Source organism: Corapipo altera, unplaced genomic scaffold (assembly GCF_003945725.1).
Source record: "Corapipo altera isolate COAL_440 unplaced genomic scaffold, ASM394572v1 69, whole genome shotgun sequence".
Classification (NCBI taxonomy): Eukaryota; Metazoa; Chordata; class Aves; order Passeriformes; family Pipridae; genus Corapipo; species Corapipo altera.
This window is the reverse complement of record NW_020884908.1, coordinates 7,771,158-7,843,246: the sequence shown is the minus strand read 5'-3', so window position 1 is coordinate 7,843,246 and position 72,089 is coordinate 7,771,158. Positions and strand designations below refer to the sequence as shown.

Here is a 72,089-nt window from a genome sequence, read left to right as displayed (position 1 = left end):
ACACAAACATTTTAAGTAAAATGTATGGCATTATCTTTTCTTTTGAAAGTTGGTTTAATCTGATCAATAAACTATCACAGCTATGATTCACAGAAAAAATTCTCTTGAGGCAATATCACAAAGTGATAGGTTCTTTTAAGGTCTTATCCCAGATTCTCCATGACTCCCTGTGAATGCTGAAAGCAGATACTGATACCTCTAGAAATGCTTTAGACAGTCAGTGATCCTTCCACTTGAATGGTAAATGCAAAGAATTTCTGCTTAGAGAGTGTTAAGGTGCTTAAATGTTATTAGGGATCCTTTAGGTAACTTAAGAAAGCTGTAAGTCATTTTTGGAAGCGCTGAAGAAGTGGCAAACTATGGAAGAAGCCAGCAAGACAGAAATTCTTGCTACTCCAGGAAGGTACACCAGTGCCTCCAGTTTGAGAGGGGCAAGACTTTTGCTCCACTTCCACTGTAAGCCTCATACTGCCTGCAAAGACTGCTGAAATGACGTTTGAAAGGCTTGGAAAAATACACGAAGTTGAGGAAACGCCTGTTTCTGGAGCCTAGACAGTGCTAAAAGAAAAAGGAATCTCATGCTCCCCCCTCCCCCCCCAATGGATACACAAAACATCTCCGTTCCCACTGCTCTGAGCCTCATTTATTTGGTCTCCGTGCAGAGTAAATTGCGTACTCCTCGTGGAAGGCCACTGCACTAACTCATGCATCATCTTTTGCTCTCAAGAGCTAGACATCAAGGCAATTTATGCACCGAGCCCCAAAGTGCAGCCTAAACTTGATTTACCTTCTCTTGTGCCAGCTGCTGATTCCAGATCTCTGCAGCCACACAAGGTAATAACTTGTCTGAAGCTTTTCCCATAGGAACATCACAGAAAGCCATGAAGCACAGAGGACTACCCTTAATACTCTCAACTAGTACTGCTTTTACCCATTTCCTCCCTCTCAATTCGAGAACTCTCATGTGAAGACAAGAGATTACGAACTCTTCATACCTGTGATACCCTTTTTGTGTATTGGCGCTGGTATTTTTTCATTATAAGTAGTACTCAAAGTTTGGCTGCCAGACTGCATAAAACCACAAGCTACTTTCACTTCACCTAAAGATATCATCAATCCCATGCAAATGAGGGACAGATATATTTGTTTATCTACACAAGCAAGGTCTTTAAATTCAAAGGAAGTGACAGTAATTCAGATAATACACAACTACTGTGCAAAATTATGTGCAGAGTTGCTGCCATTACTCTTTCACTAATCTACAATATGCAGAAACTGTGAATTTAATGAGCTTCATAATTATTTTGTTCTCAAAATTCCTTCCTTTTTGGTAATGACATTATTTCAAATGATATTTTTTTCACCATGTCCCTAGTCAATCATGTCAATTCTCTGAAAGATGTACCTCAAGTAAAATAGTAAAACCCAGAGAGAGGAGGAGAGGTTGATTTATCTCAAGGACTTTGCACCTTAAATAGTCAGTAAAATATTAAACATCCCTATCAATAACAGGTGGACCGTATTATAAGCTTCCTCATAACTGGAGTTCTTAGGAACAAATTGACATCTTTCTGAAAAGGTGTTAAGAATTTCATTTAATCCTTTTTATAATGGTGACCATCAATCTATCTTAATGTTTATTGGAGAGAAAATAATTGTCTTTTCTTTTTGGCAATGGTATTTCATTATATGCAGTAGGATAAATAACTGCAATTCAAAGCAAAATGAGATGAAAATGTCCCTGTATTTTTTCCCTGGCTTCTTTTCTTCTTCTTTTTTAATTTCATGATAAAAAACTATAATTAAATTAAGCTTGATTCTTATTTAAATGCGCATCTTAAAGTGAAAGCAGAGAAATTACTTTCGTTTTCAAAGTTGTTATATCCCAATTGATCTTCCACACATTGGTATTATTATCTGATTCTGAAGATATATGCATTTATCAAAAGCTAGAGCCATCTGTCTTAATTCTATGTAATTTCATTACATATTCATCATTTATCTAGTCTGAGTATGTGACATGAGACCCTACTGACTAGCAATTCTATACTTATTATCACTTCACACTGCGTTTGGATGGACACAAGGCTGTCAACTTCCATTAATCTACTTTTGATGTAAAAATCATCGTCTTGGGATAAGCCTCAGAGCTCCTGAATAATCAGGCCACACTGCTACGTAAATGTAGAGACACCAGCATTTTTATAAAACAGCCTGCAGCATTTATTCCTGCTTGTCTTTCACAGTATGCGGATGTCACCCTGCAGATGCGTCTGAGGAATGGAAGCATAAACATCAGCAGATTGGCACACCTGGATATGCAGGCACACGCTGCCCAGAGGTTACTGTGACCCTGCCAAGTGTGACTCTCACGAATGTGGAGATGGGCAGGAGTTAATGGATGTAAGGAGAGGTTTTCTAACTTCAGTCACAATTGTTGGAAGGTCCAACATAGTTACACAGTAGGGGCTGCATCAACCCACTGCAAAGCTAAAGGTATTTAACTTCAGCCTGTCAGAGTAATTGAAACTGCTTGTTCATTTCAGAACAGACTTTGGAGAAGCCGTTTTCTGTATGACAATATTTTTAAAGCTTGATAGTGTAACCAGTCATCTTTCCAGAGAAGTAGTCACAACACCAAGCAAGACAGAGTTCAAGAGGTGTTTGGATGATACTCTCAGGCACATGGTGTGACTCTTGGGGATGGTCCTGTGTGGGGAGCTAGACTTGATGATCCTTGTGGATCCCTTTCAACTCAGTATATTCTGTGATTCTGTGATCTTCTTAGCCTCTCTAGTCACATAATGCAGCCACTCCTTTTGCTCCATGTGAGCTTCAAAGGGAAGAGACCCTGGGGAGAAACCAGCTATGAGATAGGTTCTCCCTGCACAAGCAACTGGGACCAGCTGACAGCCTGGACTCTGCATGCTTTCCCTGTTCATCTACTGCATTGAAACAAAGATAATAGAGATAACAAAAGATGGTTCATTATTTATGTGGACCTGAACTCAGATTTTGAAAGTTAGGTAAAGTGATGGTAACACCTACACAGACAATTATTTGTCTACTTTACATGAATTCCAGGTTGCCAACTCTTTTTGTGAATATTTTAGTGAATGAGCTACCAGGTAAGAGTATGTGCTGAAACCTATGGCTACTGTAGAATACTTAAATAAGTGGAACTTCATTTTGTGAACATGAATATTCACACTGGAAATGTCATTTTAAGAAGAATCAGGCTCATCCTATCTGAAAACACAAAGATAGGCTGTGATTTGTCTGTCAAAAGGATATATATCAAAACATGTCTCAAACTGCACATTAGGCACACTTGAAATTTATGAAGCATCCACAGGGATGGTAAGAGACAGAATTTTATTCCCAATGGCTAACTATCAGCTCTGCTGCTTTTCAGAAATTGGTTTTCATTGCTGTTTTCCCATCAGTTAAATGGGGATGAGAGCACTCACCTTCATCTGTGAATTGTTCTGATCTCTACCAGGCAAAAAAGTTCTGTATCACAAATCAACACTGGTAACAGTCAGCTCAGTTACAAAAGTGACAAGGACTGATTAACTCACGAGCAGAAAAAAAAGGGCTGCAGTTGACGAATGCACCTTGTCACTAACCAGATGTCTGCTTGAATAGTTCAGAGCACTGAGGCAGAGCCTAAACTCCCAGGACAGCTGTTGAACCCACTGGGCAGATACTTGCGGTGACTGGCATTCTCATTCTGCTGGGTCCGGGGATTTGCACAGGGAAAGAGAATCCACAAGTTTACATGTCGTAAATTCACACCCCACTTGATGGAGCCTCATCATCTACCTTCACGCAGACAGACTTCATGCTGAACCTTCTTACCCAAAAGAATCATAGATTCATAGAATATTTTGAGTTGAAAGGGACCCACCAGGATCATTAAAGTCCAACTCCTGGCCCTGTGCAGCACAGCCCCAAGAGTTACACCATATGTCTGGGAGTATTGTTCAAATGCTTCTTGAACCCACACAGTCTTGGTGCTGTGACCACTTCCCTGGGGAGCCTGTTCCAGTGCCCAACCACCCTCTGAGTGAAGAACCTTGGCCTGATATCCAGCCTAAACCTGTCCTGACACAACTTCAGGCCATTCCCTCAGGTTCTGTCACTGGTCACCACAGAGAAGAGATTAGTGCCTGCCCCTCTGCTTCCACTCTTTCCAAGGAGGCACAGCACATTTAAATATGTGGAAACTGTGACTGGGAAAATCTAAATGATGCTGAAAACAGTGAGAGAGCCTGCTCTGAAACCACAGTGTGAGTAGTCATGACAGTTCTCTGAAAGTACTAGATTAGTAGTGAAAACAAACTCCCATCATCACCTATGCTAGATGGATCCAAAAACTAGGACTTGAGTCCCACAGAGAAATATTACCTGATCACACACAAGTTGGTTGGATGTGGTATGACTAGATATGTACAAATATGAGGTGTTTGATCCCAGAGCTCAGTCAGGGTAGACAGTGATACAGGGTGAAAACCATCACCATGTCCAAAGCAAATGGGCTGTTTGTGTGGAAAGCAATGTGAGGCAACTTACAGTGCTCAAGGTAGCTCTGAGCCTGCTAACACATGTGCACAGGGTGAAGGGGCTCAGGGCTCCCTAGATCTACAGCAGCGCAACCAAGAGACCTCAGCTTTACATTCAGCTCTGGCAACAGAGCAGATGATGCTGGCTTGGGGCTTCTCAGCACCACGACACACTGTGCAGTCCACAAATGCTGCAAATCACTTGGATGCCTCGGATGGGTAAGACTTTTCTCACCCACAATCTTTCTAAAACCAACTTTCTGACCACTGAAAGCCATTAAGCACGCCATTACATCACAAATTAACTGTAACAGTGTGTTCAAGTGCTAGTTTGGATAACTAAAGTACTTTTCCTTTTCTTTCTGTATAGGGAAATTGTTCCTTTCTATATTTTCCCAGTCTTACACAGTTCCACTGAATGGTCCTGTCCTGTCAAATAATGGTTGCCTTTACCTTAGCTTTTTAGCTAAATTTTCATGACTGATCAAATTCTCCTCTGGTTAAGAGGGGTTTCACTATTTTTGCAAAATACATTGCAGTTCTGACTCTGCATTAAGCGTATTCTAACCATTAAATTATTTAACTCAAAGATTAAATTTAGTTTAGTCCACTTGTGCCCGTGAATATAAACTGTATTTTAAATGTTCTTCCTTTACCAAAGTCATGGATTCTGGCAATGAGCTGTCCTGTAACTGTAACATTTAGACATGTGTTGGTCAGAATTAGGAAGGGAACATGTGCCAAGCACCATCAGAAAGTTGGTAATTTGTTATTGTGACTGCTACTGCTCATCTTCAACTTAATTGCAATCCAAAGATTTCTTTTTCCTCTTCCCCAAGCGTTCCTGTTAGTTCTGATAATTATAGTGAATATTTCCTAAAAATTAAGCCACCTACACAAATCTGTCCCCAAAATAAGTGCTGGAAGCAAAATATAACATCTCCCCGTCACTTCATGGGTATCTGTATCGTCACTAGATTTATGTTCTAATGCTACATTATTACCTATTACCATAGCTGTTAAAACCTTACTTTTCATGCTAATGAAAATGATGAAAGACAGGGGGTTTGACATAAATACTGTAATAAGAACCATATTAATGTGACAGATGATTGCTCCTCTGTGACAGACTATGAAATCTTGTGCAAGAGTTACAGAAGGTTCATTTACATGTCTGCTCATCTATCTCTCCCTACAGGGAAGCAAGAGACTCATGCTCAGTATTGGGATGGGATGAGAATCAGAAGAAGGCTTAAAGGCACAAATGGTCATCCTAAAAAGAAATGCATCCCAAGGCATACTCTTCCTAGGTGACCATAAGCATAAAATGACAATTACAGGATCTAAGATCAGACTCCTAACACCTCTTTTCAGACATCTAATTACACACCTCTAGGCAAACCTCTAGGCAAAACTTCCAAAATTTAGGACGGAAGTAGCACTACCAGGAAAATGGTATTTGTGTTCCTAAGATATATCCTTCTGTTTTGAATTTGCAGCATGTTTTGTTCACTACATTTGACACAAGTGTTGCTATCTTCCAGGTATGGTATGCCACTCCAGTCCTTTCCATGGCTCTCCTAGTAATTTTCACAGGTTACATGTGTGCTCTACTTCTCAGAAATATGTCCTCACCATCCTCAAAGAGAGACCTGGGTTACAGGCAAAAAGGGAGCCAAGATAGTCTTATATTCCCAAGTCCAGATGATCAGGAAAAGGGCATTGAAAGGCAAAGTGCAACCACCTATCGGACATCTGCCTTTTGGAGTATTCTGTGTAGTCACAGAAGATACAGAAATACCATCATGTCACACACCAACCTTTTTGCCAATCGCACTCAAGTTTTTTTGTCAATTGTGACCCCATTGATTTCAGACCAACCACTGGCTTGGATTAGAAGACTGTAATTTTACTCCAGCTCACACTGCTACCTGATCTGCTAATGTCACAGTAACTGTGACAATGCATGACTGGTGCTAGAGGCAGACTACTCCACCATGAGACAACAATTCTCCCTATCTACTCTTACAAAAAAACAAACAAACAAAAAACAACAACAACACAAAAACCCCCAACCAAATAAACAAAACCTCCAAAAAACCACAACAGCAACAAAAATCCAACACCCCATAAATTAAAAACAATAATAAATCCAGACTTGTTTCTATTTGCTTTCTACCAGTAAAACATTTTAGTTACAGAAATATTTATTTTCCTTTTAGAGTCTCTCTCCTCGCAAAGAGAAAGAAAATAGCAATCACATAGACAATTTATTATTAAAACTCTAATTTACTGATAACATGCAGACAAAGATTGCTTTCCCCATTTTTAACAAAGTAAACATGGTATCTATTAGAGGAGATCTCTGAAGGTTCCTTGTCTTTTCCCATCTTTGCTGTCTCTCTATCCCCTCTTGCTTTATTTCGATTACTTTTCTCTAAACTTGGCTATATTAGCATACTTTTCTGCACTTCAAATGTTCGTGTGTTTGTTCTTTGGCCCACCTTGAGCAGGTGGCTAGAACTGATTTCTAATCTGTCTTGAAAGGTGAATTTATTATTTTCCTCAGTGAGGAAAGTAACCAGCAAAAGAAAAAAAAAAAAAAAAGAGGTTCTCTCTCATCTGTTTCTTATCCTTAAAAAACCAAATGAAGTGAAATTTCTAAGGCTGCTTGTGGCATCACCTTTCACTCTACAGTTTAGCACATTTTACTTTAGCAGTAGTTCAAAAGTTCACTATCCTACATCTGATGCCTTCTGCTCACTACAAATGTCTGCAGTACAGTAAGAAGTTAAAAACATTAAAATAATACAGCATACAGGAACACCCAGATCCCATCAAGTCCATACTAACATGCTTAAGCTGAAACACCATCACACAAAATTCCCCCATACTCATTTGCTGTGTAACACATGATCAGTTAAAGTTGAAGTTTAAGCTTTTCTGGTTTTCATCTACTTTCACCAAACATGTTTGTATTTTTAAGCTTTCCTCTGCAGGGTGCCAGGTTTGAAATTTTAATGTTTGTGAAAAGAGGCAGAGGCAAAATATTTAGCAATACATTAGTATCTTCTGAGGTTCTAGCAAAACCCTCAAAGACTGTCAGTGGAGTTATGAGGTGCAATACAAACTGTATCCTTCCAGTGCTTCAAAGGCAAGCACCGAGACACAGAAATTGGCCCCGAGACTGTCAGAATAAGAATTTTTTCTGGTATGGCTTTTTAGCACTATTTGCAAGAAATCAGATAGGTAGGAAAGCCTAACACTAAGGGCCTGCTCTTTACTCCAAGTATGCAGCAACTGTGTTATGAAACAAGAATGGAAACTGAGCTATGATTACAGGAATCTGCATGCTCAAGGTCACAGAGAACATCCTCACATGTTGCTCACCCAGCTCATTCTCCAGGGCTTAACCCATCAGGTCATGTGCCTTGCAAAAGGAGTCACATTGCCTGTGTTAAACATTGTATTTGTATGGCACCTTTCCTTCTAGTCTATTATTTTTTGAGTACAGAATATGCTGTCTTTCATGCCATGTGCTTGTCTTCTCTATGGGATGCTGCAAAGTCAGCAAGCGTTGATAAAGCTGTGAAGTAAGGATCTCTGCATGACTGCAGGGTTAGTGTGGGACTCCTGACTCTTGTGCACTGGGGAACAGAGACCTGACAATGATTTATTTGTCAGTGCACTACACTAACAGCCAAATCAGCCAGAGAGCAAGTAAGAAATAAAAGGGCAGAGGGAAAATATTTGGGTTTGAAATTGTTCTGAAAATTTCTCATAAAAAAAAATCAATTACAAACCAAAAAAATGTTGTGTGTGTCTAAGGCTATGTACACTGGCCTACAGCAAGGAGCAAAGTCATTTATCTTCAAGGCAGTGATCACAGGCAAAAATAAGAATGCCCTTTTTCCCCCCCCCCACTTGAAAATCCTAAGCAAATTGAGTTGCTAATTTGATTTCACAACTTTCAAGAAACCACTTAAATTATTGGTCCTATAGATTTATGATACTAATTTGCAAACTGCTTCCAAGGCTCCCTTCTCAGACAAGTTCTGTGTTGTGAGTTTAATATTGCAACTGAAAAAAAAACAGCTCAAAAATAACTCTAGAAAATAGCAGAGGAGGGATGCTGCTTGTGGAAAGCAAAAGCCATAGCAAATTAAGACTAAACTCCTCTGAAACATTTAGCAAATCACTTTCTCAGTTTTCAACCTCTCTGGGTGGGTACTGACTGCATGCTCTTTCAGACATGGATCTGACTCTCTGCTTATACAGATGGGGAAATAATGGCTTCTAGTAACCTTTGGAAAATTAGAAATAATAAAAAAGCTTGTCTTAGGGGGGGAGGCAACCCAGACAATGTGACTGGTTGCATACTCCATCTCTCAATGTCTTTTCAATGATTTCAGCCTCGCCACTGAAACAAGCATGGTGAAAGGCTGTTTCTGCTCTAGTCAGCACGTTGCATATCTCTGCTAAACACTTCAACCCCTGCTAGCTCCCTGCTTGTGGTCTGGAGCTCTTTAGAAGGAAACAGAACTAGGAGTAGTGATTTTCTCCTTTTTAAAGTAAAATATTAAACCAACATAGATTATTTCTCAAAAATTAATAATACTTACTAGGAGCTTGACATTATTTACCTTATAAAAAATTGTCTTCTTAATTTTCAGTCAAAAGACTTATGTAGTGTGTAAATCAATGCAGCAGTTATATTTCTTATTATCAATTCTTCTTAAGCTACGATTTCAAACATCAGCAGACATGACTCAGTGTTTATCCTTCCAAAGCACAGGAGCTAAAGCCAGAAATGACCCATGCAAGAACCTTAAAGAAGGATTTTCCCTGAAAAATGGTCACATAAAATCAAGATCTTATTCAACAGATTGGTTAACTTCATGTATTCAGACACACCTGCTCATTTTCTTATGAAAAACTGACTTTTTATCACTATTCTCTAACAACTATTGGCACAGCTCCCCAGGAATGAACTATCTATTCTTTCCTGGAATCACATGAATCCTTTTGTTTAAAAAAAAAATAAAAAAAAATAAAGGCGATAAGAAAAGAAAGAAGTCCTTCTTTCTTACCTTTCTTTTATGTTCAGTATAAGGTCATTTCCAAGCATCTCTTTTGGGGGCGACAGACTTTGTTGATTTGATTCAGAAAGATGAGATCACAGGGAAAAAAATTACTGCTAGAACCATGATAAATTCAGGAGAGAACACTGCTCAGAGCAGTATATACCCAAAGAGGCCTGATCTGCTGATCCTGGAGCTATATTTAAGTGCGGCACTGAACAAGTAACTTTCAAGGCACAGACACATTTTGTGAAGGAAACCTGCTCCTGTGATGTGTCCTATGAAAATCAATGACCTAAGATAGCTTCTCAAGGTAAAGGACTTGGTCTCATATTTCTCACCTACAAAATTTTCACCCCTAAATGATGGTGCAAAGGCAATCAGGTCTGAGCTCAGCTTTCCACTGAAATTTAATGTCTAAAAGAGCAGTCCAGGCACTATACACACAGAAGAAACAGCATCTCTTCAGGGTCAACTGGCTTTCAAGTGGCCTCTGAATACCTCCCTACCTTCTGTGAGCAGCTGACCTGTGGAGAGAAAACAAGGTGTGGTGGTTTCAAGCCTCATTGCTTTATAAATGCAACTTATAGTAAAATCTATTGAAATCAACACAGCCAGGAGTTTACCTTTCATAGCAGATTTTTCTGTGCACAGAAATACTGTAAAATAAACCTTTTTTTGATGGGAAAACTGCTTATATAAAAGGTAAAATCACTATGTTTATATCCAGGTCATGACAGAATAATGTATTTGACTAAAATAGTTACAGTAAATTTTTACACCATAAAACGTTCTGCACATCAGACAGAACCATAAGTTCCTTCTCTTTCATATTTGTGAACTTCAGTATGGAAGCTAAAAAGCAAGCAGTTTGAACAGATGTGGTGTTGATGGGGCTCTGCTCATTCTAGAATTACACGTTGTGTCAGCTGGGAGACTAAAGAAAGAGCTTTCAAGCTTAAATTCCTTCAGTATGCTGGGGAATGTACAGTGTGGGATGTACAGTTCTTGTATCACATTTCTTTCTTTTTTTTTTCTTTAAATAGCAAGTGTTTGTAACACACACACACAAATACAGAGAAAAGCCCCAAGAGATGCAGAGCCTTGAAGAGCAGTATGAAATAGTTTCTGCTCAAAGCATCAATGAGCAATTTCCGTCACCTTCAGATAAAAATGGGAAAAGTGTAATCCCACTGAGTAGAAGTATGGAAATACCTCCACTACTGGTGAAATAACTGCAAGACTACTCTCTCCATACAACAACAGATCTTTCAAAGGATACCTCAGCATTTTAATTAAGCATAGCTAACCTACACAACTATTTACATTATATGGTACCTAAACTTTCCAACTGACAGTCAGATTGCCCAGTGCTGTCAGTGCAGCAAAGATGGGGCATGAACTCTGCTTAATGTGTCCTCAAAACTGGAAAATTGGGGAAATTCCCAATAAGTGGTTACTTGTCAGGATTTCTAGGTGGGCCCTGCACTGGTGCAAACTTACAACTACTGGACAAGTACAGAGGGTATGGACATGGTCCTCATTTCTAATAATGAGTGCATTGTGGTGACCTGTCTCGTTTGCTTCCAGTGAGTTGGACAGAGATAAATAGAAAGAGACTTCACAAAAACTCAGAATGTTAAAATCGCTGTTAAATTATTCACTGTATCAGAGAAGATGCCTCAGAAGAAAATCTGTGAAAACTGTACTTTGGTTTGTAAACCCTTATTATTACAGGGTTAGGAGGAATTCTCCATCTTAACATATAATTAAACTTAATGGGAAATATTTAATTAAACTAAGAAACATGAGAAAATTCCCTCAGCAACAAGATCCATGATTACAGTGTTGCAGTAAGCCTAAACAAGACTTAGCATATTGTAGGGCACACAGGGCCAAAGCTTTTGGGCTATTTTTAACATGTTGTGGAACACTGGTAATTAGAAATAGGAAATGTTAAATATACTCATGTCAGGTTCACACAGGGAATCTCATCAAGTAATAATTGAACAGCTTCTCCTACTACAGGGTGATACACACTCAGTTTTAGGAAAACACCAGCCTACATTGTTAACATCTGGATTCAGACTTTGGGAGCTTGGAATTTCTGGATAGTAAGAACAGGTGAGCAGGCTTGTCAGTTTTATGAACAAAATAGTTCCAAACAGAGAGTACACTAGCTTCCTAACACTAAGGTCCATCTCTCAACAGTAAGAAAGTTCTAAATTTCAACTTCATGATCTCCTGAAATTTCTGACATACGTACGCTAGAGGTAAAAAAGCCTGATAACTGTGAGATGGAAAGAAAATTGTGAAGTATTTGTAAAGCAGTATATAATTCAAAATCAGAAGGAGTTATTCAAATATCCTTAAAAAAAATCCAAGCAAACATATTATAAACAGATGGATCTATAACAAAGTCAATAGTAAACAGAAAATTTAGAGACAAAAAGGTCTGACCAAAAGTTCCTGTAAGGCAACAGGTTTCCCCTTGGGTCAAGTGGGTAAGTTTTCCCTGATATAAGCTGACATAGCTTCACTAACACTACAGATTTTTGTCCTGTGGATTGCATACAGATATAATGACATTTCATCTTCACCATTTTACATGCTGAAATCACCTAGGAGCCACTAATTTCTGTGATGACTGAAACCACCACTACACCAAGTAAAAAAAACCAACCCAACCAAAAATATATCTGAAACCTAAACAAAACATTTACAATGGCAAATATACATTTAGCACAGAGATAATCAGAGATTTCTATCCCACCGAAAGACTGTACACACTCTAGTGCTCTACAAACTAGGAGAGTATTGCCAAGCAAATCTATTGCTATGAATCCTTTGGTCTTTTAAGGGCAATCATTCATCTCTCATTTCACCAGAATTCTCTGTCCTTTCAAAAGTAGTCATGAATCACTGCAATATCAAATAAACCCCCTACTGTACTAAATGCAAAGATAATAAAAGGAAGAGCATTTTAATGAGACACATAATTATGCTGTAATGTAAAATTCCTGAACAGCTTCTTTTGATTTTTTTCATTTGTTCATCTTCCTCCTGTAATCTGTTTGGGGTTCGAGTTTGGTGGTTTTGGCTGCTTCCCTAAAACTCTCTGCTAGAAGAGCCTCCCAACTCTGGGAACCACCTTCTTCTATACAGGAACCTATGTAGCACCACTTCAGCATCAAGTGCTAAGGGCAGCTGACAGTGCATGAAGGCACTTAACTCAAATGGACAAATCTCCAAAATTATGAGTTCTTGTCAGTTCCTAGTGGATGGATAAACAGGGTTAAAGCATGGGGAATATCTGCATCCGAAGATGGAAAAATTTTTGAAGTATTTTTGATAATCTAGTCCTGTCGTCTTTTACCACCTCCTTTTCTGGTTTCCTACCTACTTGTTTCTTTTCTTCAAGTGTGGTATGCAAATGAAAGAGATGTTAAAGCGTCAAGGATACATCCAGGTTTTAAAAGTACTTCATTTAAAAAGCAGTAGAATGTGTTTGCAGGGGGAAAGATATCTGTCGTCTTTAAACAAGGATTTGCAAACATCAGCTCTAGTTAAAACCTTACACTGAAGAGTTACCTGAATGTACAATAAGCAGGTACAATTATTTTATAATAAGAAGAGGGAGAATTAGATTTAAGGCCTGCCTTTGGTAAAAATATCCTAAAGTAGCACAATTTTCTGCAGAATTACAGTTGCAGCACAAGCTGTGCTACTCAAAAGAATAGGTTAGTTCCTTTAGCTTTTAAATAAAAATATAGTTATTTGTGTTCTTCACCTGGACATATTCTGTACCCTTCAATCTTTTGTTCTCATCCTATACAACATTCAAATAGGAGTAAAAGTATGAATGCCTCTTGAACTTGGTACAACATGGTTTCAACATCACAGAATGTGCTGCAAAAGCCTGCTGGGTTTGAGCCTGCAGTAATACTTTAGTGACAAACCCACTTCACCCTCAGAAACTCTCTTCCAATTGTAAAGTCCCAGGAGCAAAAAAAAATTTAGCAAGCCCACCAGGTGTATTAAGACTGTTTGATATCTCCAGATCTTTTGAGTTTGCAGGAGCTCAACAAAATGCATTGCACAAGCTGGCATTGTCAGATCATCACTTATAGTCAAACACTATTAAAACATCACAGTTTGCACCCCCAAAGCTCTGCAGTACTCTGTCCACATCAGGGGTCCTGTGTGTATTTCTAGGGTGCAGTCAGACTTTCCAGACACAGTGCAAGGTTTGGTGATATGGAAAGACAACCCACAAACCTGAGTTTGCTGCCACCACTTTTGTGAGTCTTCTCTTTGACTAAGGTATTCTACCATCACATTTTGTAACTTGCAAAAGTTACAAAAAAGAAGAAAGCAGAGGGGGAAAAAAAGAGAAAGCAGCCGCATCTCTGTAAGAAAATAGGTCTGTTCCTCGCATCATAAAACCTTGGGATTCTAAAATATTAACTTTACTTGACAGTATATTTTCAGTTTGTGCAGTTTTAAGCTTAACTGTCTGTCAGAAAATTATATAAATCTGATTGCCCCTGTCAGAGTCAGATATGCTTTAGCTCTCAGACTTCCCAGAAATGATGCTGCTTATCCTTTAGAGATGGAAGTGGTGTTTGCCAGTACAACCAGCACCTCATTATGGAGCCTGATGCAGTTAATGATGATTTTGCACAACACTGCATTCATTTAGGAACACACTAACAGCAGAAGAGGCAGTAATAGCCACCTGACACACATGGAAGTGAACCTATGAGTGGTCTGCTTGGAACCATGGAAGACAGGGAGGGCAGAGATCGCTGAAAGGTCCAATTTGGCCAGAAAACTTATTATAAACCCAGAACACCTCCATCTGCTTAAATGGGGAAAATTACTGGAGAGGGATCAGCTGAACCAAAGTACATTCTCATGATGGCCACAACACAAACCATGGCCTCTCCAAAAGCTAGGCCTAGAGAAGACCTCCACACATTGGCTAAAACCACTTCTTCTCTGTGGCAGGATCAATTTGACGGAATATTTGTCTTTCAAGTAAAGTCAAGGCATGCTTGAGCATGTATATAAACTACACTAGGAGTGTGTCTCCCCTCTTTTTACTATGTTTGTTGCTGTATTGGCAGCTCTTGGATATAGAAACAGCTCAGTACCTGGCCCTTCATTTTTCCCCCCCATCCTCTTCACAGAAAAAGAGCAGCTCTCCATATTCACCTATTTGGACCTGGATGATCCAGATAACTCTCCTGCCTCTGCCTCTGAGATGAGTGGTTGGTTTATATTCTCACAGAAAATTTCAATAATTTCTGTTTTCTCCAGCAGAGAGGAGCTCTATTCATATCATGACGGCAGAGACAAGAGGGAAAAAACATCAAGAAAAGATCTGGAGTCTCATTTATGTGGAATTTTCCATTTGGTTCACCAAAACATACACCAAATGTTTCCATTCAAGTTCAAATTATATTTTTTCCCCAATGCAATCTTAGTTAGGTCCTGTTGCACATACATGTTTTGACAGCCTTTAATTAAAGAACCATGTGTTACATTTCTACAGTGTCTCAAATATTAACTTATGTAGGCCCCACAAATTCAAAAGTCTTGGTAAAAAACTGATTGAGAGACTTACATAAGCTGAATGATTAACTGCAAAACTGTTTGACTGTTTGGTTTTGGTTTGGTTGTTTGTTTTTTTTTGAGGTATGCCTTGTCAGAGGGACCATTACATATCAGAAGAGTCCTTTAAACAAATGAGTAAGTAACAAGAATTGCAAAACTAATAACCATTCTATGAAAGTTTCTTCCTGGTAATAAAAATAACATTAGTTTTTATTGCATGCTGTGGTTTTTTTAGCATAATTTTCCATCTTTGAGTAAAGACGTGGGTATAAACTAAAACAGGTAATTTGCTGCATTCAAGTTTTCACTCTCACAACTGCTGTGCTTTAAGATATGTTTGCTGAAACCTGTATTTTGCATATGCCTCAGAAGAACTGTGAGGTATTACTATACTGCTTCTGAGAGATTTAAAGTGCTCAAAAATGGTTAAGGTCCCCCAATGACAAGTGATACCACATGACTTCTCTACATGCTGGCAGAGCATCTGTTAAAACCAATTAGGTCATTACTCAATTTCTCAATTTTTTCTTTAAGATGAGAGAAAAAATACAAACCTTAAATGTTTCCCATATTATTCCAATGTAGCCAGCCCTTTAGGAAATAAAACCAGTAACATTAATGGAATGAGGACCATCAACAAGACGTTTACATTAAAACAAGGATAAATAACAAAAAGATGGCATGTAGTTGTGAGAATATCCTGGGCATTTCATCTCAAGACTACTCTACCCATTTTGAACAGGTTCTTGGACTCATTTTAGGCTGTATTTAATCCTGTAATTCCTATTGCGTTCTAGTGTAATAGCATTGAAACCTTGATTGTTAACAGCATTTCATTTCCCTTCCTTAATTTAGGTCTAAAAATAATAGTTTCAGAGCCTTAACAGCTCAAATATTTCCCCATTAGCAAAAAGCTAATTCCTGAGCTCATTCCAGGGGCAATTAAGTTGGAAAAGCAATTAAGGTTTCAGAAATGCCTGACAGTAGGAAAGGTTCAACCTAATATCCACAAGTACATGAAAACAAAACATATTTTAGGGTTATTAGAAGAATATGGCCTCAGACTGTGGCCAAGAACTCACAAAATCAGAGTTATTAATAGCCTTGCTGTGTGAAGCATGTTTCCACCTCAGGTGTCATGTAGGTCCTGGAAAGCAAACTGTCAACTCAGTGTTGAATTAGTCAGTGCCACAAGGTCAACTGAAGAAATTTCTTGCTTGAGAGCAGCCCTCTAAATGGGCTGTGTGCCACCTAGACCGTCCATTTAGCTGACGCTCTGCAACCTGTCCAAGAGCTCCTATCCTCAACCTGTCCAAGAGTCCCTATCCTTTTGCAACGCCGCCCAACAGAGGTTCTCTTCTTCAAAAGGCCTTGCTAGTGGTGGAAGCTTTTGGTCCTCAATCTCACCATCATCATCAGCTAAGCTGCACCATGTTCAAATATTTGGGTTATGCCAGTTCCTCCCACCCTTTCTTACTCAGATGCTCCTTCTGCCCAAGTAGGATGAAAAAAAAAAGGACCATGGAAGAAGAGTGTAACAGAAATGAGTGGCTTTTATGTCAGAAACATAAGACATTTTCCAACAATAATCTGCATGAATTTAAGAGGTGGGGAGTAGATATATGAGGTTTAGTGGGAAAGTCCTTGGGCACTTCCCACAAAAGGAAAATTTTTTTTTTCTAAATTTTCAAACACCTACACAGAGAGCAATCAACCTTCAACCTTGTGTAAACTTCCTCACCAGTCAGCTTAAAGTAAATTTGAAGGCTGGATTCAGTTAAACCCTCTTTCCTTGAACCTTGCAGTCAGCCTGACCTTACAAGGTAAACTGAGATGGCCGCATGAATGAACTTTCTTGCAAGGGTGTCAGTATTTTCCATTAGCAGTCAGACTAAGAAGCCAATGAAATATGCTCCACTCAGCACTTTTGCCCTTTTGCAGAAGGTTCCATCCAGCCCCTGGAAGGGTAGATGCAAACAACAAATCACAACCAGGAGGAGAGCAGTTTTAGATTTCAGCTGCAGTGGAAACTGTTACAAAGCACAGGTTATGGTGTCATGTAAGACCCAAGAACTCCTCATAATGAACACCTAACACGTCACAAATAGAAAGAAAAGAAGTGTATCCAAACCCAAATAACTCAACAGTTCATAAAAAACAAATGCGTATGGAAAGAGGAGAATATTTGAAAGAGGAGTGGTTGGTTTTGATGGTTTGTTTGCCAACAAAAAAGCCACAAATCCCAAAACTCCTGCTGTTAGTGTCAATACTTGCTGGTGGTTCTCTCTGACCAGAACATCACCTGAGCCTACCAGTACTTTCCCTGTATGTCATACTGTCACAATTTTCACATTGCTGATGCCATGGTTCCCTTATTGGTTCCAAGACTGCTAAAAGCCTCTCCAGAACTGGGCAGTTATCATCTAAAAATATCATCACCAGCATGCACCTGTGCATCGAGCCATGTTATAGCACACTGCAGAGAAGAGACGTGCCATCTGTGAACCCAGACCAGTGTATGCCAGCTGAACCTCCAACACAACCATAACTCCCTGTCCCAAAACATGACTCTTGGCACCCTGTACTGTAGAGTTTCCTTTGCAGCACTCATTATAAACAGTATTTAAAAACAGAAGTAAAAAGCTCACAGCCTAGTTGATAGCATATAACAAATTACTTGTGCTTTTAATCTTCTTGTTATATCTTTTCTAATTCAGGAATCTTTGCTCCTGGCACAGTTGCGCACAGATTTAAAACATTCAAACACTTTCACATGCTGTCTCTACTCATCTTGTTTTCAGCTAAGCTGCAGTTTTCCATACCTATCAGCCTCAGAAACACAATCAGCAGAAAGGCACCTGCATGCTCTCCACACAGGAACAGACATGTCTGAACACCTCTTGGGTATGCATGGGTGACCAAGAAGCACAGATTTTGTTGTCACTTCTTGCTCAAGTCAAGTTCCATAGAAACGACTTGAATGAAGACACCAGCCTACTTGGCAAGGATAATAAAATTGATGAATAATGATACATCTTCTGTGATAGCAATTTCATTCACTGAACAGATTTGACAGTACAGTGAGGTTATTATGCATTATTTTTAGTACTAGAAATCAATAGCACTATTGTCCTTTTCAGTTCAATTTGATTTAGATGAAGCTCAGTGTGCAGAGAATAATGAGGAACACTGCCTCACATTAAATGGAAACAGAAATCAGGTTCTTAGCAGGGTGTGTTTTATGATAAGGTGATTGTTCTGTGAACAGCATCTTAATTCAATATTTTGGATGTTTAAATAAAGAGTGTGCTTGAGACAGATGGAAGTCTTCTAGGAATTGTATTTCCCCAGCATAAAAATGACAAATTCTTCTGTGAAGAGAGCTACTCTCAACATGACTCTCAAGGGTCTGCTGTAGAGAAGATGGACAACGAACTCATGAGGGAGGAAGACTCCACTGAAGAATAACTGTGTGACATGGGCATCTTTCCAAGCCTGAGTTTGAGTTCCTTGTTCTAACAAGGGCTTGAACCTTGGGCTTCCATCATGGGAACAGGTCCACCCCAATCTATCCCAGTGCCTCATTTTTGGTGAAAAACTTTGCAAAGCTGTCATTTCATTTTACTCAAGAATGGATTTTTTTAATGTATTCTTTTAAATGTCAAACATTTTTGCAAGGAAGAAAAACCACTTTCTCCTAACCAAGGGAAGCAGCAGGACAAATTTTCCTTATAGAGCTCTGTCAGAGGACTTCAGTTTTCATCTGTTGATGCAAACAACTAAAAAGATCACAGTTCCACCCTCCACAAAAACAAATGCAAGTTACCTCCTCTCCTCTTCTGAACAAAATAGATACAGCCACTTTGTACTGTAACACTGGGTGACAAATTGCCCAATCATACCCTGCCTTTCCCAAGTGCTAGAAGACCTACTTGTCTCCTACTCAGGCTTTGTTTCCACCGTCTTTTGAAACTGCACCTGTGCTGCACAAATATATACTCTGCATGAAAAATAAATGAATGAGGTATCTCCTGGTGATGATTACACCGATATGGCTCCTACTTCATTAAACACATTTATTAAGTCAATTAAATGACAATAATAAAACTTTCCTGCCGTGCATTCCTTTAGAGCTGCAAATCATATCCCAACTTTTCCACCTGAGGTTTATAAAGACCCAAGGGAGCCTAGCTGACATGTGGAAGAGTGGCAGCACGTGCAATGATTGTGGCAGAAGCTGAATGTGCACATCCTTCTGTGAGATACCACACCACTTAAATGGGGCATATGCAACAGTATCCACTGACCTGTTCTGTACACACAGCCCAGTCGAGTAGCAAGAGGTGGTTCTAGTCCACTGAGCTCTGCCATACAGAGCATATGGGGATTTCCACAGACTTTGAAAAAACTGGAAAAGGAATCAAAGCTGTGGCCAGAGTTACAACTAGGCTGGCACTTTGGATTCAGGGTTCACCTGGAAGCCATTCAGTGTGAGCTGAAGCATTCATTTCATGTATTAAAGAAGCAGACAATAAAGACCCCTTGTGCCAGTAGATGGCACTCAGTTAATGACCTATGCACACTTAAGAGCCAGTTCTGCAGTATTCTGCACAATTTCTGCAGTAAATACAGAGCCTGCAGCTCTTTCTGTCTGCTCTGTGGAAGAAGCAGCTTTTTGTTGACAAAAGACATCCAGCTCCATCCCTAGACTCTTTGCTTCACACAAAAGTAGAGTTCAGCTCCTCTCTGTACTGACCCAAGTCGTGCTGGTTGATGCCCGTTCTGTCCATCTGCAACCCACTGCTAGGCACAGGCAGGAGGATAACGCCCTGCTTACCAGCCACCCATCTCATTACATCTTCATCTACAGCACACAACTGATGCAGGAGCATATTGCCTTGGAGACAAACAGAAGATTGGTCAGGTTGGACTTGAGGCAGGAAAGTTGGGCAATTACTTTTCAAGGGAGAAGGTGGCAACATGCAGAATAGCTCCCTCCTAGACGCAAAACATCTGAAGAAACCCTTGCTTCTAAGAGCAAAGCAATACCCAGTAAGTTTTGAATTACACATGGCCATCAGCCAATGCCAGTACAACCTGAAGAACTCAATCTCTCCTCTGCAGGAACCCAGGCCCTACACACCAGCAATCCAACATCTTGGCGAGGCACTTTGTTCCTGTACTGATGCATAAGCATGAACTACAAGAAGATTTCAGTTCTGTCACACAGATTCAGAACAAAACAGGTAACTGTTGCTTTTGAAAACATGACACAAAGCCAGAGTTCTTCAGTAAAAGAAAAAAAATTAGTTTTGCAGCAGTCATTCTCTTCAGTACAATTTTCAGTCCTACTATAGCTTTTCTCACTCAGCACTCCATTGAAGGGCAAATTCATAGCAGCTTTAAGTCACAGAGACACTGTACCTAAAACATTATTATATTCTTGCTGACATCATCCTAATTAAGACCGCTTCTTCCCTCCCAAGAGGCAGCCTTGACTATAGGCACCACTGGATGCCTTCGAACAGAAGACATTTCCTCTGAATGCAGCATTCCTGTGTCACAGAATAGCAGACATCTCATTTGTTTGCTTACAACACCTTTCTCCTTTTGGTATAGAAAGTAGAAAACAATCCTTCTTTGTTCGCACTTTTCTATACTATCATGCTTTAAGTGAATTTCGTGTTAAGTATGTAGAACAGGAGAAAAAAAATAAAAAAAGAAGAATGAAAAAATGCTCTTGGAAAATAGGACACCATGAGTGCCTCCACTAGAATGAATATAACCTAGACACCCAGAGGCAAGAGGGGGTGACAATTTCCACATGCCGGTGCTTTTTTGTTTATCCCAATAAATAGTCTCACTTTGATGTCCTGCCCAAGCTGAGATGCCCAATAACAGACTCAAGCAATATCCCATCAATTACAACAGCTAAATTCTCCTTTAAGGAATATTATCCACAAAACACAACTTGGGGCAGAGAGCAGAAATTCCAGGTCCATCCTAAAAAGATGACAAAATTTATTGATTTCTCAAGTTTGGAAAAACCCAGCCTCCAACAAGAAAGCCCATTTTTCTCTATCAGAGACTGAAAACACATATTTCTGGTAGCTATAAAGCTTTCAAGTAATGAGGCTTCAGGCTGCATTACCAATCAAAATCCATTAAATGGCCTACTTAATATAGCATAAAAAATGCATAAGCATTCAAATGAAGTTTAACAAAAATCTAACCCACTTGGAGTTACTGAAATTCTGCTAAGGCTTTAATAAAGCTTGAACTTATACACTATTGTTTAGAGCAGGAATGAAAAACTTTTTCCATTAGACAGCAGGTGCCTATTTGAATTTTCCACTCCTGTGAATATATGATTTATGGTTGGAGTGACAGATTCAAAATCTGGCCTGGAGAGTGACTGCTGCACACAAATTCCACTTTGTGGAAGTAACTTCAAATTCTAAGTACTGGCAAAGGCTCTCCCCACCCCCCTCCCTCAGTCTGCCTTCTGTGCATGTGTAAAATGCCCTCTAATGAGCACAGATCACAAGCTGAGCATGTCAACAGCAAAATTGTTGTGAAAAGGCAAATGTCTAAGACAGAAAAAGGAGGCAAGTCTATATGGTGCAAAACCTTTTCCTTCTTCCCTGCTCCACACTAGTTGTAGCACTGTTTCTACTTTTAGGTGCCATAATGCAAGAAAGCTAGTCACCAATATCAAGCAATCTAAAATAAGTTATTAAAATCAAGAAGATTTGGAAAACTTTCACAGAAAATATGCACAACGTGCCACTGTCAGTGATATAATCTCCACAAGTATTTTAGTAAAAAGCTATTTTCTCACATGCATTTTCCCATAAACCATGTTGCTGAGAACACAGTTGCGTTGGGCAGGACACTTCTCCAGGATGAAGGACCACCGCCTCCCTAAGATCTTGCTTTATGGTGAACTTGCCACTGGCTGCCGCAAGAGAGGAGCCCCGAAGAAAAGATACAAGGACTCCCTAAAACAACATCTCAGTCTTGGCCATATTGATCAACATAACTGGTCTACTCTGGCCTCCAGTCGGGAGGCCTGGAGACACACCATCTATAACACTGATGTCTCCTTTGAGAATGCACACAGGATCACTCTCAAGGAGAAAAGACAATGCAGAAAGAATCATGTCTTGCAGAATGTACCACCTAAGGAGACTTTCTGCTGTGCCTTTTGCAACTGGATATGTCTATCTCGTATTGGCCTCATTAGCCACCAGTGTGCTTGTAACAAACGTGGATGGAGCCTTCCTAAATCTTCGTTCACGAAGCCCAGCCATGATGATGATTTTAGTAAAAAGCTATTTTCTCACATGCATTTTCCCTTAAGCATTAAAAGTCATAATCCAAAAATTCAGACAATGTTTTATATATAAATGTGAGCTCATAAATATATATATATATAAAACCTCAGCAGCTGCCCATAAGCACACAAGCACTTGAGCATACAGAAAAAGACAAATATTAATAGAACATCACTATAAATCTTTGTAGTGGTACATGCTGCTGTTGAAAATACAAAGAACTAGCAAATACAAAGAGAACTGCTTCTGGTATTCAAACAAGAACTTTGGATTTCAATGCCCATTTCTGGATAAGCTACTGCTTTCTCCTGTGTAGCTGTGTTGCTCTGTCTTTGATGTATATGATAGGGTAGGGACTTTGCAAACACAAGAGAGTACAAAACACAGGTATTTTTAAAACTGCTTTTACAGCTGTGCAAGCCGAAATGCTGTACACTCAGTCACTACAGAAGTGGTTGGTTGAACCTCAAATTCTGGAGCAGTTTCAACCTTATTTTCTCTAAGAGTTGCTTTTTACCTCTTACTTGCTATTGATTTTGAGTGACCTTAGTGTCCGTTTGTGAAAGAGCAATGATGCCTCTCATCCCACATCCATTTGAAATGGCTGATATCAGCAGGCTTATACAACTGTAAAACAGATACACGGCTGTGCACTTTTTTTTTTGTGGATTTGTGCATTCAACCAAGTGGCTTTTTGTGGCTTCATAACGTCAGTCTCAAAACTTCTTTGGGATTGTCTGTTCAGATACCTATGCTAAAAAGCAGAGTAAGTTGTATAGACCTCTGGGCAGTGTCAGATTAACAGTATATGGGTGGAGTAGACAGCTGTTACTGAGAAAATGGACCTTGGTAAAGCTGATTGCGTCCAGCTTTTGGGATCCCCTTAGTGACCACTAAGGTATAATGTACTTTTATCCTTTCAGTAGCATCACCTTCTGCCTTCCACTGCCAAGCAGTATCCACTTCCCCCCCTTCCCTCCATTTTCCAAGCAGCACCAAGCTGAGAGGGGCTGTTCTGCCACCCACAGGTGGCCCATCTACCCTGCTGTTGCAGCAGCAGTATAGCTTTAGTCAAGTAGCTCCAGGAGAAGAAATCTGGGGTTAGTCATGGTTTAACACCAGCTGGCAACTAAGCACCATGCAGCTGTCTACTCACTCTCCCCCACACACACTGCCAGTGGGGAGGAGAATAGGAAAGAAAAGGTAAATCTTGTGGGTTAAGAACAATTTAATAATTGAAATAAAATATTATACTAAACATCATGATCACACTATACTACTACTAATAAATTATTATAATAATTTTAATGATAAAGAGAGGGAGAGTAAAAGAACCTGAGTAAAACAAGTGATGCACAATACAGTATCTCATTACCAGCTGACCAATGCCCAGCCTGTCCCCCCGCAGTGATCAGCACCTTCCTGGTAATTCCCCCAGTTTATATGTTGAACCTGAGATTCCATGATGAGAAATATCCCTTTGGCTTGTTCAGGTCAGCTGTCCTGGCAGTGGTCCCTCACATCTTCCTGTGAACCCACTCATGGGCAGAGTATGGGAAACTGAAAAGTCCTTGACTCAGTGTAAGCACTACTCAACAACAACTAAAACATCAGTGTGTTACCAACATGATTCTTATACTAAACCCAAAATAGAGTACTGTACTACCTACTAGGAAGAAAATTAACTCTGTCCCAGCTGAAACCAGGACAGGGGTCCATGCAATGTCTCCCACAAATTCTCTTCTGACACTCTGCCCATAATGGAAGCAATATATAGGAGGTCTATCCTTCTTAAGTTGCTTATAGGAGCACAATGAACCTTGTCCCACTGCAGAGTTTCTGTACAATGTAGGGTACAGATATGCTTTTTCCTCTTAGTAGGTCAGGTCAAAACACTTGGATAGTAAGTTGGTCTCAGAAACCACTGACTTGGAATCTTCTTCACTGAAGGTTATTTGTACCCACTGAATGCAATGTCCACGCTGCAAAATTTGTCAGATGAACCTGTTATGTTGACTTTTTAAAATGAGTTTTCTTGAAGAGGATGAGCAAGCAAAGAGGCACTTAAATTAGCACATCAGTGAGCTAATATACTGCAATTTCACCAAGGCAATTAAAGATAGAACAGTGTGGTGATGACATCAAGGTCATGAGTAAAATCAAATCAATAAATCAAGAAGTTCAAGTGATTAAATCATCAATAGATCAGAGTAAAATCAAACAAAATATATTACAGTAAATGTAAACGTTTTTGTTCAAACCTTCCTCTGGAAGAGGGTACGAAAATATTTCTTTCTAGTTTGAGGTCTAATCCCACTTTTGTCGGTAAGTGGACTGCCAAAAGTACAGATGGATGTTTATGTCCTATGCTTATGACTTGAATGTTAGCTCTGGTCTAATGTCCGTGCAAAACAATTTTAAGCAAGCACGATGGTATAGAAACTTTTCTGACTCCTCTCATGTCCTGACCTGATTGCAGGGAGTGTGCTGGAGTGCTGTATCTTTGTGGATGGGCCCTGGCAAAGCCAGGAGAAATGTCTTGTTCAACTAAACTCACCTAGACAATTGTAAAGGACATCAGTGATAAAAGAATGATTGTACTCCAACTTCTTGTACTTTGATTATCTCAGAGCTGTTTCTCTCTTTCTTAACAACTGATTTGTTGGCCTGCCCCGACAGCTGACCTGTTAGAGACATGTCCTCACATATGACTACATTAGGCTTTAGATAATATCTAGGAGGAACTCTATTAAATAGACTCCTCTTGCTGGGAGTTCTGTAGCACTCCTACTCAATTTCTCCTCTCTTCTTCACTATGAGATGAAGATAGCTTTAGGGATACAGACTACATCCATTTTACCCCCTTCTGATTCACGTCCATTCTTTCCAATAAAAATGAACAAACTTTCCTCAGGTAAAAAGTACCTCCATGTTAAGCTGTCACCATCTTCCACAGTTCACTAGCAAAACAGTAACAATTCCAGTTGTCCACAGGAAAATGTAACTTTGTGTAATTCATTGGTCTATTTCACTGTTAAACATCTCTGCCTCTGGATATTGTTCATATATCATGCATTTTGCATCAAGTATGTTTGCTGATGCACAGACTGACACAGAATATATACAGCTATATCAAACACAATCCCTCTAAAATGAATCATGCCAAGGAGACTAATGTCAGCCACTTTCTCCTAAACATTCTGCAACACAAGCTAACTCCTCCAACCAGATAACCTCCCTGGAGCCTGTAATTCTGTTTAGTTTCAGGTGCTGTGCAGCTGCCCATAACTTACTTTATCACTTCCTCATTTAATTTCACTGCCACTGCAAATCACTTAGGATACTTATTTTCTTCTTTGACAGAATAGCAAAGAATTTCAAGACATGCACAGGAAGAGTTTTGGGTAGCACTGCTTTTTAACCCAGTAAAATCTGTGACTGATTAGGTCACAGGACACCATTTGAGTCAGTGAGCTGATACAAGGTGCCAGTCTCAGAAACACACACCTCACTCAGGCATTGCTTTGTTCCACCAGCACCTCAGTAGCAGTGGGGTTCTCAGGGCCCTGTAACCAGGAACGAGACAACAAATTATAGGCTGTTGCATACAGAAAGGGGTAGGTTCAGATGGCACACAAAAATGAACCCACAGGATGTGAAGGGAGTCCAGTCAGCCACCAGCTATTGGACCACCTAGAAGGCACAAGCAGGGATGGTTTGAACTATAGTGACACTCACTGTGAACTTTCATTCTGGGGCAGATCTTTGATATACCATTTTCTTTCAGTTTTCCAAACAAATGGTTTTATAGCTTATGATTTGCCACAGAAGTAAAAGCAAAACCTTGCTAGAGATGAAAGCTTCGATTTATCAGTTTTACTCTTCGTTTACCTATGCATCACTGACAATGATTTTCATTGCTTGCTTTTGCAGATGAGGTAACAAGAAGCCTTATAACCATTGCTCAGCTCTGATATCACTGCACTGATACTACTGCACCACTGCTTGGATAAGGGTACTCATTGCCCCTTGGACCAACTTGAGCTGCTAAGTCAGTACATCTATGAAACCTCACATGGAAATTAAAGGATGGACATTTGCAGCTATTTTCTTGTGATAAGAAAGTAAGAGGGACCCTAGGAGAGCATGTTGATGAATGGGGTGTTCGTCTGCCTTCTCATTCTGGTCCCCTTCATATAACCTATGATTAATAAATTAGGTACAAACCTGTTTGAAAGTAGTTTACAGAAGAAACAATATATTGGATAAGACCAGCATGCCCTCAAGTCCATTATCTTGTGTCTGATAATGTCTAGTCACAAGATGCTCAGAGGAAAGTGAAGGAATACTGCTGTAGACAAGCTTAGCTAAATTTATATTCCATTAAAACCCTCCTTCTTATCCCAAGTAATGTATTTAACCTTGAAGCACATGGTCAGGACTTCCATGATTAATATTGCATTGCCAATAAAATTTTCATTTTTGGGACTGTAAAATTCTGCTATTTTTCCAGTATTTTTTGCTAGTCTACAACAGCTTAAGGTTTGGCAGATCAGAATGCACTCCTAATTCTTAATGTAACTCACTCATTACTTGTGGTAAGACTCTGCATTCACAGTGGAAACCACTATCTCAGACTACTTATATTCTTAAGTCACTTTGAATAATGTGCTGTTTCGTGAATACATTATCACATATAGAACTGCTAGTTGACATACATTGTCTGTAATGCAGGCATTGTTGTCTGCTACACATATGCTGCAAATTATCAACATTCCTGACTTCTGGATAAAAAAATGAGGAATTAATCTGATGAATGTAAAGTTTGGTTCATGCCATGATGCTCTTGGTGACATGAACCATCATGAAAAATTAAACAGAGGTATTCCTATGAATGACATTAATTTTGGTCAGTGATCACGCTTTACTCTTTCTGTGATTGGATCTACTTGTTCTGGTCATGGTTGCACGCCTTGTTCCTGATCATATCACAACCAGTTGTGTAGTTACCAGACAAAGCCAATGCTATACACCTCCCATTGACTACAGAAATAATGGTGCCTTTCAGCAAATCAAACACAAGGCTACAGATATTAACCCTGCAAGTATCCAGCAGAAATGTTTTTTAATCTAAAGTGGGAGAGGCTCACAAATAATTTACAAGGAGTTATGACTTTATATTATCTGAGTAATATATCTGGGGAAAAGGAACAGAATCTGTGGTGTGGGTCATTCCCCTTTGAGATCTGTAATAAATTTCTTACATTATAATCTGTGGTGAAAAATATTCTGGTTGTCACGCTTCATACACTGGAGGCATTCTAAGTGGTCTGCCACTGAGTCCCCATTTGATGATAACACTGTCCAGATTTCTCATCATTTTACACTTTCACTCCATAGCTGTGTGCTTGTTACAGCCTGCTGCTATAAAAATGATTTTTAATGGAAAATATCTGACAGAAACTTTATGTTTTCTTGACAAAATTTTTATTGGGCTGAATACTGGAGTATTACCGAAGTAGTTTTGGACAGACACCTGTGAGCTGAGGAATTGCTTTTGGAGGAGGGTGGGGAGGAAGTTTTTATTACTGTCCTTATATCCCTGAAATGAAATGCCTTTAGAGCAGAGGAAGGATCTTGGATGCTGCTATCAGAGAATGGTATGATCCCCTGGGGCTTATCAACACACTCACATTATCAGGAAGAAGCAAAGTCACATATTTTTTTTCCAGAAGTTCAACACACCCCAAAGTGTCATTCCTCTTTATCACCATAATACATAAATACATCCTAGTCTTGTAGTCATCCTCAGCTGATGCCTGCAAAGTGGGAAGTGGGCAGAGACTAAAGAATCCTGAACACATGGGCCCATTCCCTGCCCTCTTCTTGAATGTATGATTCAGGCCCATTGCACCTCCATGCCATCAGCAACCTGTGGTACCTGTGCAGAGCTAAATCTCATGCTGTAACTATGTAAACTGAAGCCAAGCAGCACAAATTGTCCTAATTACTGGCAGCCACAGTCAGACCCTCATATTTGTCCTCTCCCCATAGCAGCATGTCCTTGTATGCTTCTTTGTGCTGACAGGACTGTCTCAGAGCACCAAATAAGAAAAAAGACAAAAAGAGGGGAAAAGAAAAACAAACTCACAAGCCATTTATTCAGCAGTAGGGTCGAGGCAGCGGTTAGTTGACTCGGCTCAGCTGCAGTGAAACTAGGACCTGACCTGTGAAACCAGGAGAGTACAGAGGTGATTACCAGAAGCCAAGCTGCTTGGTCAGCCCAGATTTGGTGCCTCTGCATACTTTCTGCGACAGACAGTTCGGGAAGAAGCTGCGTACAGCGATCCATGTTCTTGGCAGCACAGTGTTCATCTGTTTCCCATCACCATCATGCTTAGGGCACATGTGGAGAAGCTTCCTCCTCTCTAAAACCCACTACTCTAAACCTGTTGCTCAGGGTAGGTGTCTAGGCCACCCTTCCTGCTCAGTGCTGAGGAAAGAGTCGTGATTGTCCAGCCTCTGAACAATGCCATGTAGCACTCTCCCACGAGGAGAAACCAGGACTGCTCTATGAACTGTGCCTTACCATTCCTACTGTCTTAGTAAACAGTAGCACCACAAAGCAAGTTTTATCACAGATAAACTTAGTAACAAACCTCAGTGAGTTAAACACATTAGTAATCATAGTCTGACCTTCAGAAGTTCTGAATAACTCTTGCAGACTTCTGAGAAGTAGGACATTTGTTTAATTTCACTGAGAAAATTTTAATGTTAAAGTCTAACACTCAGATGCAGCCTAAATATGTTAGGTCTGGATTTATGGAAGTATTTAAGGGTTTAAAGATGCAGATACAGACAGTAGTAGAATTTTGAAAAATGCCAAAGTACCTAATATTATGAAAATCCTCAGAAAATCTGTCTAGCTAGATATCTGTATCTTGAAGTGCCTAGTGCTGAAATGACCAAAGTTCACAGTCCACCAACACTCTCTTACAAATACTACTGGAAGTCTGGCCTTGAGGAGCCAATGGCTTTTTAAAAGACTTAGAGAGTTTGGCTCAGACACTGAGCAGGATTTACATGGCTATAGGATATGTAGATACTTTCCTGTCTTAAATCTAGCCCTCAGTATACATATTGCTGTTTCTCTGCTTTTTTATGGTTGTACTTTTCTGTAGCTTATATTGTGAGGTACAAAAACACCAATGCTACTTTGCTGGCATCTGTAAGCCGAAAAAAAATAAACACTAAAAAGAGCTTTTGGATAAAGCCATATTGACAGTAATTGAAATTACATGCTTAATCAAAAGTACTGCAAAAGTACTAGCAGACTGCATAGAGGCCTCTTCGCTAAGTATATGTTGACCTAGTAGAAATCAGTATCTATTGAAAAAAGATTAATTAAAATTTGTAAGCAGAATTTGCAACTGTGAGCTGTTCCTCAAGGGGCTTCTCAGTTGTATGAAAAGTATCAGGTACCAGGAAAAACATTTCAGAAACTTCAGCTAAGAAATAAAGAGCATGCAGCTCCATCCCTTACTTCATAATACGACCTTTTACCCTAAACACTTCTAGTGTATCTCCTAAGACTTGCAAAGACTCACGCTGCTCGCACTCAACATGATTGACTCAGCTTTGCAGGGTAAGGACACCACACAGTCATTTGATTCACTTTGTGCAGTTCAAATGGCAAGAGGACAGTCATTTAGCCAAAAAATTATATATTAACACAGCTTCCCCCCAAAAAACACTCTACTAAAATCATCATTTCCCTCTTGTCTCATGAGCAATGGCACAAACCTCTTTACCTTGCCTGCCATAATGTGGATTACAGACACGTAACATTGTTGGCAGTTATTAGAAGCACTTCTCTATCAGTAGTAAAGCTTGCTCATTCAGTACCTACAACTAAATAGGGGTCTGTTATTGCATTAAAGGACATTAAAACCAAAATTTTCAGCTGCACACTGCCCACTGAAAGAGCCAGGCACTGAGTATTTAAGGTTGGCTCTTCCTTCTCATAGTAGCACTAACAGCTATGACAACAACATTTGCATTGTCTAGGATAAAACCCTGCTCACCAGAACAGCACTGGTAAAACAAAGAGAGACGTAACAGCATCTGATCATATCTGAAAGGCCTTTTCTCTGTATTAGTCTTGTTACAGGTACTCACTGGATGTCAAATCTCTTTGCTGTGACTTAGTGGTGTGAGGTTTTATGGATACAAGCAGACTAGTCAGGCAGCAGCCACTTGGACACCTGTCACCAGGAGCCCAAAGTGGTGAAAGCCCAAGGCCCAGATTTTCTTTCCTGACAGGCTGTGTCACAACAGTTGCTTCGTGCTGCCAGCATTTATATGTTACTGGCAGGTCTGTCTGGAAAACAAAAACTGTATTTCATCACAAACACTCAGACTGACATTTAGTTCTCTTCCACAAAGAGGAGGATATCAAGAACTTTCATGGAAAAATTCTGAAGCAGCATGCAAGCTGAACATGTTTTTCCAGAATAACCAAAGCAGTTTCCTGGGATATGAAAGACAAAGTAGAAAAACTTCTTCGGAAATAGAACTCCAAACGCAGCTGAAAGCAGTCCTGCTGAATGCCCACAAGTCATTGAAACAGTCACTCTGCCCCCATCAATGCTTAAGTACCCACTGTGTCCATGAAGAAGAAACCCAGCAAGACAGACAGTAATAAAGTTTAAAAAAAAACGTTCAGGTTCCTGTTCCAAATTACAGTAAGCAGGTCTTTAGACCTGGCAACTGTGGGCAAGAATGACAACTAGCTGTGTAGAAGGGCTTCCTTTCTCTTGTTGGCTCTGGTCAGAAATATCATATTGAATCTGAAGTACACCTAGTTTCGAAAAAATTCTGATTCAGAGTCTCATCAACCCCTTGGATTTGAGAGAGGATTTTCTCCTCTTCTGAACACCAACTGGAACCATTAAGGAACATCACTGAATAGACTCAAAGTTGGTCAGGAAGAGAAACCAGGGCTAACAAAAATCTCAGCAGCAATATAAAAAGCAAAAGGACAGCAATTCAAGGGAATTTATGTTTTCATTTATTATCATAGTTCCTTTCGCTACTCAGAGGGAGATTGAAAATAAATGACATGCTCAAGTGAAATACTGAATGGCTCAGGTTTTTGTGTTGTGAATATAAAATCACATCTGCTTTAAAGTACTCTGGGAGAACTAAAGCTTAAGATGAAATTCTGTTTTCGTTTTCACGTGAAGATCCTGCTGCAACAGCAACAGGATATACGCTTTAGAGATCAGAGAAGACAGTTCTAGGATGATTTACTTTAAATCACTTGACTGACCCCTCACCAATAAGCCTACAGCCAATCTACAGGCTGAGAATTTAGACCCATTAGAGAGTTCTGTACTGTTAGGTTTAAGCTTCAAAGCACCAAGCTGTACAATCCATGTCTTAATTCACAGATGGATTAAAAAAATGGTTAAAAGTATGGAAGGAACTATATAGATTTAGACCAAGCATTCTAACCGAGGATACCATCTCTAACAACAGACAGTACTGATGATTAGGAATGTAAATGGGGCTACTCATCATGTTTAGGAGAGATTTCTCTTAATAATGGTCATGCACAGTTTAAAAAATCTCCTCAGTCAGAGGTTATATGGGGACTGCACTTTTTGCTGGTCACATAATGACAACAAATTTCTCTAATGACAATTCCATAGCATCCTGAAGCAACAAGCTGCATGTTGCTTAATTATACCTGGTGTAGAGAAAGCCTTCCTTTTACTTGTCATTTCTCTCCCCAGCTAGAGAGTCAAACAAATTAGTCTCTTCTCAGGCTATTCACTGTAATATGGAGCTTTTTACCACCTGGTCAGTTGGGTTAATACCCTAATAGAGACTACTTGTGCGTATTTCACAGGTTAGAGCCAATCTCACCTAAATACCAGTCTCACTGTCACTGAGTGAAAGGGCTGAGTGACATGGAGGGGTGACCTTGAGCTGTGGGCCAGCTCCTTCATGGCTGAGGAAGAAGTTTGAGGCAGCAGGGCACGGTATGAAGGGGAAAAAGGTCTCACACCAATTTACCGTGGTATAACTTCTGTATATTGTAGCCACACTATTGCAAATGTGGTCTTCCTCCTCTACTGGTTGACTGAGTCACTTATTACCCTGTTTATCCTTCAGAATAACCCTTGCCCTTTCGCAGCTCGCGAATGCCCTGAAAGCCCTCCTGCTGTTGATCCAAGGGAGGTGAGTCAAAAAAGCTGTCTAAGGCTGAATTTGATGGCCCTCCAAGCCCTCTGCAAGAGCCATTTGCTGGGCAAGTTGACAGGTTTTCAGAGATAATGGCAATTTATGCAATGACAATTTGTGTGTGTGTAAATGAGCCACCAGCTAACCAGTTTCATTTGCTGCTGCTGAACAACCACTTTCTAGAGTTGCTGAGTGTATTATGTTGTTTGAAGGTTTAGTACATGTCATCATGCCACGAACTCCTGGGTCAGCGTTATACTGGTATACAAAAAGCAGAAGCACAGAAACAACAGTGAACGCAGGCTTACAAATTCAGTCTGTAAATGCTCCCAGGAGAAATAAGCCCATACTGAGCTCTGGACTACTGTGACATAACAGCTACTGAGATCCCAAAAGACACCATTTGGAGGATCTGTGCCCTTCTGTCACAAACTGCTATGTGTGAAAACCACAGGAAAGATTAACAATCCCTCAAGCACCAACTATTAGCAAACAAGGACTGCAGACTGCTTGGCTTGTGTCCAGTAGCCTTTGAAACCATGTTTAAAGGGATGGACATCCAAGGGACACTGTGCTCCTTAAGTCCCTGCTATTTTCAGGGGAAGTCTTGTCCCAGTACATATGAAGTCCTACAAAGCTTTTAACTTAAACTTTGCAGGTCCACCTTCAAACACTTCCTCTTTGTGACCCTCCTCCACTCTCCCCTTTTCCTCTGTCCCCTTCACCCCTCAAAAAAACCCATCCTCATTAAAAGTTTATTTTCTTAACACATATGACTATTTTTTAAACACATCATAGTTTAAAACACACAGCACACCAGGAGGTCTAAATAGATGCAGACAGAGCTAGGCAGGACAGCCAGATGGGGAGGTGGGCTTGCAGTAGGCTGGTAACACTCATGCGCCACCCCAGAGGTACACAGATTTTACTGACAGGAGTAAAGGTCTGGTTACTCTGCTGTGATGGATAGCCAGCTGTAACCATTGCCAGGACATAAGAATACAGGCTGTGGGCAAAAAAAAAATGAATAAAACTTACCTACCCTCAGGACTGAAAACTGTTGTTCAGAACCACTTTATTACTGAAGCTGGAACACCCATGAAGAATCAATGCTGTTTCTATTCCTACTATTCACAGGAGGATGAAGCAGAAAACAGAGGGTACCAGCATAAATTAACTTTCACCTACCCCACACTGCAGCAGAAGGTTGCTTTCCTCAGTTTCTATTTAGGAAGGCATCCCCACATGACCAGCTGAGCTTACTGCCTCATAGTGACCCTGAGAAGCTGTAGTTGAGTTAACAAAATGAAAGAGAAAATGATGTGTCTAACTATGTGCAGCAGATCAGTAGCAGAACTGAGAGCCCAGACCACTGCCTCCCAGTCTTCTCCTAGCAGCAAACTACTGGCACTCTCACTGGTTTTTCCTCCTTCTTCATGTTCTTGCAGAGAATGAGTTATAAAGTCCTTGTACTGATTCACATCCATCTGTATCTAGCTATTCTTTACCAATGACACCAGTTGTGTACCTAACCACAATGCTTTGCACTGAAGAACATATGTCTGAAGTTTTTTATATGATGAATCAAAATCTACCCTTGTACTCCTACCAGGTACCATTGACTGGAAAGCAAACTTAGTATTTTGATATACTTAATGTGTTTGTGCTTATAAAGTCCACATGGACATACCTGGTAAATGACAAAGAGAAACTCTTTTCCCCTTGCTTTCTGCCATGTAAGCAAGACTTCCTCTTCCTTAGTAAACAAGTTGTGTTACGATCAGCATGGGACATGCATATATGAGTTTTATAGCTTTGGTGATTTATTTCCAAATCTCTTGTTATTACATTAAAATATCACTTAAAGATATAATGGTTAATATTTGTGTTTGATATGCTTGCTTCATCTAAATTAAGAACAGTTTGTTGATTAGAATTTCAAGAGAAACTTCAAACTACTGTAACTATGACTCCAGCTATTATGAAAATATGTATCTTTCACACACTATACACATAATAACCAGACATTCTGTAGCAAAAAATTAGCTGTCAGGTGATAACTCTGAACACAGTTAAAAATAAAACTAGATTTACTAATATAGGTAAATACATTATATCAATTATATTAAAGCTCACTGAAACAATGTGTGCATGTGCAATCCTTGAAATTACAGCAATTTTAGAAATATTCTAAATGAAGTTGCTTTACAGGAGTGAAGTAAGTCACTGTCACATTCAGTTGGAGATGGTACCTTGAACTGCCAATCCACTGGCTAGAAATCTAAAAGCAGCAGATCCTACCCTCTGCTGTCCAATCAAAAAGGTCTACCACATGCCCTTGTCTTTTGACAACACCCTACACAGAAGATCTATCCCCTGGCAGATGTCAGAAGAAATTTCATCCCCATCCTCTAGCTCTGACCCTACAATGAACTTTCTGTACCTGTACCAAGTCCTCCATCACCAGATGCTGGCTGGGAATGAGATTTTAATGAGGTCTGAGCCCCTCTGTATGACAAACTGTCTTTCAAGGTTACATGATAAATGTCATTGTCAGAGCTGTGGATTACATTCCTTAAATTACATGACAAAACCAGGCAGCATGGAAGGAAGATGGTCATATCTGTCAATATGTGTGTATATAATTGCTTTTTAAATCCTATTGCTTTTTAAAATTTCTTGTTATGATGGGAAGGAGAAAAACCTGAAAGTATAAACATCTACTTGTCTTGTATGACTATAAATAGGGGAGAAAAAAACAAAGAGTTATCAAATGCTGTCCATATTCGAGTAGCTAGATAATGTACATAAAAAGGCCTAAAGGCCTTTATTTTAAATCCTGTAGTTTCATGGATGACATACATTGTTTAGACTGTAACTAGAACTGGAATTGCACCTTCTACTACCCTGACTGTTCACTCAAATAAAACCAGCATTTGCTGTGGTTGCATTCATATTAATTTTCTGCTCCCTCTCTATGGATACTTTTGGCAAGTGAATTTCCTGGCAAGGGCATTATGGAAGCAGCAAGTTTTAATTTAACATCGGAGAACATAGACAGAAGGTGTATGGTAAACTCATAAACACAACTAGCAGAAATTTGCTTTAAAGAACTACTCTCATTATACTCTGGACTCAGTAAAGTGCTGAGGAACATACTTACCTTCAAGCATTTTATGAAGTCCCTTTGAAATCTCTGTTTTAATATTTTCCTGAACTGGAACCTCCATCTGGGGAGACAAACAATACCTTGCTCTAAGTGATGTGTCTAATAAAAATGAATCAGCACAGTTTGCATTTTGATTGCCAATTACTTACAATCAACTGCTTAGAAAAACTCTATGATCAAGGAAATGCTTAGAAAAATTCATTAAAATATTTGTGAACAATTTCAAGTGTATACAGGAAAGCATATGTATAAACAAGTTCAATTACATATAGGAAAGAAAACAAAGTTGTTGCTAAAGAAGCCATGAGGTGATACTTCAGGTAATTTATTAATTTCTTTTCTATTTACTTTGGTCTTATTGTAAGGCTATACAAACTAAAAATTCAGTTCGCTGTTTGAATCGCTAACAGCACAATTAATACCACTAGCTAGTTTGGGAATGTTATAATAAAAGGTTTTATTTGAACGCATCTATATTCACCATCAAAAAACTTCATTAAGTCTCAGTTACAACTGCTACTCAGAATTGAAGTTAGACAGAATGTATCATAAATACTGAAGAAAAATTAAGCCTATAAAAAGCATGGCAAGTAATAGAAAGGGAAGTAAGATAAATATTCAAAGACATTTCCATTTCATGCACACTTCTGAATAACTGTGAGAGTGGAAAGTACCAAAAATACTAAAACAGGCATTAAAAAATAACTCTGACCCTAAAATCTGGCCCTCAATCAAGCTGAAAGAACATGCTTACTCAGCACCTTTGTTATGAGAGGATATTTAAAAGGTTCAAAGACAGAAACATTCAAGTTCCAGTGAAAGCTGAGAGGCTTTGCAAACCTAATTCTCATTTGGGTCCTAAAAATCTTCCCCTGCTTCTCGAGAAGCTGGATAAAAGAGTAAAGACAGCTTAAAAGTTATATTGCCTTGTTGCTCCAGACACCTCTTTTTCAAAAAGAATTTTTTAAATAATGAAAGTTTAAGAGAAAATTCCTATTTTAATAGAATTGTTTCAGTCTTTTGATGAAGGCTAAGAGGAAATGGAACATTTTGATGGGCCTTCTAAAGTCTGAAAAATAGGGGGTTTTTTCATGGAAAATAAGTACCACTCCACTCAGGGATCATCTATTAAAAACACAACCTAAGCAAACAGCTGCTAGAAGTACGCCACTGTTTAGTTCAGAGGCATATCCACCCGAAAGTCACCCCATCACCTAGACTGCTGCCTGGGGTTTCCGTCTGCTGTTGCTAATCGAGCAAAACTTATGAAATCACTTCACTTGCATCCAACTGGAAAATTTTAGCTGACCTTAAGGGCATATCCCCTTTCTCTCAAAGTTACTAACAGAGATCAACCCACCATGTATACATCACTGACAGACAGAGAGGAATACTTTAGTATATGTAGTGTTATGGGAGTTGTGTCACTACTTCAGAAAGTATTTATCCAATGGATGCATATAAGAGGTATATTCGGATGTATCTTGTTCAGTCACAAAGTAGATGCAAGCATGGACAGAAAGATCAAGAAAAAGGTTTTATTGCTGACTCCAAATTTTGCTATTGTCTGCTAAATGTAGCAGGTCATAGTACATTACAGTTCCTTGTCATGCTGAAACCACAGTCAAATTCAAGGCATATTTTACCACAAAAGACAAAAAAGTTTTCACTGCTGTTCTTAGTGACTTTCCTGTTGTCTTATAGTTTGGCACCATTTATTCTTCTATTATTTCTTTCCTAAGAGAAAAATATAATTTGTATTAAGTAGGTGACAAAAACTTTAACTTCTTTTAAGGAGGAGAATGAAATTAGGAAGAAGGGGAATTGGATAATGGCTGTATTATTCATAGGAATGCATACCTAATTTATATAGTGCTGCTAGTATGCCTTCTAAATTTGCTGTAACTCCAATTAAGCCCATTTAAGTAATGAAAAGAACTACTCTACTGTGTCTGAATATTAATTTCATGGTCTGTTTTACATATCAGAGAGTAAAAACATATTCCTAACTCTTAGAGTCATTTTACAACAATTACTGGCAAAACTTTCCAAGGTGCAAAGGTCCATCCAAACTATATTATTCCTAGATCCTATGATCAAATTTCTAAGTACTGGACAGGACCTTGGGACAAAAATATCACAGAGAGATGAAATCTGCATTAAAGTATTTCGTTGTCTGGAGGATTTGGAATTTTAGCCATGTTAACTAGCCCTCAAGACCCAGATTTTCTGCAAAAATCAAATCCTGTAAGTGTCCCTAAATTGGAAATCCATAAAATTAGGTAACAGCTTTGAAACTCTTTAGAAAATACAGAACAATTAATAAATAAAAGCTTACATCAAGTTTTCTGAAAAGGTTGTTAAATGAGGCTAGACAATCTCAGTTCAAGACAACAAATAGCATTCATATTGGGAACCAGTTTTGAACAGAGGGTAATGTGTGTATTTTTGAAAGACAGTATAAGGAGAATGAAAAATTATTGAATGGTATACTAATCAATGTTTATTTCTGCATTTTAACCAACTCTAGAATGCACAGTACATGTATATCCCACTACTCTTGATGCTCTGCAGATTAGTGTGCATGCTCAGCTGAAAGCAAGCAACTCTCACACTTATTACCACAATTAAGTGGGTACATAAGCCTTTACAGGATGGAATCTAAACTCATCAAGGACATAGAAGGACTGAAAAAAGAACTGCAGAAGGAGTGATAAGTAACTGTGCAAGTAACTCTCCATGTAGTTAATGACTTCAACCCTGTAGGAACTCAAGCATCTGTTATTTGTGTTAGTAGTATTCACACACACAAGTATTTGCACCTCTTTTTCCAATGCATTAGTTCTTTGCTAAGTCATATGCAATTAATTCTCTTTTACTTTCTCAGTTTTTTATCCCTAAAGCTACCTTTAGCAGGCTATTTCTCCTCTTCCTATCTAGCAATAGATAAAACAAATCTATTGAGCACAGTTATGTCAACATTTTGGAAAGCTTGAAACTTACTCTACCAAATATGTCACAACAGTAAATGTGACATCCAGCAAGCAAGGGAAGAAAGAAGCTAAAGGTAAGATCAATATGGTGGGAGCCAGATATGCAAAGAGTTGGAATAGAAAGTCCAGGTTCTATCAGGAGTTTCACAGGAAAGTGAGGTGATTTGAGGGTCAGTGCTGATACACTGCTTGCCCTTAGGTTCCTCAGGGAAATGAAGTCATCAAGACTCCAGAGACATAGGCATATATGTTCCTCATTTCTTAAGACCTGATATTCCTGGATTGGTACTTTTCCTTGGTGGTAGAATAAGTTTCCAGACAAAGAAAATATTAAGCAGCAAGTAAGAGCAATATTCTTTGAATTTTGGTGCCTCAGAAGATGTCTGTGCTTCACATTCATATAATGAATGGTCTGTTGAAGAAATCGGGGAGTAAAGAAAGCAAAAATGGATATATCCCATTTTTTTTCTAGATCTTCTAGTGCATACAAATGCTAAAGTTGTCAGATCAGCTTTCATTCTTACCCACTGACCTAAGAAATGTGTGCCCCTACACAGATATATTTTTGGCTTTCTGATTAAAATCCATTTCCTATACCTCAAACCTTCCCTGTCATAAATTGTTTAGCTTCATTTTTCTATTGTCCCTTCAATTACTGCTTGTGTATGCATGCAATTCTCTTCCTACTTAGGTAGGCAGTTATTAAAAAGGAGCTTTTAAAAATCAGAGCTAGTGTTCTTAGACATAATCTCCCACTGGCCAGGTCCTACAGCCTTTAGTTGGAGCAAGGGCAATGTCCAAAATCCCACAGTTCAGCCATCCCTGGAGGGGAATTGCTCTAGCCCTCCTTTTGGACACCCAGGCTTGGAGGTTGGGCTTCTGATATAGGTAGCCCTTCCAAAGGAGGAATTACATAAAAAAAATAGAGCTCCTGCTCCAGCAGGTTTCCCACAGTGCCCACACAGAGCTGCACAGTAGCTCGGGAAATACGGTACCCAGTAACAGACCATGGGCTTGTACCATGGTTGCCAGGTCTCAGGACAGGGACGTCTCTGGTTTGGTTTTTTTGGAATATATCTTGACTGTTTTTCCTAGAGGGGTTCGACAGAACACCAATTTTTATGAAAACCTGAGGACAGTAGGGTCAGCATGGAAGAGTATGGGGTGAAAAATACAGGTACAGCCCATCAAGAATTTGACCATCTTAGAACAGCAAGGTCACATGGCCAAATTTCCCAATTTCTGAGGGTGAAGTTGGGACAGGGGAGTCAGGAAGAGCAATCATAGCCAATAGGTGAACATAAAATACCTGAAAGTTTAATGCTCAGTGCCCCAACCAAGTGTCAAGATCTAAAGCCCCCTCCTCGTCCACCTAAGACATTTAAGCCTCTGCTGCTCCTTTGATTAGGCTCCGGGCTTGCCAGCAGCACGGCAATGACTGTGAGACTGTTTCCATCACTAGCTCTGGGCTAATTCAAGCACTGTTAACAACAGTGCTGCAGCAGGACAGATCAGAATACAAGCTGACAAATATAGTGTTGCTGAAGTCAAGCAGTCACTACCATGTCAGCTGCAAGAGTGAGCAGGTTTAAAGCAACAGCATCTTGACCATATGGCCATCTGATGCCTTACTTTATGCACATGGGCATCAAAAACTGCAGTAGGGGTCTTGGAGAATGAATTTGCAAGATTCTGCCTGTATTGCAAAGCCTTCAAGCATTCCCAGTCATTACCTAGATACTGCTACCAAAGAGAAGTGAAAGGTAGCGATGACTAAAATACAGAGGAAAAAAATCCTAACAACAATTATATATTAAATACTCATTAAAACTCATACTTTAGAAGTACAGGAGTAACAGTTAAGGTCACTCAAGCTGATAAAAAATGTGATTGTCTCACATTTGTGCTAAGAAAACTTTAAACTAAGCAAGACTGCTCTGTACAGTATTAAATAGAGGTCGAGAATCAGATACACACGTTTATCACAAGATGAATGGATTATAAATAGACTTTTAAGATGGCAATAAAATCATTCATTACACCTTTTAAATGAAAAGATGGAGTGAAAATATTGGCCAGTGTAATAATTGCTATGAATAGCCACAGCTGGCAAGCAGCTGGATTTTAAATAGGCTTTCTTTCCCAAATGCCAAAAGCACTAATTCATTGCTGTAACTGCCTATGTGAATTATAACTTTTGCAAACACTGTCTATTAGCATGATATACACAGTCCCTGCATGTTCTGTGCAGAGTACACTGTATTAATCTGGGGAACAGCAAAACACAGGGAACTGGTATGACCTCCATCATCAGAGCTCTCTCTACAAGCACAACATCGACAAAACATTGCATCCAAGATAAGCCCATTTCTGAAGTAGTTCTGCTGGAAACGGAAGGTTTTGAAACAAAAGGTGACCTCTTATAAAATTAAAACCCTGTATCTTTGGGAAAAAAACACCTTATTTGTGAGGACTGTGATTCTCATTCATCCGACAGTCATGCACACAAGACCAGATTCCCAGTCGACCTATGAGAACAGGATTAACTCAAACCAGCAAAGTCACAATGATTTATGGTGACGTTTTCTCTCCTTGCATTAAATACCTTTCTACAGTTACCACTGTAAGTATTTATCACTGTCTGTAAAAGTGAGTGGTACCCAAAATGTATCACCTTCCCACCTTAACTGCACAAAATAAGCTTCGTGTACCTGCTGGCAAAGGTCAATGTTGCAGCAGCAGTTATGATATCCCCAGGAGCTAAGTTTCACCGAGTGTTCTGAACAAGCAGCAGAACAGATTGCTTTGGGCACCTCCAGACCTAAGGGGTCTTCAGGATCATCTGCCACAAATAACATCACAATACTGTAGCTGTAGCTGCAGTGGTCTAAGAATACAGGAGCATGACGAAGTTTGCAATTACAGATCTCAAGATCTATGCCTGTACTTTCCAATAAAGCTCCCCTATACTTTTTAGCTGTGAAGGATAATAGATTTAGCTGGCCCTGCACTGCATTAATGCAAAGATTAGAGGAATTCCTGCAGTTCCTTCCAATCCTAATTTCTGTGAATCTCTGACTTTGAAATCACAACACAGAATACAGCCTTAACATTCGAGGTGAGGAGGTTTTAATAGAGCGTAGGATTCAGAGGTTCTGAGGAAAAAGCAGCACAGATCAAAGAATTACACCCTCCTACCACACAAAGTCCCTGTAGGCTGATGGAGGAAAGTTACTGTGGCTGCTGAGATGATAACTGAAAGGCAGGGCAGTCACAGGATGTGCTCACATTATTACATCAACCACAGCAGGGCCTGGGCATCTATGTTCCACTCCAAACACCAGTGAGAGCAGCAGCTGTCTTAAAAGCTCTATGTAAAAATAGAGCATGCGGACACATTTGTGGTGTGGCAGCATAGCACGTTCAGGAAGAATGCCAAATATAAAGCTATCTTTGAGGAATAAAAAGTTCCCAAAATAAAAAGAAGTAAAGAGAACAGCTGAGTGAAAAACTTCTAACAGGTATCTTCTGAAATTAGAGTCTGAGTTCACATTTGGTCAAGACACTGAAAAAATCCTTCTTTTGATTGCTACAAACTGCCCTAAAAACATTAATTTTTGGTTTGTCAGGGAAATCTGCTAACTAGCGTAACAGTCCACCATAACAAAACAATATTAATTTATCATAATTATATGCAACTGGTAACCTTTGCTCCAACCTACCAAGTGAAATTACTGTCAGTTCAATAAAGAATACTACCCTCACATGTATTGAACACACAGAGACACACACAGAGAGAAGCAGACAGTGTACTCTTCATTCCAGAAACAGAAGAGCCTTGTACTATTGCCAGTTACTGCCTGCAGTACTTACACATTCATTGCACAGTATTAGGGTACCCTAATACTTAGCCTTTAGCCTTTTTCTTGCAGAATTGATGCTCAGATTCCCACACTACCACCAAAAGAATTAAAACACAGGCAGGTTGACTTGCTCACATTCATGAGAACGCTGCCTGAGTGTGAAGTTAAACCTGCATCTCCAAACTGCAGACAAGCCTGCTAGTGCTGTCTAGCTTCCTTCCTTGGTAGCACAAATGTTTGTGTAAAACTTTGTCACTAGGCTGCTGTGGTAATGGGAATTGCTGCTGTGTTTACACAAACCTTAGGCTATCACAGTTTCCCTGTCTGGCCATCAATCCATTCTTCTGGGTAAGAAATGGTTTAATATATGTTCTGCAGTAGAGATAAAAGCTCCCAAGTAATCAGAAGGTAGATGCTTCAGTGAGCACTAGAACTACTCTGGGCTACCCAGAGAAGCAGGAAACACTTTCTACAGAATGCAAGACTCAAAGACTGAGAATTGAAAGTAAAACAGAAAATACAGATGTATTTTTAATTTGTTCAGCACCTTGGAGATAAGGGAGAGAGGAAACAGCTTGCCAGAGAGCATGACCCACTGGAGGCCAGCTGGTCCTGCTCAGAAAGATGCTGCACTAACACCACATTGGTACAGTCATTTCTGGATGCATCGCTTCCCCTCAAGGTTAGCTTGGATATGGTTCACATTCTTCCCAAGCCACATTCCCCAGAATGTACTCTCAGTCTCACTGATCTCAGGTCTCACAGGTGACTCAGACTTCCTATGTCAGAGATGCATGTATTAGCCCAGTAAACTTTCAGCATTTATGTTGACACAAGAGTTCTATGGGAACCCACATAAGAAAATCTGTATGATATATGAGAACCATGGCAGGAGAAGGGAGTTTTATTTTTACGCAACTTTATTTGTAGCCTTCCACTTGTAAATAAATCTTTAAAGATGTTACCACAACGGCTATTTCACTAGCTTTAAAGGAACTCATATATCCTCTACAGTAAAATATTATGCTTAGTTGATTTTTTAATTATTTTTTTTTTTTTTAGTTTTACACCTAACTCCAATTTTCCAGCTTCTAGCATGACCCAATGTGTATATAGTAAACAGAGAGCCTTTACTCCTAATATTACTTCTTAACTCTGCTCATCCAGGTTTATATCCTGTGATAAGTGGTAGTAAGAATGGAGAAACCAATCCAAAGCTGAAAGTACATCAAAAGCCATATACAGCCACAGGATACACAGAAATCAGAGTCCAATGAATCATATTTCTGCTGTCAGAATTTTCTTCAACCTTAGCTTATTTTGGAGATCTTACTGAGGCTTGAACATGAAAGCATGAAAGCACAGTCCGTAATTCTGTAAGAAAGAGCTGGGGGAAAGGATCTAATTCATGTTTCACAGTAATGTTTTTTTCCTATGAATCATCTACATACTTTTTACAACATTTTTTGTTTTAGCCTAGAAAGCTGACCTTACAAGTGAAAAAAAAAAAACCTGCTCGGCACTTCAATGACACAAATTTAGGTATTTTCATGCATTTGGCATCAAAACAGTTCCCCCTCCTTACATATTGAATGTAAGCAAACAGAAAACCAGAAGAAAAACACACAGCATTTTTATGCTTCTATTATGTCATTTTTACAACTGAATTTCCCAGGGACCAGGAAATCTAGGAGTCAAGCAAATCGATGTTATGACACAGACCTTCCAACAACAGACAGTTTGAACGCACTTTTCACGCTCAGATATCTTTTTTAATTCTCCCACTGAAGAAAACTCAAGAGTGACCGTTAGAAAAGACAGACTGTGACCTTCAGATGTACCTTAAGCTGACAGCACGCATGCACATGGCAAGGTATGAGGTACAGCTGAGACAGCTGTATGATTGCTTGGTTAGGTGTGGGTTTTACTTTGAAGAGAACACAAGCACTCTGTCAGGACAATTTTAGTCTCGGGGCTTTGTCATAGCAGCTGCTCAAGTTTGGGGCATGTGAGCTTTTCTCTGGTTGTTTTTTTGTTGGTTGGTTGGGTTTTTCTATAATTTTTCAGGCTCAACAGAACAGCTAATGGAAATTAGCACCATGGCAAGTTCACAGTGAAAAGTGCAAGTCAGTAAAGCAAACTCAGCCCAAGAGGGGGATCAACAAGAGACACAGGGAAAGGTATTTCCCCAGTTAAGAGAAGAAATGCAATACTACATTTGGAGTATTGGTAGCACAGGTATTGTGTTGGTTAATGAGACAGATGAAGTGTAGCAAAGCTTTCACTAGGCTGGAAGTTTTAATTCCTTGCTTTCCTGCAGATTCGCTACCCATAAATACCACCCTCAGCATGGAACCTGAAATGGAGTTGAGACTGCTGGTTTATTTGGCAAAGCCACACACAAAGGGAATCCAGCTGTCTAGAGACTGTGTCTGATCCTTCTATAAACCCTCATCCATTCTGTTCTTTTAAAAAGAACAAAAATATCCTAAATAAACACCCTGTACATGAAATCCCTCTCAAGGAAAGGATGAGTTGTAAGTGAGAGATATTAGATACATTACTTAACACAGTACTGGAGGGTGTTAATGTATAAGACTTGGGAAGGAACATGTACAGAATACAAGGAGAAGCACAGGACTGTTCAGGACAACACTTGAGCAAAAATTTAAGGGCACTTCAGCACTGCATATATTATAGTGGCTTTCTTCACCCGGAGCCCCCAATAACAGATTATTCTATGCCAAGAGGAAGGGGGAAACACTATGAACAATATCAAGCATTCCACACCTAAAAGAGCATATTTAGAAACTCAGACCCTCTGAGCTTCCTACCCAATTAATGAAGAAAGATTTCTGCAAAAAACAATACAGAGAGTGTTTCCCAAAGTTCAAAGTTCTCTTCACAGACAATGGAGAAAAATTTACCTAATTTGCTAACAAGGAAAGAAGCTAGTTGCATTAAACTGCAGGTATGAACATTCTTCTGCAGCACAACACCCAACGTTTGAGCACATACATCTGGGAAGACAAGAAATTAACTCAAATATTTCCAAGAAGTAATGCGGAACATGGTCCAAGGTAGACATATCAAAATAAAGCGGTACCAGGACTTCCAACACTGGTCTGGCTTTTCACTGGGTAGTGTCGTCTCTCTACCTTTTTAGATGCAATAGAGAAGGCAGAAGTGTATAGTTTTGCTCATCTCCACCTGAAGCACCTAATTCTCTTCTATTCTAATTCTAGTGCTCTGTATCAGCATCCGGCTCTAATGACTAGAGTACAATAAGTAATTGCTACTTCACAATCATAGGAACCATTCAGTAAAAGAGACACTACCTTCGCTTAGAGGCTGGAGTTAAATAACCAGGAAAGCAACTGTACTTCCTAAACATGCATGGTTTATTTGCTCTTATTTTCTGTCCTCTCTTTATTCAAATTTCCCTACTTGCATCTGCCACAGGTGACCAGATTTCTTTGTTTTAAGCAAAGCCCTGCAGGTTTCCTTGTGCCAGCCTTCCTTCCTTGGGTAGGAAGAAAACATAGATCTCAAATGTTTTTTTGCACCTGTACTTTTCTACCCACAGAGGTGTTTCACAAGAATCAAATCCAACCAGGTTTGAGAAGTTCCACAATAAAAGCATAATTAGCAACTGTATAGTATTTAACATTGCAAAATGCAAACCAATCTAGGTCCTATTGAATAATGTGTGTGCTTAACTCAAAGCAACCAATCACCTCATGGAGGAGCACTGGGACCATACATGCCCAAAAGACTTTGTTTAGTCCTATCCAGAGTTGTTTTTCCAGGAGTAAGTCCATAGTAACTCCAAGAAAGTTAAACAGGGTGCAAATACCTTCACATCCTTTAAGATTTATGAGGATTGCCTCTAACGCATGGCAATGAAGATAGAGATGACTGCAGAGACTTCTCTGTTGCAAGCTTGTCCATTCTGAATACAGAATAATTCAAATATGGATAATTAAGTCCAACTTTTAATAAGCAACCTGTAAGACAACTGCCCAGTGCTTTTAGCATATTTAGCTTTCCTTAATACTGCAGATTTGGAAAGGCAAACCATGTCATCACTATGTTCAACTCCATTCTTGTCCTGTCAGAATCAAGATTCAACCATCTTCAACACATACTCATTAACTCCACTTGGTTGTATCAGTTACATTTTGTCAACTCACACTTTTAATTGTCTTTTCAGCTCACACTTTCAACTGTCTCTCGGTGGAGACTTTAATTCCCAAACATGGACACAGTGGTACCCAAGTGGGACAGTCAGCTCCTCATTTTAAGGAGAATTAATAGACCAAATGAAAACATAAATGGTTTCCAAGCTCAAAAAGCAGGTCATAATTTGTTTGGACTTTGTTCATTCAGGTATATAAATAAATTAAAAAGACATTGTTTTTGAAACAGAAAGGTTAAATTTGAACCTATATTTCCCATAGGACTCCTGGAAAGAGACAGGTAATAACATTTAGCAAGTCACACCAGAGTGCAGTCACTCTGAGAAGCACTGTGTAAGATGCAGAGCAAATCAGAAGATCAAGTTCCTGACCACATCAATCAGCTGTTTTATAGGATCCAAACAGAGCATATAAAGTCCCAAAGTCAGGAAGCCAAATGAAGGGAAATAAAAATTCAAAATGCTACTCTAAACCACTACTCAGTTCCAATTTAAAGCCAGTTTCACGATACAGGGATCGGAATTACACAGAAACATTAGGTAGGCCTTTGATTTAACAAACAAAAACAATGAAAGGAAAGATTGGCCCGGAAAAGGTGCACTGCACTGAGGAGACCTCAGCTATTATCAGAACCTCACTAATGCCTGATGTGTAATCTCTCCCCCATCCATTTCCCTTTCTGTTTTTTGTCTTCTTCAGTTGATTAGTTGATTTCCTCTCCAAGACTGCCTTCTTTTTTTTTTCTAAATAAACAGAGCAATTTGCATTAGGTTGCCCTGTTTCCTTGCAGACAACAGACATTATTCCTAAGAAACTGATTACATATTCATATTAATGAGAAACTGTTTTATCTGCCTGTAATTAGTGCACTATGGACCATGGCCCATTCCTAAGGTCACCTACGCTGAATTAATAAAGCAGATAAACTCAGCTTCCAAGGTAAGAACTTCAAAGGTGAGAAAGTAAAAGCATGATTTTGTTAACACAATCAGGAAACTGCACTGGAAACAAGGGAAACAAATTATGTAAATCAGTAACTGTTTATTCTGCACTATTAAATGAGACACTGCAGATTGTGGAGGTTTCTGGAATCAGCTGGACTGTTACTCAACTGAATATAAGCAGAACAAACTCCCAGCAGCTTACGCAGCAGTGTTTTAAGAATCAAAAGAAAATTTCAGAATCAAAGGAGAGAAAAATGCTTCCTGCTGTTGGTTCATCATCTTTTTTTTCTGCATAAAAAAGTAACATAAACAAATAGCACAAATTGATGAAGACTGACACAAGAAATTTAGAAAAAAATCAGGAACACTCTGAACTGCATGTGTGTTGTTGATGAGTTGAATACGGGCATTACAACAGATGAGATCCCTGACCAGAGTATAGGATTGCTGAAGATCAACATTACCTGAAAAACCCTGTTTCAATTTTACATCATGAATAAAAATGAGACTATCTTTTGTAAAGAAGTTTACCATGAAAAATTGTTGCTTTATATGAGAGAAAATCTTGCCTCTATATCAGGAATTAAAAGGCTGTTCACAATATCAGGTACTAATTTCAGTTTGCCAGTTTAAGCAAGAAATCAACATTTACCTTATTTTTGGTAACCACTTAAACTTCAAACATTGCACTTCTCCAGAGGTTAGTGTGGCGACCCAACTACACCTCAATTTTCAAGGAAGCCAGGGCAAGTTCAGCAGTCTTACTCTGTGATTCAGTACTGTGGCTGCAAGACTTTTTTCCCCAGATGAATCTTTCTTCACTGCTTTCTTGGTGTCTGCAGGGTGCCTCTTCCAGCAGTCTTTTGACATTCATGACTGCTCTTCTCAGAAGATATCCATCTAAACCCAAAGCACTCAGTTTTAAGCAATATCTATAAAGGGACCCACAAGATGCTCTGAGCATCATGGGGGTGACCAGCAGCCTGTGGTCTTTGATTCATGTGCCAGTATTTTAGGGTGTGGTCCTCTCTTTCCTTCATGTTCACTTACTAGCCCTGCTTTGCCTAGAAGCCACTAAAGCCATTGCAATCTCCTAGGGAGATCTGGAATACCTATTACCAAGTCACAAGCATTGGCTTTACTGCCAGACAGAAACATGTCCTTATGTTTTCATAGAAACCAGATAGTTTTCCTTCCCTGCACACTCTTGCTTGCACACTCAAGGTTAACCAGGTTGCAAATTTTGTGTTTGCTGTCTGCTCAGAACAACAAAGATTATTATTTGACTTGTCTTCTTTTGCACCTTGTGCCATTTTCCATTGTCTGCATCGTGTAAGTGTTTTTTGAACCAGGAAAGATCCACATGAATACAGGTTTCTGGCAGCACTCACAGATTTTCTTATTGTTTTATAATTGTATATGGGTTTGGCATGGATAAAAGGTACATGAACTTTTTCAAATGTCATCTTTGAAGGCACCATATTTGAGGATATGATTCATATGCAAGTGTCCTAAGAGGAATCCACATGTGGGCAGGTCCTGTTACTGTTTTCTCTTAACATCTGCCAACTTTTCAAATGCATTCAGAAAACACAAGTAACTACATTGCATACAAAAAGCCATTACAGCCTTCTCCCACCTGTGAGAGTGTGCTAAACTGAACAGAATTCAATTAAAGTTTATAGTGCACTTTACCAGGAGAGGAATTTTTATGTAATCACAGAAAAAAAATCAGATAGGAAGGTTGTCATAATGGCATCAAAGTATGCAGAGGCAACACAGATAAAGGGGGGGGGGTGTCTTTGCTGTGCATGCCACATCTAAAATACATTTCAAGCTATCCCTGAAGACTCTACTTTGACCTATTACGCAGATAAAGCCAATCTCGACAGCAGCAAGAAATATTCTACCTAGACTCTGGTGTTTTAGATGCTTTGTCATAAACAAAAAGAATTCAAAGACAGAATTTCACTCTAGTTTTTCCCATGAGATTCTCTGAATGAACATCAGGATTCTGAAGTTAAAGATTTTAATTAAAGGAATATAAATTAAAATCTAACAATTCACTACCACTTGTGTTAAATCTCATTAAAAATATGAGGTTGCCCTTTGTCCTTCCCACTACCAACTGGCTTCCTTCAGAGTCACTACCAGAGGAGACAAGAAGTATCCCTGGGCATTTTTTCCTCTACATCAATATCTATTCAGTTCTTCAGTGTAAAATATCTATTCAGTTCTTTCTAGGGACTTCTGCAGACTCAGGGACAACAAGATCACAGCTACATACAAATGATATACACAATTAAACACGACCTTCCAGGAGAGACTAAAACACCACAGTGACTTACTCATTGTTTTCAAAAGCAAAAGGTCAGAGGTGGATGGGATTATTTTCCCAAAAACACAGGGGCAAAACATAGATGGATTTTAAACAATGACAGTTGCCAGTGATGTTGCATCCCCTGACAATCTTGCTCCACCACAGGAGGAATGTTTAGGACTGAAGGTCCATGGATAAAATACCTAAATGCATATAAAGATGTGTAAAAGATGTGCACCCGCAAAACAACTTCCCCCAGGATTTTTACCCATGCTTTAACTTGATTTCAGCTTTCCAGTGTGCCATAAGCTTTATCAAGCTCCCCTGCACAAAGAGATCATCAAACAATGCCCATTATGGCAGGCAGAAGATAGTCCTGGAGAAATACCTGAAGTACCCCAGGGGAGCAAGAAGAGCCCCACTGAACTGTCCACCCTTGGCTTGCACTCCAGCCTGTGTGGTGTTGTCAATGAGAGTTCTTGGCCAGTTTATCTACCTGTTACATCAACATAGCAGAGTTCAAATTTTTCTGGAAGCCTCTAAACAATTCTATTATCTTTTAGGGAGGACAGGAGAGGGATCAAGAAGATGGAAACTTTATTTCATAGATTCATTACATGGTTTGGGTTGAAAGGGACATTTAAAGGTCATCTAGTCCAACCTACCTGCAATAAGCAGGAACATTCAACAAGATAAGTTTATTCAGAGACCTATCCAGCCTGACCTTCAATGTTTCCAGGGATGGGACATCTACAATTTCTTTGGGCAACCTGTTCCAGTAATTCACCACACACAATACAAAATTACTTCCTTATATCTAATCTAAATCTACCTTCTTTTAGATTACAACTATTACCCCATATCTTATTGCAACAGACCTACTAAAAAGTTTGTCCCCATCTTTCTTGCCCTTTTAAGTACTGGAAGGCTGCTGCAAGGTCTTCCTGGAGCCTTCTCATGTCCAAGCTGAACAACCTCAACTCTCAGTCTGTTTGCATAGGAGAAGAGCTCCATCCCTCTGATCATTTTGGTAATCTTCCTCTTGGATCTCCTCCACCAGGTCCATGTCTTTCTCGTACTGAGAACCCCAGTGTTGGATGCAGCAGTCCAGGTGGATCTCACAAGAATGAAGCAGAGTGACTTCCCTCACCTGCACCTCCCTTGGCCACCTGCTTTTGATGCAGCCCAGGACACAGGTGGCTTTCTGTGCTGCAAGTGCACACTGCCAGGTCATGTTCAGCCTCTCATCCATCTGCACCTCCAAGTCCTTCTTGTCAGGGCTGCTCTCCATCTGTTCATCCCACAGCCTCTATTGATAACAGGGAATATCCTGGCACAGGTGCAAGACCTTGTACTTGACTTTGCTGAACCTCATGAGATTCTCACAGGTCCACTTCTTCAGCTTGTCAAGGTCCTTTTGGATGGTATCCCTTCCTTCAGGTGTGTGAACACACCGCACAGATTGGTGTCATCTGCAAACTTGCTGAGGGTGTGCTCAATTCAGTCATCTATGTCATTGATGAAGACACTAAACAATACAGGCCCCAATATGGATCTCTGAGAGACAGCACTTGTCACTGAACTCCAGCCAGACATAGAGTACTACTCTCTGGGTGTAACCATTCTGATGATTCATTATCCACTGAATAGTCCATACGTGAAATCAGTATCTCTCCAACTTAGAGAGAAGGTTGATAAAATTCTATTTCTTGCCCTCAGTTTCTGGATCTGTAAGAATTTATAAATATCAGACAGACCATGATGCAGTCCATCTGTTCAGAACATAAAAGTAACACAGTGGGTCAGGCCAAAGGTCTATCTGAGCCAGTATCCTCTCACTGACAACTAGCAAAAGCAGATGCCTAGGTAAAAAGGGTAGGAACAGATCACATATATTTTGTACTTCCTCCCATCAAGAAACCTCCCGAGGACTCTGGGGAACCATTTGTCTCCTGCATGAATTCATCCAGTCACACAAACCATGACATTTTTAGTATTCATAACATCCTGTTACAGAGACTTCTGGAGTATAATTAAACCTCACATGAAAACCATATTTGTTTCTTTAGAACCTGGACCATAGGTTCTTGTACTGAAAGAGACTGTACTTAACTGAGCTCTATCACCCTTTCCATACCACTCAGTGTTGTTACCCATCGTATTCCCCCCAACACCTCTGTCAGGCCCTAACTATTCCCTGAAACTTTTTCAAGTTGTACTATATCCTTTTTGAGATGAAGGGAGCAGAACCACACAGAGTTTTCAGTATGCAAACCACAGCTTCATGCAATACCATGATTTAATTTTGCTTTCTATTCTATTTTTAATATTGCCAGTGATGTTCTGCTCTTTGACTTCTGAGTTGATGTGTTCAGGGAACTATCTATCATAAACCCAGATCTACCTCTCAGGGATTTACTGGCCTGTCCAGAAGCCAACACATAACGTGTGAAACTAAGATTTTTTTTTTCCCACCCATGCATCACTTAACATTTATCTATGTTTAAATTTTGCTCATCTATTGTCCAGCCACTGAGTCTCATAGGGTCCTTCCATAATTTTTCAGTAGGTCTTCATCTTTACTGTTGTGAATAATGCTTATTGATAGCACTAATTCACGTCCTTAATAACAGTTTGCCCCTTTTCCATTTCTTTTGTGAATATATTGAGAATGAATAGAAAAATATGAATGAGTATCAGCACTGATGCCAGCCCAAACCCTTTGGAACTCCACTGACAATTATTTTACTACTGTGAAAACAAATCACAGAGTCCTATTTCCTTTTTTTACTTTTTAAAAGTTGTCTTTGTGTTGCTAAACTAATGGTCAGCTACACAAGCCTCACGTAACAACTGCTCTGTTTTCTTGAAACCTTTCAAGTTAGAGATCTTGTTGAAAGGACTACAAACATCATTTCACTCCACCTTCAAGTGAGGGGAAATTCAACTATGAATTTTACTTTAGTTGTGCTTCCGGTTTGGGGTTTTTTAGGTTGTTTTCTGAAACAAATCAATTAGATTTAAGAAAAGATGGTATAACTCAAATAGAAACTTTACTTAAACCTCTAAAAGAAGTTTTTTAAAAATAAATCAAATTCACAAAATCATGCACTGACATCACAGTACAGGTGCAAAACTTTTGGAAATAAAAACCAAAAGAAGGCTGAGGTCATCTGCAACTTCAGCAAAGACTTATATTTTGTCATATGTGCACAAAACTGTTCCTTGCTTACTGCATTGTGCTTCGAGATATTTCAAAGTGCAGCATCACATTGTATGTTGTGCAATAAAACAAAACCCAGGTTAAACAGAAGCATTTATCTCAAGGGGAGTTAAAAGATGATTCCCAGTTATCAAAATATTTCAGTGAAGCAGAAATATACATTGACCAAGACACAAATGACCAGTAATCAGTATGATTCTCCTTCTCTCTCCCACATCAGGATCGATGTCAACAGAACTAGAGTGGTGTAGAGCTCCAGCTGTGTTAAATATCTAGGGTTATGGAGATTTTTCTCACAATCCAGGATTTAGAGTCATGATGCTCAACCTCCTCCTGCTGCCTAATTGTTGTGTTTAGTTCACATAGAAAACACATAATCTTCTATGTTCACATGACAACATTCATCTCTACATGAAATCAAACAGTTAAACAGAGTGAGAAGGATGACCTATCCCTCCTCTTCTATGGGTCTGGAGCCAGCTCAAACTAAAGGGTCTCAGCTTCAGCAACAATAGCATTCAAATTGGTTGGGGCTGGGTGGGGCTTTGAGCAGTTTGGTCTACTGGAAGGTGTCCCTGCCTATGGCGGGGGGGGTGGAACTCGATGATCTTTAAGCTCCCTTCTATTCCTAACCACTTTGATTGTATGAGATGATAAAAAGCAGCTCTTTAATATCAAACTTGAAGGAAGCCCTACTCCTGAAGAATCTCCCTGCTGTAAGCAATAGCAGCACCAGAAGAGTAGATGGCTGCAATTACAGTAGGATGTCTTGGGTGACAGCAGTTCCAGTCCAGTGCAGTTGCAGCCAACAGCAACACTGAGAGAACTCAGAGAATGATCAGGGTGATTTTATGGAAGGTGGATGCCAGGAATCATCCTGCACTCACGAACAAGGTCACAAATTCCCCTGTAACTTCTGTCCTGAGGCGCATACTAGCTACAGACACCGGATTATAATTTCAGGGTCTTCACTGTTGCACTGCGTTTCTGGTTGAGCCAACCACACCCCATCTTGAAGGATTCTGAATCATTTCAAGTTTCAGCCAGCAGGGAAGTACACAAACCTTGTATTATACCAATTTCAACACAAAACATTTTGCCTTTTTACTGCCTTTCATCACAAAGTCAAAAAAAAATGGAGCTATACTTAAATATATCCTCTGGGAACAAATTAGATCTGTGATTTTCATGGTATGCAAATTTCCAATCTATTTCTACATGGTTAATCATGTTTTTAACATCTGTAAATAATTTTTTTCTTCCAAAACTACTATCATTGCACTGGCTGTTACTACCCTTTTATAAACACTTTTTAGACAGTTTTTTCACCTACACCTCATCAATGTGGGAGGTGAGATATCACAGGCTCCAAGGAATCTAAATTCTTGAATCTTTAAACTCGGAAAATCTCCTACTGAAAAAATCATATATTAAATTAATGAAAAGTAGCAGCAGTTCTCTTAAGGTTCTTTTCCAGCCCATCACTGTCAGATTTTTAATATTTTAGAGGGGAAACCAGAAAATTTCAAGGCAGGCCTCAAAACTATAATTAACATGAAATGCTTTGGGTATTTATAGCGGGCTATTTCCATTTAGCAGCCTCTATTAATTTGCTTTTTATTACATCAATCTCTTTTTTTGTGAAGAAGCAAAAGAGAAAGTTAATCTTGGTATTAATGCTATCAGATACTGGGAAGGGGAACAGTCATAACTGCATCTCTGAAGATGGAAATAATATTCAACACAGTAATGCAAATCCATACAGCAAATTAAAGATTGCTGGCTACCTTCAGCACAGCAAATGCCTATATTTAGCTCTCATTACATGCTTATGTTGTGCAATCTTGGTAAAACATTGAAGAAAGCTTTGTTTTGATTAGAAAAATACTCTTTAAAGAGTCCACATAGTCTGGCACTATAGATTGTACCGCTCCCTTGAAAAACATCCAAGAGCAAACTACTAAGATCCATCTTTTTTTTTTCTTTTTCCCCTAAAAAAAAAAATAACTACACTGTAATTCTTCCTATCTGCATTTATATCCCTACTCTCATCAGACAGCTAATAGCTACACCAGCCCTTTAGGAAAAAAAAAGGAGAAGAGTCTATCTCAGAGTATCTTCACACACCTTTCCCCTTATTTCCCCTCTCTCTGCAAAAACAGCAGAAGAAAAAGAAATATGCCTGAGATTAATTCTTATCACCAGACCTGCAGGGCTGTCATGTTAAGAGTTCCTGAAGCTATTTCTTCTGGCTTTTCCACCTGCAGACTCTGGAGGTGGCAATAAGGAAAAAGAAAAAAACCAAAGGCTTATTCACCAAACAGCAATTAAATATGAAGTGGCAGTGCCTGCCTTTACTTGCAGCACCTGGCAGCAAAAACTGAGACTGCAGCAGGACAGAGGTTTCCTTTCCAGCTCCTAATTGCTCTCTACAAGCTTTTTAGAGAGTGACAGAAGACTGAACAGTAGCTGATACCTTAACCCCTTCTTTCTAGCTGTATTTGCCTCTTGCCTTTCTCCTCCTTTTCTCCTTCTCTGTTTTTTTCTCTCTGCAGTTTTCCCTGCTTGTGTAACTCACTGTCTCCCACAGCCAGGCTAAAGCAGATGCTGCTGCCCTTCCAAAGAGTGCAGGGCTGTACCAGCCCTTCTTCAGACCTGGGGTCAGGCGTGCTCAGGGAACCTCAGCAGGAACCTGGAGATCCTTCTGCTGAAGGCAAAAACCACCCTGACCTCTGCCATAATTTTTCACCACTACAGCCTCTCTGTAGACCTGCTGTTGCTGTCCGAGGCTAAACAAGTAAGGGGAGATACATCTTGCACACCTTTCATCCAAGCATCAGGATATGCAGCTCATTTAAAATTGCCCAGCAAGTTTTAAATCCCTTATTACCACTACCTGTCACTAAAAGAAGGGCAAAACCACAGTCATGCCTCGTTCCCTGTCCTCATATATTCCTCCTGCAGTTCCAAAATTCTCTTCTCTGTACCTGATCTCAAATTTGCGTGCTGACCGATGACTGATGACCAAGGCCCATTACACAACTCTCTAGGTTGACCCCTAATCCATGACAGAGGTCCCTGGGTCCTGACAAGAGAGAGTTGCTATCATTTATTCAGGTCCCGGACTGTCCCACAAGGCCAAAGCTCTGAAGCACCCACCGAAGCTGCCTGGATCTCTAATGCCGCCTGCACCTGCCCTCTTTCAGCTTCTGCCTTCCACCTGAGCCAGGAACCTGTCTAGCAAGCCAGGTCTGAGGTCACTGAAAGCCAGCTATGAACCTGGTGAAGGAGGTAAAGGTGCTAAATGTTTGTTGTCTATTCATTTGCTTCAATAAAATGCAATGCTGACAGACTGGACAGGAGCTTAAGGGAGTGTTTGACTCCAAGATCAAAAACAACCAAGAAAAATCGCATTTGTAAAGTCAGAATCAAAGGAACCCAGGCAGGGTTCAACCAGAAATCCTGTGAACTGATTCCACGGCATTTCACTCAGACCTAGCAAGACAACACCTCTCCCACTCCCCACACACCACAAGGCTCCCAGCACTACCGGGAACAGAAAAATCTTCCTACTAACTGCTGCTAAATGAGTTAAATGCTCTGCACTACTGGTGATGTGAAGAGGGAGAGGTTTCCACTTCATTCTTGAAGCAGATGAAAAGGGTCTGAGGTTTCATTTAGTCATCAGCAAACTCCTGAGAGTTACATACTACAGAGGACAAGTAAATGAAATGGTTTATTTTTGAGTAAAAAACCCCAAAATGAGGAAGTGAGACTAGTTGTGCTGGGCATTTCTATTGAGAAGGAAAGTCCGGGAGAGGGGGGAGAGGGGGTATGACACAGGTCTCATTCAACAGCATCTGTGTCCTCTCCACCTGTTTATTGAGCAGGACTGCCTGCTATTCTTTAGTAATATTCCAAAACTCGCTTCCGATGCATCCAAGGGGAAGTGCACAGTAAAGGAAGACAGAACTCAGAGTAAAGAGTTGGGTATGGGAACAAGATTAAACCACAAGTGGGAAGTTCCAATGGAAGTTTTCCTGCAAACAGATGCAGAAGTTGGGCCTCCTCAGGTACCCAAACATCAGGGTAGGTTGAAATACATATATACCAGTATCTCTCCAGAGACATTTCTCTCAGCACCAAGATGAATCAGGTTTTAAACCAGACCCTAATCAGAGGCAAAAAGTCTGCCACGAGGCAATTATATTTCACTTTGTGAGCACAGATTTTGTTCAGCACTACCAGCACTGAAAAATCAAGAGTAAAAGTTATCTTAAATAAAATATGGAGAAAAATTCTCAATCTATGCCAAAGTATTTTTATGTTTTCCATAGCTTCAAAAACATATGGGTAGCTCATATGCCACTTTGGAAAGGTTAAATGAATAGGGGAGCTTGAAACACCTCAAATTTCTTCCACTTCATCTCATCCCATCTCCTTTATCATCATTTCTGCAATGACTCCAAAATCCCCCTGGCATTCAGAAAGTGCTCAAAAGGGCAAGAAATGTTTTAAGACATCACTCCTTGAAAATCGATTGAAATCAAGTGAACAAACGCTTTGCTTTAGCTTGGACAGTTGTTCAGAAATATTCCTGGCCACAACTCTACTTGAAGATTTATAATTCATTGCATTCCCAAGAGCGAGCATAAGCAGCTGGTGCAATGAGATTAGTCAGGGTCACATCTCTCCTTTTCATTCCAATGGTAGCACTTGGCCATGACCCCTAGGATGGAGGTAACAGCCCACATTCAGCCAAACAATCCGGGCCTACAGATGATCTGAAGGACCAGATCCTCTGAAATTCATTAGCCAGAAGACACTAACTCTGCACCATCTTTTTTTAGATAGTTTGGAAAAGCAGAATACCCCACCGTCTCCTTCTTGAGACAGTTTAAATACAATTCAGCTTCTAAATAAAATCTCTCATGTCATTTAGTAGAATGCACTGAGGTGGAAAGAAGAGACAAAAAAAGAAAAAAACCCACCCAAACCCCACCACAACAAATGGATGATAACAGAGATGGGATTACTCACAGGTAGGCACAAGCAGCAAAATATATGCAACCATTCAAGACTGCGAGCGATGTATTCATGTTTCACATATTAGATTTAAAATTAAAAGTTAAGAAAAGAGAGAACGCATCTGATGAAATTTAACAATTTGAGGTAACAGCTAAACCAACTGAAAATCACATGCATTCATTAAAATAAGCTATTACAGCCAAGCATTTCCTAATCAGATAATTAGTAGCCTCTAATGCAATTAAGTTTACACAGCCAGCTAGCAGAATTAAAAAACATAACTGAAACAGAACCATTATCACGGGATAAGTGTCTTTTGTCTGATTTTTATTTTTGTTTTGAAACCTTTAGCCAAAATTGCATGTCCAAGGGAAACATGCAGACTCCATTTAAATGCTAGATGCATTTCCACAGGAGATCAGAGGTTATTCTCAGAATGGAAGATAAAATAATTCATCCAAGTGATACAGGAATATTTTAAAACTTTATTATAATTATGCTGTTCTACAGTTTTGTTGGGGCTGTTGGCTGAATTTGCCATCTAACTACCTGCTCTCCAAAGACCTGGCACCTGCTCTCATATTCCACGCCAGGGAAAGGATCACTGTACTAAGAGGCAGCCTAGGAAGACTTGAAAGAGCAGCTCCTTCAGCTGTGGGACCTGTAAGCACAGGAGATGTGTGTCTAGCTAGAGAGCACACACCATGAGCATCACATTCAGTGCTAAAAGTTTACCAGCAAAAACCTTCCTAGAATAACAGTATACAGGAGAAAACAGGCAGCTTCTGCCACTTGGACTCACTGAATACTGTTTTTCTGAGTACCTGAAGGGGCAAGTACTATGGAATCTTCAAGAAATAGGGAACAGAAAGCCTTAGGCCTAATTAAAGTTTCAGGTCCCACAGTTTCGTGTTCCTGGCTCTGTCACATACACACTACTTCCCCTCTAGTGGATCCTTGTAAACAAAATCAACTGATTTCTACCGTCCCCTGCAGCTTGGGCTGCAATTAGATGCAAAAGCACAATGGGCTATTGTTTTAGTGATTAGTTCTGGATTATATTTCTGTCTGTGCAGGGAGAGCATATGTATTTTCAGGCTCCTGCTCCTCTCAGAGGTTGTTTCCTGGCACATCAGGACAACCCACTTACCTCTGCCTGAGGAAATGAGGAGAAAAATCCTCAAAAAACCAAACACTTAAGCCTATACATTTTACAGAAAGTTTTCTTTGAAACTCAGTTCCTGCAAGGTCTTCAGGAAAACTGAATATTTGAATATTTGTATTCAAGTCTACAATTACAGGTCATGAAACAGTCTCGACCTCTTTCATAAAGCAGAATATCAATTTTTTCAGTAAGAAACCTGAACTCATTTGCCTGAACCTTAACTCATTTGTCTACATTTATGCAGCCAGTAAACCAAAGATTTGGGGATATGGATCCCATTCTACCTGCTGGTGCTGGCAGAGACCAATCTGACCCATCTTCTAAGCCTTCTGCCCAGGATCTCTGTAGAAACAGTCCCGTAAGGTGCAATAATCTGTGCCAAACATAGAAGCCAAAAAACCCAGCCTAGAATAGATGCCACACTTGCTGGGGTGGCAGTTCAGTTACTTGCACACTCTGCTTTGACACAGAAGGACTTGAAGACTGAACTAAGGCAAGTAGACGGAAGCATCCTTGCTGCAGAAGAGCATCCATAAACTTGTACGGGTATCTTTGCACTGTGATAAATAAGTATGCTTTTCCTCTTGTCTATTTGTGAAAAAGTGTAACATACTTTTTACACTGTTGAAATATGGAGGTTTATTTACATTCCCCTAGAACTGAATCAGGTCCAGCTGTCATCCATGATAGTGGAATTTAAAGCTGTGGAATGCTGTGCAATGCAAAAAGAAATAAAAGGGACCTCACAATAAATATGCAGTGCTCAAAAGGAACCACAAAAGCTATGAATCTCACTGGGGCAATGGGAACCCGGGAAAAATCACTTTTTAGCCTTTTCAAGTCAACCAAGAGCAGCAACCAGGTTTAGCAAACCCAAATGAGGTAGAACTGAGCTGGACTAATGGGCAGTATCACGTTTTGCATCTGTTTTGTCACCTGCGTAGCCAGAGCACTAAAAAGAAAATATTTCCACCAAGGAAACATTTGCATGTGATTCACAGCAAGAGATAGGACCAAAGTTTAAGTGACTTCAACACCTGGAAATATTTAAACTTAGACCAAAATAAAACAAACAAATTAAGACATACAAGATGGTACTCAATGGGTTTCATGTAACTTTACCTGTAGGGTACCTTAAGTTGAAGGATCCGAAGAACAGGATAGGTCAGGCAAACTCTGACACATACAGAGATCTTATTCAAAAGGCTATCTAGATGGAGGAGCTCTCAGAAGTCACTAAACTTGGCAGTCTTTCCTCCCCATAAAAGTCTAATTAGACCTGGGAAACCTCAAGGACACTACAGCAATCTAATTTTTCCCTGTGTGGGGTGAAAATATGAGAACTACTTACCTTTTTTGTATAATACAGAGGCATTACAAATGGCGGGGAATGAGCATAAGGATGTAAAACAATCACCCAAAGCCTTTTCCATGTCATGTTTTCTCTGATTAATCCAAAAGTGATACAAATCAAGAGCAGAGCCCTTCAGCACATGCGCTGCTGCCATCAGCGCTGCTGTCACTGGCCGCCTGTTCTCATACCAAGTGCAGAGACTTGCCTTGTAAAAGTTGATGTTGTTCTTACTAGAAAGGGCTAGTTTAGAGAGCTGGATCTGAACACAGCCTCAGAGGTCAGATGGTTTTCTGGCCCTTCTTTGCTAGGGCTGGTATACTTCAGAGAAAACAAAACAAAACAAAAACACAGAATTGGCATAAGTACTGGGTCTCAGCAGACTGGCTGTGTTAGTTAAAAGCAGCAGGATCCTGATGAGATTTAACTTCTTTCACTTTGTTCTGGCTTCATCAGCAAATGTATGGAAAGATGGCAAAAAGTCAACAACTTTTCTAGCTGTGTACCTGTCCGTAAATCTCCTCGTTCTCTCCAGGAGCAAGCCCCTACGCCTAAGACAACTTTCTGTCCTTGTGCTCCATTAGTACTGATTTATTGGACAACAGGAGCTGCTGGGAGCCTGATTCAGCCTGTTTTGCAGCCTCCTAGCTCCTTTGGAAATTAGCACAACAGGAAGCAAATAGAGCCAGGGAAGCAACTATCTTGCTGACATCCCTTCTACCTGCTTTCTCAGGCCGGAAAAGCCTCACACCGTCATCTCTCCAGCCCACTTGATTTTAACTCTTCAAACTGTCTATTTAGGATCTTGGGATGTGGAAGGGACAACACACCACTGTCCTGGTAGATGTCAGCTCCACCCTTCCTGCAAATAACTGAATCATGATTTCAGTGGGCCTTGTTCCACTGGAAGAAATTTGGAGTTGTTAGAATTACTAAGTTTGAGGAAACATTGTACTGGTTAAAAGGAGCAGGGGCCACAATCTGCACTACTTTTTTATCTGTGGAGTTTTTTCCTAGACTTTTTCACCTGAAACTATTATATTTGGAAAGAACATGCACATCATATCTGGTCAAGTGAGTAATACAGATCTTCTATGCCTTTACCAAACCCTTGGCTCTACAGGAGCTAATACACTTCTTATGGAAAACAGCCAACCTCAATTCAAATATTACATGAAGAGATTCCAGGGAAAAGCAAGCAGCAAGCAAAGACGGAGAAGAGAAAAAGCTGTCCCTTGCCCAGGGGGAATGTATGCTTTCCTTCTGTTTCCTCCTACCTGAAAACGAAACATATAGGACCTTTAAGCTGCTTCCCCCCTTTCATCTGTCTTTCCATTGACCTCCTCAAGGGAAATGAGAGGGTGGAGCAGCCCTCCCTTCCATTATCCCTTAACACAGTGACTTTCTGAACCATTATTTCCCAGACGGGTTTCCTCATTTTGCAACCTGCTGCACATGGCAATGGCATTTTACATTCTTCCATGCTGCTGGAGCAGTGGCATTTACTTCTGCTTTCTAATTATCTCTTTCTGCTAAGCAGCATTCTCTTAGTATTAAACAGTATAACCTTCACTGAATAAAGAGTGCTTTGAAGTCCAGCTCCTGATTTCTCAGAGGCATACAGCAACTAATACGGCTACCAGAGTTCTGATATCGATCTTCTTCCTTTAGTTAAATTTGTGAATAAGAGACTACAAACTCACAATTTTAATGGGCGGAAATAATTCCTCTGCATTTCTGTACTTGTTTTCATATCTTTTTTCTCATCTAGCAAAGCATCTGACAAGGAATTTTTTAAAGTATTTTTTGCTTCATCTCGGCATGTGGTCAACTTCGAAGAAACAGTTGAAGTTTCATGTGAGAAAGTGTAAGCAATGTTTCAAACACATATTGTGTCAACACCTTCCTCTGTCTCAGTAAACCTGGGCTAAGGCGTTCAATGCAAATCATCTCTCAAGCTGCTGAAAGAACTTTAATATGTTGACTGCAGTGCAGGCTTCCTCAGATTTGTAAATACAGATTTGTTATGCTTTGTTTTACTGCGTGCTTCAGAGAGAGCGTGCCCACACACGTGCCAAATAAATACCACTGCTCCCTCTTGTACAAACACTGAGAGATTAAAATTAATTTTGTTTCATCTAAAGGGATCACAGAAGCCTGCGTGATAGATTACCCTCTGCACATTCAAATCCTTTTTATATTTATATTTATGTAAAAATAAAATAAGTTGCTCTAAAACCTCAGGGAAGCAGGATCTTTTACCTATAGAGAGATTTCGCTGCCCTATCTCTTCCCATTAGGTTGGGGATCATAAAGTTCCTGAGCAAAAATAGCTCTTTTGTTCTGACAAGACAGCTTGACAAATCCAAATCATATTCACAAGAGTGCATGTGATCCACACAACTCACAGAAAACAATTCTCAGGTCAGAGACAAGGAAAAGCTACAAGAGTAAGCAGGCAAGGTTAGGAGAAGAAGGGGCTTGACTTTGCTTTGTGTTTGAGCTTGGACTGGTCCCAGTAAAGAGTTAAATCTGATTTCTAAGCCCCATCCAGGCTTCCTTTACAGCAGATTGGGAGAATGTGCTGCATCATAAACAAACTTCCACTGCAAGCCCTGAGCCCCCGCAGGCTGCCCTCCTAATAACAAGTAGTCTGTGAACTATCCAGCCTGTTTTCCTGCAGTGCGCTCCCATCCAGATTCTCCAGTGCCTAATTAAAGTAGCTGGGCTCCTGCTGCCCTCTTCTCCACTGTGAAGACATCAATTTGGATGTCTTTCTCCTCCACCACATTATGAGCTCTCAGTTAAGTTTTAGGAACACTTTATTCTGCAATCCCTGCCCTTCAGCTAACTTTGGTTCTAAGTGGCAAGCAAATCCATATGCTGCTGAGGGAGCAGGGAGGCAAACAGCCTGTCCAGCCAAATGAGCCCCACATCTCTGGGAAAGAGCAAGTAAGCATGGCTCAGGCACCTGACATCCTTCAGTAGGGAGACTTGCTTTCCCTTGGCCTGCTTATACCCTTTGACAGACCTGTCACGTCCTGCTTTCACAGCAGTCTGTGGTCTTCCCGTGTTTTCAGTATTTCTCTTTGCTGGTTGAAAAGGCAGGGAGCAGGCAGGCCCACTCATGTCTGAATGAAACATTTTAGCAAGGATGTTGTTATACGGTACAGGCCTTACAGGAGCAGATGGACATATGCTGCCATGATATATTGGTCAGCAGTTGGTAAGGTATCATGGCTTGCCCCAAGAAACATTTGTGGTTTTTTTCAATCTCCTAGTGTGTTTTAGTACCTTTAGTCTGAGCTGGAAGCACTGTTCAGTGTTACCATGTCCCCTCCTGGATGACAGTACAGCTGAGCAGTCACTAAAGGTTGGATCTAACAGTGACAACAAAATATTATCGGTGCTTTGGGGAAATAGTGTGGCTCATACTTTTCAGAAGGGAATAAGCCTTATTTGTGACTAACAGCTTCCTGCATGAAACTGCATGTCTGTGCAGAAGCCAACTTAAGGCATTTTCAAACCAAAAAGTTCATAATTTAGCAGACTTCTTCTCACAGAAATGCTGTTTCTGTGCCCACAAGTAAAAGGTTTACAATTCCCAAGAAAGGAGAGCCTAAAGACTGTTTTTCAAGTTTTCCCTGTCTGGCAAATCTAACTTTTCTGCACTAAGTCTGAAAAGTTTACCTGTAGGTATCTGAATAATCAGAGGAGTGAAGACTACTGCATACACTCCACTTGAAAGCTTACGTCAGTCCAGATGGAGAAACATAAATGCAAGCCTCAGAGTAGGCTCCTCTGGTTGTTTCTGGGTTAGAGTTATTAAATTATGACTTAGGGTCTCAACTTAATGAATTGCTTCGATAGAGTTGAAAGGATATTTTGTAATGGTATAACTTCACATCCCCAAACATTCCTCTCCTGCCAATAAATAGAAACCGCTGTGCCACTGCAAGCAGTGACAGGAGATTATCAATTTGACTTGCTTTGCTCTTTCCCTTAGTGGGGGGATACCACATACCCTCGTGTGATATCCATTCATTAAGTAAATAAACAAGAATACAAAGGGGTTTGATTGAGTTACCTGTAATTGGAAAGATGTGCCTCTATCCTTATGGCTCAGTGCTGCCTAGCTGTTTTAATTGCAGCCAGCGGAAAACTCCCTTTGATTTTAATAGGGACTAGCGTGACACTGATGCTGTATGAATCTCATCCTGGATGTTGTAATATGGTGACTGGAAATCATCTAAGACCTGCAAATCCAGTGTGAGAGAGACTGCACTACATAAGACAGCCCTTCATTACACATGTTTACAGTACCAAATACAAAGTATCAGTATTATATTTTCAGTCCAGGAGTTTCAGTTAACTTAAGTTATATGACACAAAATCATTATTTAGAAATCACACAGCAATTTGACACGGATAGGAGGGGGCCCAGTGTCCGCCTAATGATCTCAAACAGCATGAACAAGAGCAGATGAATAGGAATCATTAGCTTATTATTTACACAGCATTTCTCAAAACACCAAGGAACTCTACCAAGTAAATGAAGACAGCAAGTATAACACAAGGAAAGGGAAAATAATGAGTTTTAAAAAGAAATTTAAATCATTCACAGAAATCTTAATCCTGCTGCTTGCAGAGAACACCAATTACTACTGTTTTACATGCACATAGCACACACTTTCCTGTCCAGAAAAACAAAACATGGCTCCCTCAAACTCTGCCATCTTCCTCAGTTAATATCTTATTCCATAATACCTCAGTATATCTTAAAAATTATAGGCATACTGAATTGCATTGCAGTGCAGGAATTCAGCCTTCAAAAGAGAAATCTAGCTTGTACAATGACCTTAGTGCTCAGAAAGAAGAAACATTCAGAAGAAGTGAGCCATGTCAATGATTTTAAATAAAAACGTTGAAAAAAAAAATCTTTTTGCATAGCACATCCCTCACCAACGAAAGAGGGACATCTGAAATAAAAAAGAGGCACAACATTATCTCCCTGTTTTGGACTACAACTTACAGGTTTATAACACGTAATTGTAAGAAAAATGTTACCAGCTGAATACAGGAGCTGTGGAATCCTGGTATAAAACTCAGGAAAAAAGCCAGTCTGTGCACCAGGCTGGCAGGGACTGTCACAGCAGAGAGAAATGTTATTGCCCCAACAAGCAGCACAGAGACATTCAACCTACTGCACCTCAGCCTCCCGTTCTTAACTTTTTGCAACCCAACCCTCCACATGCAAAAAACACAGGATGTACTTGGGTCACTTGCCCCGAAACAGTTGCACTGACACCTCCCAACTAGGTCATGTAGGTGGTCTTGTCCTTGACTGCTTTGTGGCAGGGGGGATGAATTCATAACTCCTGTGTTAGGGGGAACAACGGGAGAAAGAAAGTCTGATAAACAATTCAGCAGCCACAGAAGGATGTCCCCCCTGCCAGAAGGAGGAGATACCCAGCAGTGCCTCCCACAGCAGGTACCTGGCCCCGAGGTGCAAGCCAGAATTTGAGCAAGAAGAGAAAGAAACAAGCAAAGCTATGAAAGCTGCCCTCACCTCAACTAGTTTGCCTCCTAGCTAGGGCTCAGCTAGAAATTGATTTTTTTGGTTGAGTAACTGGACTGGAAACCTCTGAAAATGTTGGTTTGTGCAAGCATGTGCAGAAAGATGCTGATCCTAAAAAACCTATTAGTTTTGCACAAAAAAATATTTCTCCTCAACAGTTAATGGAAAAAGTATGAAAATACTGTGCTTCATCCCAAACTTGATTTGTTTACTTTTTAAATTTAAAACTAAATAAATGAAAATTTAAGCTGAAATTAAAAGATTTTGATATGCAATGGCACAATGTTTTATTCTGAAAATATTCAAACTGTGTGGGGATTGTTTCCATGTACATTTCTGTTTTGACAGTACAGAAACACCATGTTTTTCAAAAAACAAACTACCTAAAATGACTCATTTGGTTGTTTTAGTTTACTTAATGCAGTACAAAAAGTACAACAGGTAGGTTGTGGGAGACCTCAAGCTAAAGGACATGGTCAGAAACCCTCCAGGTTCCCTCATGTTGTGCCATACAGTTGCCAGTACCAAACCTCCAGTCCCTTCAGTTATGCTGATTGCAATAATGGAATCAGTAATGCAGCAATAGCAGTGGCAAGGCAGATGAAGCCCAGTCAATACAGAGATGACTTTTCATTTTGGGTAAAGCTTGGAGTATTTAAATAAAGCTAAGAATGTGCTTTGTCTTTGCAGTCTTACCACAACTGCCATTCTGATTTCTCATAAATAGTCCAAGTGCTTTCTTTCTCAGAAATGTATCAAAGGCTGTAAAATGAGGTGCTAGAACACTTAACTGCCAGTGCCCAGCAAACAGTATCATTACAGTGTATATAAAAGTCTCCTGTGGGATAGGCTGGACATAAAAATTCAGTTGGATCATTAGGAGATGATGATTTAACTGAGAAAGCACTATAAGTCTCCAAGTTGGCAACAGAAAGACATAAAATGAGTTGGAGGACTTATTTAATGACTAGTAGACCAATAAGGGAGGTATTTCATTGCACGGTAAGATACGCCACATCATAAGAAAACTGCAATTTATCAAATATGAGTTGTTAGGGTCTTTCTAACCTGCAGCTAATTCCTGTTACATCAGTGACACTGATATCCTAAAAATCCTAACAAGAACAAGAGACAGAGGAAGCCAAAAGCTCTGAGTATTGAGCCTCCCTGGTACCAGACACAACAGAAGACTTTGGGGCCTGTATATGTTACGCATAATTTTGCTCATGTAGGAAGCAACCTCTTTGCACTCTATACAGCCTGAGGATACCAGTCTCAGGTGCCAAAGGCTGCATTCAAGTCCCCCAAGTCATTGGGATGAAGTATTTTGCCTTGACTCATACAGATTGGAGTCCAGTATCTCACTCATCTTCATCCTGACATCTGCTCCAATTTTCTGCCAAAGCTGTAGTGCATACACAACTTACCAAGCTAGGCCCTGGGTTGCTGTGGTGCACATGTGCAGTTTGTGCTGTCACACCTCTTCCCCTGGGCTCCAGGAGACAAGAAGTCCCTGCACTCTTCTTCCTCAGCCTCCCTACACCAATGCACAGAGAAAAGTGTCTCTGTTGCAGAGCACTGATGGGAAATGTAAAGGACATATGAGTTATACCAACTGCATCACGCTTAGCATGTTTAATTAACACAAAATAATAAAAGATCTTTTTCTTAGACAGCTGCAGCAAATATATGCTCAGTTGTTTCCCACTGGCTATCAAGGTAAGTGTAAGCCCAAATGTCACTACAAGCCTTTGAGAATGTCACCCAAAACCAAACAAGTACACATATGATGCACATAAAAAAACCTCAAAAAAAATAAAAACCCAAACCAAACAAAACAAAAAACCAAACCAAACCAAAGCAAAAAACCCAAACAATCAACCAATAAAAAATCCCAAAAAATCCCCACTGAACAAACCAACTTTTTTTTTTCCTACCTGCCTATGTACCTTAGATTGGCAGGAGATGGTAGCATTTTTAGATCCTGTCCTTTTTCTCCCCGGGCCAGAGGAGCAAAGCAAAGAACACAGACCTAGTGTCAGGAATTCCTGGGTGGTAAGGTAGTGAGGAACTCCCTTGCTGCTCACACTACAGAATGAAAGAATTATGCCTCAAGAAATGCAAGTGTGTTTGACCGTGAGAGCCATATAGCCCAATTTGGCTACAAAAGAATCACGCTGGAGCCCTTGGTTTTGGAGCTCCAGAGTGATTTCTTATTGTCTGTGATGATGATAGACTTCTCCATGCCCCTTCTTGAGCCAGGTCATTCTCTACATGTATCTTCATGACTTGCAGTGATAGGAGGCACATTGTGATAGTTAAATATCATCTAGCAGTGAGTGGGAAGTCTTAAAAATGGCCAGCTTTAGTGCACTGACTCCTGTTGAAGTCACTTCAAATTTCAAAAGTAACTTTTCAGTGAGATGAGTAAATGCAAAATGGGAAAACAGTATTCAGGAAGGAAACCTCAGACACAAGATTGTCAGACTTCAGTGAAGCAGAGTAGAGTCACTTTGAGCTATGTTTTTTTTTTTTCCCTGTCCTCATCAGTAAGGATTCTTGGAAGAGAATAAAATGTTCCTAAAAACCTTAATGGGAAAAAAATCAAACAATTCTCTTTGCAAAGCATGTTTGGTTCATACTCTTTCAACCATGCAAACATTTAATGAGTTCTGTGAAATCTTCATTCCTGTCATTTCAAGGCTAGAAGATGTAGCCTTGGTAACTGAACCATGATTTAGATTCCCAGAAATCTGTGTCGAAATGGGAATCATATGAGCACTAGAGACAACAATAATGTGCATAAGCATACAAAGTACAAAATTATCGAAATACTACCAGAAATAAGCATGTGACAAATATAGATCTTGGAAGATTAGACAGGAGCATCTCTATTGTTCATGAGAGCTATGGCACTGACAAGTCTGATTGGAAAGGCTCATTTTCCACATGGTCCTTTACACTAAATGTACGTGTTTTGCTATTTGGTCAGTACTTGCCCTTCCTAGAAATAAACATTTTGATTTGGGAGCTTAAAACTTCATTAATTGCTGTATAATTTCAATTTTCTGCAGAGGACTGAGATTCTACTTGCTGCCATTTGAAACACAAATGAGCTAAAGTGAGAAAAAATTATGGGCATTTGATTTTTCAACAGTGAAGATCCTGCTATGTGCCTACCTGGCAAAAAATGTCCTTCTGGGTTGGACTTCCAGGATGCTTACAGCTTCAAGGGTAGGCACACTACTGTCTAACATTGATTCATAGGTGCAGTCTGCCAGGGAACTTTCCTGTTTATTGCAATGGAAATTGTTATTAATCAAAATATGTCAGGTTAAAATAAAGTTAAGTATTTAAAATATTTCTTTTAAATATGTTTAAATAGGAGAACGGGGGGAAAAGCAGTACATGAAAAAAAAATTCTGTGGAAAAATTTAGAGATTAAGACTTGTGTTCATTCAGAGCATTCTAAACTGTAAATGTTGTTTTAGAACAAAAAAATAAGTTTAAATTCATTGTTATGATTTTGGTCACTGAAGTTTAAATCTCTTATATTTGACAGAAATTACTTGTCAATATTTGGAATTACCACTAATTTTCTTCCTTAAAAATCTCAAAAAGAAAATACAACCTTTTAAAATAAACATTAGGTTTTTCAGATGCATACAATGACTCCATATTCTGTTGGAAAACATATCTAAGAAATAAAATGTACCTGTTATTTTACCCAGTGTTATTTGATCTATATTCAGAAAATTAAAATGGCACTGGTGCCTCAGAAAGGCATGTATTACTATTATCATGCATTAAGATTGAGTTAGCATCCCAAAACTCCCAGTCAGGACCAGACCATAGTGTAGCAGATTGTGTTAAAACACAGAATTGTACATCATTTGAGTACAGATTTTATGATGATTTAATGTTACTTTTTTCCTGCACTACAACGTCCAGAGGTTTCGTAGGTTTGTATAACCAAGAGAAAAAAGTAAATTAACTCAGTACTTAACTGTAATAAATGTATCTCCACTCAGCAGTTGTTTCCGTGTACCCGGGTTACTACATTATACTGTAATTTTTTCCTAAAACAACATTAAATGGGATTTGCAGCCTTTTTCTGAAGAATCTAAAGAAAACGTGTTCTGGCTTTGGCTAGGATAGACTTAATTTCTTCACAGTAGCTGGTATGGGGCCATGTTCAGGATTTGTGCTGGAAACAGTATTGATGATACAGGGGTATTTTGGTCACTGCTGAGCAGGCCTTACACAGCAACAAGATCTTTTCTACTTCTCATCCCACCCCACCAGTGAGGCTACCAAGGGTGCACAAGGAGTTGTGAGGGGTCACAGACAGGACAGCTGACCCCACTTGACCCAAGGGATATTTCACACTGTATGGAGTTTGCTCAGCACAAACTGACAGAAGAAAGAAGGTACATTTGGAGTGATGGAATTTGTCTTCCCAAGTAACTGTTAGACATGATGGAGCCCTGCCTTCCTGGAGATGGTTGAACACCTACCTGCCCATGGGAAGCAGTGAATGAATTCCTTGTTTTGTGTGTGCTTTACCTATTTAACCATCTTTATCTCAACCCACAAGTTTTCTCACTTATACTCTTCTGATTTTCTCCTTCATCCCACTGGAGCAGGGGGCAGTGAACAAGCAGCAGTGTGGGGTTTGGTTGCCAGCTGGGGTTAAACCACAACAAAATAGTATGAAATCTCACAACTAAAGGACACTTTAGTTGTTATTTATTAAGGTGGTACTTCAGAATCTTGAGCACTAGTGAAAACAGCTAATGAATTAGTCCTTCCTTGCCACAGTCTGTTTCTGTTCTTAAAATCTGACATTATAATCAATTAGTGAATGTGTTCGGATGAAAGGAAAAGCACTTTCCCTTCTCTGTCTGCTGGATGCAGCTAGCAAGTACCTGGATGTTCCAGATCTTGAAATATTTTTTTAACTTTATAACAAAGGCATTGCTTAAATTTAGACTGGATTTTTACAAACATGCATCTGCAGAAAGATTGAGAGGTACCTTGTATAAAACTACTCCAGTTACTCCAAAAAGAGGAAATTGCTGTCTTGTCAGGCTGTCCATCACCCTTCTGGTATAAAGTGCCTGGTGTAATCCCTCTCTGGCTGATGTAAGATGAGTTAGTCTGAGGACAGGAAAGGTTATGCTGCCTTCTTGCTGATCTATGCTATATTATTTAGTATACTGTATGGGAAACTTTCAATTAGCTTTCGTCATTCTTCTTTGGTGTTTTTCAGAGTTTCCTAACAAATCTTCTTTCCTGTCTCTGCCCTAGACTTTTCTCTTTTCTTCTTTTTTTTTTTTTTTTTTCCTTCATTTTGTGGGGCGAGGAGAGGGTGATATGTGTGTGCATGAAGACCGGTATTCTCAT

The 72,089-nt window shown here is 39.7% G+C and overlaps 2 long non-coding RNA genes across 5 annotated transcripts in view; both read right to left on the bottom strand.

The window, feature by feature from the left end:
- Nucleotides 1-28,752: 28,752 nt before the first annotated feature.
- On the bottom strand, nt 28,753-69,971 carry LOC113951660. Of its 4 annotated transcripts, none has more exons than XR_003529230.1 (4): nt 69,864-69,971; nt 36,014-36,080; nt 30,414-30,507; nt 28,753-28,829 (listed from the first exon to the last, which is right to left on the bottom strand). It is a non-coding gene; the product is annotated as an uncharacterized LOC113951660 (long non-coding RNA). The 4 variants fall into 4 exon arrangements; XR_003529232.1 differs by lacking the exon at nt 69,864-69,971 and adding an exon at nt 42,211-42,274; XR_003529229.1 differs by lacking the exons at nt 28,753-28,829; nt 30,414-30,507 and adding an exon at nt 34,547-34,710.
- A 1,754-nt stretch (nt 69,972-71,725) lies between these two features.
- LOC113951662 overlaps nt 71,726-72,089 on the bottom strand; it is a 10,487-nt gene continuing 10,123 nt past the window's right edge. Inside the window, exon 3 of the long non-coding RNA XR_003529233.1 lies at nt 71,726-72,089. This exon is cut by the window's right edge and continues 20 nt beyond it. This is a non-coding gene — a long non-coding RNA (uncharacterized LOC113951662).